Source organism: Aedes albopictus, chromosome 2, assembly GCF_035046485.1.
Source record: "Aedes albopictus strain Foshan chromosome 2, AalbF5, whole genome shotgun sequence".
Lineage (NCBI taxonomy): Eukaryota > Metazoa > Arthropoda > Insecta > Diptera > Culicidae > Aedes > Aedes albopictus.
Genome location: NC_085137.1, coordinates 230653852 through 230725940, shown reverse-complemented (window position 1 = coordinate 230725940; position 72089 = coordinate 230653852). Strand labels below are relative to the sequence as shown.

Genomic DNA, 72089 nt, shown 5'->3' with positions numbered 1-72089 from the left:
CGTGGTCGATTTGCGATTCCGTTTCCTGTGATGATCTCCAGATGTAACGGTAAGGGAGGCTGTGCTGGAAGACGGTGCTACGTATGGCCATGTTTTTGGAGGCGGCGAAATCGATAAGGCGTAGGCCATTTTCGATCGTCAGCTGGGAGCGCTGAACTCCTCTCCAGAATTCCTCTTCCAGGTCTACCTGATCGTTTAGGTCTGCTATGATGAGCTTGACATTGTGGTTTTGGCAGCGGCCGTACTCGCGTTTGAGCAGCGCGTAAACTGCGTCTTTGCCATCAACAGTGTTTCCAGATTGAGGGCTGTTCACGTTTATTATGCTGATGTTGAAGTATCGGCCGTTGAACCTCAACCTGCACATTCTTTCGTCGATCGGCCAACAACCGATCACGTGCCTCTGCATATCACCCATCACTATAAAGCTGCTCCCAGCTCACGTTTGTTGCCGCACCTCTGGCAGATGGTATGATTACCTCTAAACGTTCGCACCATTGATCCTGTCCAACACGCCTCCTGCAGCGGTACGATTCCGAACCCGCGGTCCTTTAGTACATTTGCGAGTATGCGGGTGCTCCCAATGCAATGAAGTTGAGAGATCTGCAATTCCACGTACCGAGCTTCCAATCGCAAGTCCCTTTTCGGCGCTGTGGTCGTCGCCGTTGGTATTGGTTCGCATTTTCTTTTGTTGATTTTTCGGTTCTTGTCTTTTTACGACTGGCTCGCAGGGCCTGACACCAACCCACTAACCCAGGGAGCTGGGTTTACCTTCCCAGAAGCTACGAGTTCTGCATCGGCATATCCTCCAACTACAGTGCTGAAATTGTCTTTTTATGCATCTAATCTCTACCATAAATACCTCTAGCAAACCATGAATAAGCCTGACAGTAATTTTCTTATTCTTCTTGGGTAGTTATTCTCTCTTTCACTAATTATAGATGCATTGTATCTATACGGATCAGAATTAATCGATAGTATGCTAACTATAATCGCATAACTGCCCCATATGAATACAAAAGCCAGCAAATATGGGACTAATATGCAATCATAGGCAGTATGCAAGTTGTACTAAAATAGAGCTTGAAAATTTATCAGATGTTGTGGACCCACGTTGAGGATTTTTTAACGACATCATAGACCTGCATTTTTTTTCGTGGAATCTTGTTTAGAGTAAGGTGGGGCAAAAGTTCGACCTTAGTTGAAAGTTCAACGTTTTCCAAAAAATCGAAGCATATAAAAATAAATAAATACCGTGTGGTGATTCTACCATCCATAAGCTAAAACTTTGCTGAACAAAGTAACGCCAAATATCTTTTCAATTTTGAGTTACAACACTTTTTGTATGTTTGTGTCTTATTCGAACTCTTGCCCCACCACTGGGGCAAAAGTTCGAATCTAGTGTTTGTGCTATTTCGCTAACCGTAGTACACTATTTTGACACTTTGGTAATAGGAATGCCTAAAACTAATTAATATTTGATGTTGCAACTGGAATACACTTTAAAGTAAGATCTGGGTTTTACCCAAATCAGGGTTAAATTTACTACACCAAAAATTAGCAGTTTTCCACCAAATTCAGATTAAAAATCTTTTTTTTCAACTTTGATCGAATTTTCTCACTAATTCCATCATTTATAGAGATAATATGTACATTTCGCAGAATTTTAGGTTTTTACATAAAGTTGCCACATGACTCGAACTCTTGCCCCACAATTCGAACTTTTGCCCCACTATGCATAAAATATGATTTCTAAATCCTTTTTGCAAAAAGTTTTACATGCTAAAGCATCTTCGAAACATACCTAGTTACGCCCCAAAATAAAATATGGAATTCGACTTCATTACAATTCCATTCTATGCATTGGAAGGAGCATCGCATATTACAATTTTTTGATCAAAAACCAACATTTTGTCATAACTTTTCGAAACATTGTTCAATTTTCATAATTTTTGGAGTGAAAGACTCTTTTTCAAAATGGCTTCGAACAACCTTGACACCCGAAAGAAATAATTTAAAACGAGCTCAAAAACTTCAAAAGAAACTTTTGACCCACTCGAACTTTTGCCCCACTCTACTCTATTTTATTGGAACTTAACTGTTGAAAATATTTTTAAAAAGTGTGTTTTTGGAAAAAATTTAAGCTCACAAAGAGCTGTCTACATCTTTCATAGGTGTCCAAAACTAACCATCCTTTCCCGTCTCTCAGCAGGCGCAAGGACTTGGCCAGGAAGTTCTCGACCATTAGAAGATTGCGTCAGTCTTATCTAAGCGTCAGAGATTAGTCCCAAATCTTTATGCTTTGGATCGGATGGGAAGGAGGGAACTTTCATAACAGCGCAGCGATCTACACACCAAAAATTCGATTAAGGGTTTCAGCAAAATTTTGCTGAATTTTGCCGAACTGATGGTTACAGCAAAAAATTGCTGAAATTAAGCAAAATTTGTTGATTTGTTCAGTAAACTCTGCTGATCACCAGCAACGTTTTCCTGAAATTCAGCAAACTTTGCTGGAAGTTCAGCAAAAAATTTTGCTCAACCCTTCAGCTCGGCAAAATTCAGCAAAATATTGCTGAAAGCGTTTAGTGTGTAGGACTGTACCACCTACGAATTTGTGCGGCTCGCTTAACCCGTTAACGCCCAAGGTGTCTCACAATTTAAATCTTCAAATAAATTTGTTATCAGAGGTCATAGGAGAAAATACGACTCGATACAATCGGCAAAGACCCACGCGACGAAATAAGGACTGCGATTGGAAACATGGAACATGGAATTGCAAGTCACTAGGTTTCGCAGGATGTGACAGGATAATTTACGACGAACTACATCCCCGCAACATCGACATCGTGGCATTGCAGGAACTTTGTTGGACTGAACAGAAAGTGTGGAAAAGCGGGCATCGAGGGGCTACCTTCTACCAAAGCTGTGGCACCACCAATGAACTGGGAACAGGATTTATTTGGGCAAGATGCGACAACGTGTGATCGGGTGGCAGCCGATCAACGCAAGGATGTGCATGCAGGCTTGACAGAAACTCCCTCGCGATGGCGGGGCCGCCATCTTGGATATGGTCCACCATCTTGGATTTCAAAATGGCGTCGGATATTCATTTTTGAATTCTACTCGTGAAGCCTGATCGATAGATACCCATATTGCATAGTATCCGAAGCAGCATTGCCGTTAAAAAGCAAATATTCTGGTGTTTTGACCGCCATCTTGGAACCTAAGCCGCCATCTTGAATTTCAATACCCCTTCTACAAGCTCCACATCCTAAGGGCTGTGTATACCAAATTTGATTAAAATTTCTTGACGCATTTCAGACTTATGCCTATGTTCCGGCATACATATATACATACGTCCGTACATATAAAAACAACAAATAGACAAACATTCAAACATATAAACATACAAACATATAAATAACATACAATCATACATACATCGACTTTTGTATGTATTGATTAGCAACTATGCTGAAGAAACGAACTATAAATTATTAACCATTGTCAAGATTCCAGGGAAATAATATTTTTTCGTATTGGAAATGAAGCTCATTGATCGTGGCAATATGTATTCTTTGCAGCATCGTTTACGCCACCTAGTGAACCAGTCACAAACTATATAGACCACTATGAGCAAGCATTGGCGTAACTAGAGGGGGGCCAGGGGGGGCAGGCCCCCCCCAGAATCCGCTAGCCCCCCCCCCCCAGAAATTTTCCATGACTTTATATATGGAAATTAGAAAAAAATCTGAAAACCACTGTCGTGGTGACACACATAGATCTATATTCTCAATTTAGTTGAAAATCGGAGTTTTCGACTAGCGAAGTTGGATTTTTCTCCAAATCCGTGCGTCAGACCTAACTTCGGAAGTGGTGCTCTGTATAGCAAACAGCTATACAGCGCACCACTTCCGAAGTTAGGTCCGACGCTCGGATTTGGAGAAAAACCCAACTTCGCTAGTCGAAAATTCCGGGTTTCAACTGCATGTACAGTAATAGAAATTTATTTGGCATAATATGTGTTTAAATTGACAGTTATTGGAGACAAGCAATACTTTGTACATCTTCTTTTTTAAATCGCTGAGAAATTAAACATGAATGATAATTTCCAGGAATTCCTGGAAGGTTATCTTTAAGAATCTTTGAATTTTCTAGCAGCATTACTGCAAAATATGGTTAAGTGCTTCTTTATGGAAATCAAGTATCATGTGGGAAAAAAACTCTGGTTGAATTGGCAATGGAATTCCAGAGAAAGTTTGTGAATTCCTAGTGAGAATAGATGTACGTAGCTGAAGCGTAAGCGCGAGTGTATTCATTAAAACCATGCTGGAAGTGATTTCTAGTCGGACACTAATAATTTCGTGGGCCAGGGGAATTTTTGCGTCTATCAAACAACGCACAAATTCAAATGGTCATTGAGGAAGTTTTAATATATTTAAAAGCTGCAGCACCAATCGTAAGTTTGAAGGTATTCATGATTGGACTTGTAAAAGACTTGGTATTCATGAGATAATTGTGAAAGAATTCCTGGATGACTTCTTGGAGATTTTTTTGGCTTCTATGTCCCTCTAAAATTATCTAAAAGAATTTCAATACAAATCGCTGGAGGAATTCCTCTAGAAATCCTTCAAACTATTCAAAAAATCTACAAGTAATCCTAAAAAAGCCCTGGGATGAATCCCTGAAAAACATTATGAACGGAATACTGAAATTTTTTATCTAACCGCTGAATAACTTTCTGGAAAAATTCCATGCGGAATCTCTGCAAAAGTTCCTGGACTAATGCCTGGAGCATTAGGGGATTTTTTTATTATCGTACAAATTGGTATGAAGTTTCTGAAGGTTAATGAAATAAGGTAGGGATCATATATATTTGAAAAACTAAATTGAAAAAAATCAGGGTTGCCTAATTTTCCGGAAAACTCCAGTGAAAATCAAAAATTTTCCACAGACACCACCTACTTTGAAAAATCATAGAACGAAGCATCATAGACACATTTTTTTTTTTGTGAAATCATAAGCAAATTTTCTCAGCAATTCCAACATGGATTTCTGGAGGAAATCCTAGAAAATTTTTTGAACAAATTCCTGGATTGATTGATTGATTTGTCTTTTTTAAAGAGACTTTCAGCCATTGGCTCCAAAGTTAATGGATACATTTCTGAAGGAGGCATCCCTGGAGAAGTTCCTGGAGTAATGCCTGGAGCATTAGAGAAATTTCTGACGAAATTCCAAGATAAACTTGTAGAAGAATTCCCAGAGGAATTTCTGGAGGAATTCCAGGAGGAATTCTTGGAGGAATCTCACGGAAGAATCCTTAGAGGAACCCCTGCAGGAATTTCTGGTATATTCTTGGAGGAATTCCTGGTGGAATTTCTAGAAGAACCCGTGAAATAACTCCTGGACGGATTTCTAGAGGAGTCCCTGGAGTTGAAATTCATGGATTTATTCCTAGAGGAAACCTGAAAGAATATCCGGAGGAATTCCTTGGAAAAATTCCTATATTTCCTGAAGAATCTCCTGAAAGAATATCGGAAGCAATCTCTTAAGGATTTCCTGCAGAAATTCCTGGAGGAATGATGTAGGAATTTCCGAAGAAATTCCTGGAGGGATTCCTGGATCAATTTCTGAAGAAATTCCTGTAAGAATTTCTGAAGAAATACCTACGGTAAATCTTGGTGGAATTTCTTGAGGAGCCCCTAGAGACACTGCGGTAGTAATTTCTGAGGAATTCCCAGAGGAATTCCTGAAGGAATTCCTATATGAATTCCTGAAGGACTTTCTGAAGGAATTCCTGGAGTATTTCTGAAGAAACCTCATAAGGAATTCCCGCAAAATTTCTTAGAGAAATTTCTACAAAAATTCTTGAAAGAATCCCTAGAGAATTTCAGGAGGAATTTCTGGACAAATCTTTATAGGAAATCTTGGGTAAATTCCATGGAGCTATTCATGGATTAATTCCAGGAGGAATCCTTTAATCAATTATTTGAGGAATCGTTCAATGAATTCCTGGAAGAATCTCTAGAGGAATTCTGGAAGGAATCTATGGAGAAATTTCTGAATATATTCATAGAGAAATTCCCAAAGAAATTCCTAGAGAAATTCCTAGAGGAATTCTGAGAGGAATTTCTAATGGAGCTCCAGGAGAAATTTCCAGAGGAATTTCTGGAGGACTTACAGGAGCAATTTCAGAAGGAATTTCTGGAAGAATTACTGGAGAAATCATCGGAGGAATTTCTGGAGGAATCCATAAAATAATTCCTGGAGGAATGTGTAGAGGAAACCTCGGAGATTAAATTCCTGGATTAATTCTTGGGGGAAACCCTGGAAGGATTTCTGGAGGAATTCCCGGAACAATTCCTGAAGGAATTGCTGTACGAATTTCCGAAGAAATTCCTGGAGGAATTCCTGGATTCATTCCTGAATAAATTACCGAAAGTATTCCTGAAGAAATACCTGGGGTAATTCTTGGTGAAATTCGTGGTAGAACTCCTAGAGGAGTCCCTGGAAAAATGCCTGGATGAAATCCTGGAAGAATCCCAGGAGGAATACCTGGAATAATTCTTGAATAAATTCCAGAAAGAATTTGTGGGGAAATTTTTAAAAGAATCCCTTGAGGATTTCCTGGAGGATTCCTGAAAAAATATTTGAAGGAATTCCTAGAGATATCTCAGGAGGAAATCATTCAGGAATCCCAGGAAGAACTATTGAAATATTTCTTGGATAAACTCCGAGAGGAATTCTTGGGGTAATTTCTAAATGAATCCCTGGAGGATTTTCTAGATACATTCTTGGAGAAATTGCGGTAATAATTTCTGAAGGAATCCTGGATTAATGCCTGGAGGAATCCCTATAGAAATCTCTAGAGGAACTTCTGGAGGAATGCCTGGAGTAACCCCTGGATAAATTCCTGGAGACATGCCTGTATCAATTCCTGAAGGAATCTCTCGAGAAATTCCTTAAGAAATACCTGGAGGATACCCTGGGGAATTGCCTTGAAAAATCACTGGAGAAATTCCTGGACTAATGCCTGGAGTAATCTCTGGATACATTTCTAGATGAGTACCTGGTGGAGTTTTCAAAAAAATTCTGGGAGCAATCTAGTGGAGTTTAGAGTTTTTAGAAGAACTCCCGAAGCAATCTCTAGATGAATTGCTGGAGAAATCCTGAGATGAGTCAATGGAGAAACTCCCTGGAGAAATTTCTGAAGAAACCTCTCGAAAAATTCCTAGAGGAATCCTTAGAGAAATTTCTAGAGAAATTCTTGGAAGAATCCCTGGGAAAATTCTTTGAAAAATCCCTGGAGGCAGGCTTGTCCGCACTGAGCGCATGAAAATTCTGCTCTTTGGATTTACACCATCAAGCACATCATAAACTAGAAATCTTTTCATCCTATTAGACAGAAAGATGAATATTCTAAATGGCATTTCGAACAGTCAAAAAACCGCATCGCAGCGCTGCACGGGCCGTTCAAAGTGAAATTCACTAGAGTGTTTTCACCCGGGTGAAAATCTCTTTGCGCGCTCCGTGTGGCTCCATCTGATAAGATGAAAAGATTTACAATTTATGATGTGCTTGATGGTGTAAATCCAAAGAGCAGACTTTTCATGCGCTCAGTGCGGACAAGCCTGCCTGGAGGAATCCCTGAAGCAATTTCTGGAGAAACCTCAGGAGGAATGCCTGGAAAGTTCTGGACAAATTCCTGCAGGAAGTTCTGGATAAATTCCTTGCGGAATCCCAGGAAGAATTCCTGGATTAATCTGTAAAGAAATTTTTGTGGAAATTCCTTGGAACTACCCCTGGAAGAATTCTTGAATGAATTCCTGGAGGAATCTCGAAAGAAGTTCTGGAAGCAGTTAATGGAGGAATTTCTAAAGAAATTCCAAGAGAAATTTCTGAAGAAAATGCAAGAGAAATTTCTAGAGGAATTCCCAGAGGAATTTTTGGAGGAATTCCAGGAGGAATTCCTGAAGGAATTGCGGTAGTAATTTCTAAAGGAATTCCTATGGGAGTTCCTGGATCAATTCCTGGAGGACTTTCTGAAGGAATTCTTGGGGTAATACTTAAGTAACCTCTTGAGGAATTCCTGGAGGCATCCTTAGAGGAATTTCTAGAGAATTACTTGGAAGAATTCCTGGGGGAATTCTTGCAAAAAAAAACTGGAGGAATCCCTGAAACAATTCCTGGGAGAACCTCAGGAGGAATTCCTGGACAAATCTCTATAGGAAATCTTGAGTAAAATCCGTGGAACTATTCATGGAAGATCTGCAGGAGGAATCCCTAAATGAATATCTTGAGAATCCCTGAATGAATTCCTGGAAGAATCTCTAGAGGAATTCTGGAAGGAATCCATGGAGAAATTTCTGAAGGAATTCAAGGAGAAATTTTTAGAGGAATTCAGAAATGAATTTCTGGTGGAGTTCCAGGAGGATGTTCTGGAGGAATTACTGCAGGAATCATCGGTGGAATTCCTGGAGGGATCCATGAAATAAATCCTGGAGGAATGTGTAGAGGAAACCTTAGAGAAGAAATTCCTGGAAGAATTTTCGGAGGAATTCATGGAAGAATTCCTGGATCCAAACTTGAATAAATTCCTGGAGTAATTCCTGAGGAAATACCTGGGGTAATACCTGGAGAAATTCTTGGTAGAACTCTTGCAGAAGTCTCTGGAGAAATGCCTGAATGAAATCCTAGAGACATGCCAGGAGGAATACCTGGAATAATTCTTGAAAAAAATCCGGGAGGAATTTCCGAAGGAGTTCCTGGAGGAATCTCAAGATTCATTCCTGATGAAATACAAAGTTCGATTTCTGAGGGAATTCCAGGAGGATTTTCTGAAGAATTCTCAGGGGAAATACTGAAGAAACCGCTGAAATTCCTGAGGAAATCCTGAAATCCTGGATTAATTCCTGCGGGAGTTTCTGATGGAATCCCAGTAAGAGTTCTTCTAGAAATGTTTAAAATAATCTCGGAATTCGTTTTTGTAAGAATAACAGAAGAAATTTCCGGTGAATCCCTGGAGGAACTCTTGAAGTAATTTCTGAAGAAACCCGATGAGGAATCCCGGAAGCAAGCCCCATTAGGAACTCTTTATGGAATCTCAGGAGAGCTTTCTTAGCGAATACCTGTAAGATTTTTTGTAGGAATATTCCTGGATAAAAAAAAATGAAAAAATCAATGTCTGCAGTAATTGTTGAAGGAATACTAGGATCCCTAATGGAGCGGACCTGGTGGGATGGTTAGAACACTTGACAATCACGCCGAGGGATCGAATCCCACTCCCGACAAACTCGCAAAATGTGACTTCTTCCTTCGGAAGGGTAATAAAGCGTGGGCCCCGAGATGAACTAGCCTAGGGCTAAAAATCTCGTTAATACACATAAAAAAACTAGGATCCCTAAAGGTTTTTTGTACAAATTTTTCAAGCAATTCTTGGAGTGTTTTTTTAAGAATCTCTAAGTAAAATTTTCTAAAAAAAATTTCTGGAATACATTCCTGCAGAAATACTTCGAATCATTCCAGATGTAATTATTGGAGCAATCTCTAGTGGAATTTTGGAAGGCATATATGGAGATATCCCTGTAGAAATCTCTGAATACCTGCAGAAATACCTTAAAGGATCTCTGGAGAAATTCCTGAAGGAAACTTCGAAAAAAGCACTGGAACAATTACTTGATAGCTCTATAGATATCCCAGGACAAATCCCCGAAAAAATGTCTAGTGGAATCCCTAGATGAATTCTTGATTGAATTTCTGGAAGAAGCCAAGATGGAATCACTGAATTAAGCTATGAAAAAAAAATCTTGGAGGAATTGTTCGTACTCATATAGTTTACAAAACTATAAACAAATCTGAAACAGTCATTTTGATTACTCAAAACTATAATACTGATTTGCATATTCACTTATCGGGCGCACATCCCGCTTAAAATTCATCTCAAGTCAGGCCCCCCCTGGGCCCCCTCCAGGAAAAAATCCTAGTTACGCCAATGTGAGCAAGGTATGGGTGTGGAGAACATCTTCTCTGAAGAAAGTATTCTAAAATTTTTCATGATTCTGGAGATATTCACATCAAAAGGAATGTCCTATTTATCCACTTATCCGCGAGCGGTAATGGCGGCGGCGGGCACAATTAACCGATTCGAATTTTGACGTTTCTTGTGGATCGCAATCGGTTGGCGCCACTAAACGGTGGGTGAAGGGGTGAGGAGGAGAATGAAACTGTTTTGACTTTCCCCCATGAAACGTCAAAATCTGAACCGGTTGGATATGCCCGCCGCCGCCATTACCCCTCGCGGATAAGTGGATAGGACGATGGGCGTTCGGGGCATTTGTCCTATAAATAGGACGCTGGGCGGATATGGGTTAATGCTAACGCTAATTTCAGTCAAAAAAGTGCTCAAATGCCACTACCGCAACAATATGTACTATCGCAACGAAGGGAACAATTACCCTAGCTATGGAAAATTTTAAGCAAAAATTTTTAGAATGTTTCCAAGGATTGGATGTTTTGATATATGCTAGGTATGCGTATATCGTATATGTGTATGCAATAGGATTTCAAAATTCACCAATTTATGTATCAATGTTACAGTCGAACAGCCAATTTTACAAATAAAAAGCACCTGGGTGTGTGTAAGCATCTCTTTTCTTACCCTCTCGTGTATCACTGCAAGTTGGAATTGCATATAAGCCAAAACTTAGTAAAACAAATATTTGTGCTCTTTTTTTGTCCTAAGCATCAAACGACATTGGCGACTGGTAATTGGAGCCATATATCACACCGCAAAAGAAAGCAATTTGTTTGCTGATAACAGTTGATAAAAGTATCCAACATGTACTGTCGTGTGCCACGTCGCCATAAGGGCTGCAACGGGCGTTTAATCGTTCGGTAAACATTGTTAGTGGAATGTCAAGTCAAATATACTAACCACACGGTGGTTGACGATAATAGGCTATAAAACGCTTTTCTGATGTACAGGAAAATGTAGTGCTGCAAAAAGTTCTCTTATTTGCTTTTGACGCCACGCTATGATTGATAGCTGACGAACACGTGCGAAGCTAATTGTCGCCGCAATCATCATAAACAGGGATTTACTAGAAAGTGAGGGTGATTCGAAGATAAGACCATAGTTTTCGCGATTACCTTTGTTATTCGTTGATGCGATCGTATGATCATCCTGCAAAATATGTTTGCATCGGAAGCCTTCTGGTCGTATCACCAATCGCAAATGGACAAACATGACACCGGAGTCACCGGAGAACAGCTAGGTATGCACTGGAAACAACTGTCGTGATTTTTATCTTCCACTCGACATCGAAATCAATTACTTATAATATCATCCTCTCGACAAAAAAGGGCGACACAATAATCTACCGGGCTGTGTACAGGATACCGACGTACGGCTGCTGAATCGGAAAGGCGACAGATTGTCGGAAGTATAAAGCACAGGGCAATATGCACTTGGCAAGCCTTGCGAGTACGTGAGGGTGAGGGAATATCCTTTTATCCTGGCTATCAAAGGCGATGATATACAAATTAATACCTTGTTTATCGCTTTTGATGCATCTCCATTGGCATCGTATATGTGTTCCGTTCGGGGGATTTGCTTACCATATCTTGTATCTTTGAGAGAATGGATGTGGAATGCTGATGTGAAGTTAATAACATTTGAAATATTCATTGATGCCTTAATTTTAGAAGGATGTAGCATTCATTAAAAAAACTAGATGATACATTTCTAGGAAAATATAAACATGTCGAAGTACCAACTTTATACTATTTCCCTATTTGAATAGTATATTATTTTTCAATTTTCGCATGGTGTTCATTGAATCGACGGAATGTTTTCATTTGATTTTTATGTATGCACACATAGCAGTATGCGAAGAACTGTTTCGAGTCAAAGTGAAATATGTTATTTTGGGTTGAAAATGGCGAATCGACATTCAATAGAAATTTGGTCCTTCAAGTTTTTACTTTATGTTTTCACGAATCAGCCGATAACAGAGACCGTCAGCTAAGAGTTACCTACTGCTCAGATCTAGCATCCGGCTGCAACCACGTCACCCAAGTAACAATTATACTTTTGTGACAATCCTGAAGTAATTTCTAAGATAGAATCATAAAACTTAGCAATAAAGCTCTTTGTTCTGCAAATCCGAGATAAAATAGGTATAAAACATCCATAAGACTAATCTGGCCCACTCTTCAGGAGATCTTCAAAGCTGCTTTTGAAGACTGCTTTGAAACTAGTTGTATTTATGTACATGCGCTAATGGTTGATTATAAGAACTTCATGAAACTTTAACAAGAATATCTTAAAGCATGTTGATCTTTTAGCTGTCTTTCTCAAAAGTGTCAACAGTGCATAATAAATGTAATCTTTTACCTAAGCATTATGCAGATGCAAACAAATTTTGTTTCATGGATGAAATATTAATTGAACTGCGAATTAATTTTCATCAAATTGAAATGGCTAAAACATTTAAATTGCCTGACAGATCATTGATGACAGGGAATCGAAATTTTCCGTGCCATACCCACTTTTTCGTTGATATGCCACCCAAAACATACGAAAATTACAAAGCGCCTCAAAAATAATATCAATCATTAATATACGAAGACATAAATTTCCTTTAAAAACAAAAGCCTACGCCACTTTTTCAATTCTTTCTAAGCAAGCTGCCGTTCCAAGCGAACAAAACTCATGCAGCCGCCATCAATTATTATTACCTTTAATCCAAACCCCCTCAAAACAATGATGGAACCAAGTCACCTTGCATGAACGCTGCAGCCTTTATTGAAGATTTTTTTTACTAGTTATGATCTTAAGGCAGATTTGTTCGTCTTAAATGAAACTTATTCGTTTTATACAAGAGTAACAGCCTTTGACAATTGTTTGTTTACGTTTTCGATGCTAGAAAGTTGTCTCTGTACATTTCGCGGTGTTTCGCGTCTGATGTGCCAATTCTATTTTGTTTCCCTGTATTTTTGCTATTAATAATGAAGTGCAACCTACCAAATTACACTATTTGGCATGAGCTTGAGCAGAGTCACAGTAAGTATCCATTTTATTTTCGATTCGCATAGCTATGGCCTGTGTGAGAAACTGATTGAAGGCAGGACGACAGCAGCCAGCTACTCGCATTTTTGATTGGCCATAAAATCATTATTTCGTTGACATGATTACTTTTTAGCACAAGAATGGCTAAATTATCAGTGAGCAAACATGTTTATGTGTTTATATTTGCATGAGAACGCGGTTTTTCAACCAATAAGTTTCATTCATTATTTGGATTGGTAAATAGTTCGTTGTCTTTTCGCATAGTTCTTGTTCCAGAGTAATGGCTCTAGCTCAAGAATAGAAGGCTTCAAGAAGTTTTTAAAGGAGGGTTAGCCAGATGAAATGCACTTGAATAAACGAAGCATAAACTTTTAATAAAATATGTTGATGTTATGTGTTGAAAATAACTTCTAATACGCCTTAAAACTTATTATAAGATTTAATGCTCTTGTAAATTCAGTTGTTTTATGCGCGAATTTCAAAATTAACTTGAAAACAACTTAAAACCCGCAAACGAGCGAAGATTGTTTTCTCTTGATAAAAACAACTATAAATGTTCCATGAATTGGTCATGCTGTGATAAAGCTTCCATAAAAATAATCAAATCTAAAAGGAATTGAAATTGTTACTTGGGGCAGCTATATCAGACGTCAGGTGAGGAGTAACCAGGTGGCATCCTTGGCGAGGATGTCGAAGTGAGCTCTTACAGCGGATCTGACTCTGAAGGTGAAAACCCTAGACAAGATCACTGACGCGGAAGACCTCAAGAGCATTGTGCGAAAACACGGCCACATGAACAAATCGTGTTCCGCCGTTTCCTCTAAACCAGTACAACTCGAACATTCGGGAGAACCTACATGACCGACACGATGTAGATTCTATCGTAAGCAACCATGGCCTGAAAGGATCTGAATTTGCTTTCCCATGGCATTTGTTGATCCAACTATCTACCCTCGGAATCAATCTATGGGTACACCTTCCTTTGGAGGAACTGTCCCACGCGCGCTAGCATTCGATCATGAAGGCCATCCTGGCAGTGCTCCCTCCCAAGTAACAGTTCCGTTGCTGATTGGTGTTGTTTGATTTTTATTAGGGTTTTATTACAACAACAATTAAAACCCACGGTTTTATGACAACTTCTATGAAAACCATTTATTAAATGTTTTATAGTATTCTTGAAGATATCAATAAAGCAAGAGTAAACAAAACTCTCCTATATGTAATCCTTGTGGCATTCATTATTACCACAATTAAACTACCTATTCAAACTCTCAACAGATCGAACAGATGATGTTGGGTACACACTCAATGGAGATAGGTTCGTTGCACTCACCTGAGATTGCAGCAACAACGACTTACCCGAGCCACCGCCTGCATCGATGAAGGAATGCCGACAGCTGCTCTCGTTGCAGCCACCGGCCACTGGATGCCGACAACCGTGCACGCCACGGTTACCAGCCACCGATGAGGGAATGCCGACAGCTGCGCTCGTTGCAGCCACCGACCACTCGAAGCCGACGACCGTGCACACCACGGTTAACAGCCACCGCTACTAAAAACCTCTGCTCGAAGGACCACGGCTGGATTGCCGAACTCTCGCTCGATCTGCCCGCCGCCGCTTATTTGCCGACGATAACGCGAGAGGAGGGACGCCAAAAAGGAAGGAAAATATTTCCGAATAACGAATAACTCTTGGCATCCACTCCTTCGGTATCACGACCAATCAAGCAAGGCAATGACCACAGCTACTCCTCTCGATGCACCGAACCGACCGCACCACGGATCGGTCAACGACGACGCTGAACAGGACACAACACGTTCTCCTTGCGCACCAGCTCCGACACACACAAACTCGCCACCGGCTCGGGGTAGAAGGGAAAAGGGAAATGCCAGCCGATCCTCGCACCGATCGGGCTAGCCACCACTACCACTATTCTTTCGGCACACGTTCAAGAAAACGCTTGCTGCTCCGTTCAAGACGACGGTTTAATAATGACTGAATACAAAATTTTTTTTTTTTTTTTTTTCAATTCAATTCTTTATTTCAATGTTTCTTTTGGTTAACAATCAATATTTACATGGTAAGTGATTCAGCTTATTGCTTTTCATACTTTAGTTCCGCTGCGTTTTGTTAAATTATAACATGTATGTTTTGTGTTGTCATATTGACATGTTTGTGTGTTCAGCTGTTAGCTGTTGGGAGTTGTACCTTAAGACTAATAACTACAAACTACAAACTACTACTATTTACAAAATATTTACACTATTTACAAGATATTTACATTAGGAATAGATTCTCCTTATTGTGTCCCATTCTGAAACCGAGGCTCTAGTTCGGTGTTGCATGGCAAAATTAGTTATTCTATTAAGAATTGGGTCGAGATTCGCTAGCCTGTGAACCTCTGTAGTCCTCGTGTTGTGTGGTAGGTTCAGGATCATTTTCAAGAACCTGTTCTGCACCACCTGCAGCTTCTTGATATGAGTTGGAGCGCAGCCCATCCAGACGGGTGAAGCGTAGAGCAACATGGGGAGTACCACCTGCTTGTAGGTGGCAAGCTTATTAACGACGGAGAGCTTCGAACGGCGATTGATGATGGGGTAGAGCTTTCTCATCATGATCGTGCTCTTGGTGACCAGATTATCCACATGTATTCGGTAGAGCTGTTTACTGTCCATTACAAGGCCGAGGTACCGGACATCATTGGCCCAGTCCACCTCGCACTCCATTACCTTTACTTTGGTGTTGGGCTTGAGGCGGTCGGAATTTCTGTGTGGAAAAACTATTACCTGCGTTTTTGCGGCGTTTACCCTAATCTTCCAGGTATTCAGGTAGTTGACGTAGGCGTTCAAACCAGCTTGAAGTTTGTTAACGAGGTGGCGGATCACACGTCCACTATAGCTGATCGCCGAGTCATCAGCGAATAAAGACAGCTTGCCGTCGGAAGGGAGCGGTGGGATGTCCGACGTGTATAAGTTATACAGCATAGGGCCGAGTACGCTACCTTGCGGGACTCCTGCTGGGATCGGGTATGGACCCGAAAGCGTGCCGTTTACGCTCACCTGGGATGTGCGACCATGCAAGTAGTCAGTGATAACCTTAACGAGGTAGGTGGGGCAGCCTTGTTGCATAAGCTTGTGCGTGAGTCCATCGTGCCACACATTGTCAAATGCTTTTTCGATGTCTAGTAAAGCCATTACCGTTGTTTTGGACAATTCCTTGGAGCGCTTGACCTGATTGGTCACCCTCTGCAGTTGGTGGACTGTCGAGTGTCCCCGCCTGAACCCAAACTGTTCGTTCAGCAGAATGTTGTTTGTTTCAGTGTGCTCGAGAAGTCTAGAGTATATGACTCGCTCGAATAGTTTACTGATAGCTGACAGTAGACTAATTGGTCTATAGCCAGCCGGGCTTGTAGGGTCCTTCCCTGGTTTGAGGATAGGGACCACTTTCGACAACTTCCAAGCGGATGGAAAGTAGCCAATTTCCAGACAACGATTGAAGACATTTGCCAGGAGGGTGAATGTTCTGGGGCCCAGGTTTTTTAGGACGATGTTAAATATCCCGTCAAACCCGGGGGCCTTCATGTTGCGGGTGAATCTAATATAGTTCTTAAGCTCATTTGCGGATACTCTACGGTCGTCGGGGAGTTCACACGGGAGAGTGGGAAGTTCGTTTATGCTGGCCGCTACCGTCGCTTCAACAGGACTAACTATATCCCGACCCAAGTTATGAGAAGCCAAGAATTGTTTGGAAATTAGGTTGACTTTCTCTTCAGCCGTTACACAAAGATTATCTAGGTCCCTAAGCGGAGGCACTGGTTTGGGTTTAGTTTTTAAAACTTTGGCAAGGCGCCAGAAGGGCTTGGAGTAGTTTGGCAGTTGTTTAATGTCATTTCTGAACTGCCTGTTTTTACGTTTTTCAACTCTCAATGCAATAATCTTATTGAGTTTCTTATAAAGGACTTTTCTAGCAGGATTTCTAGTTCGTTGGAATTGTCGTCTAATACAATTACGCAGGGAAATGATTCGTTTCGTTAAAGTGTCTAAACTGGTAAACTTACTTGTAACAGCTACTGTTGGGATGAACCGGGTCTCAGCCTCACCGATGGTATCAGTGAGCTGCTGGAGGACTCGATCGATGTCTGCGCACGTTTCCAGCGCTGGGTCCTGATCGATGTGATGCTCGACGAACCGTTGCAGTTGGGGCCAGTTCACTCGATGGTAGTTTCGCCGACGCACTTGTTGATGCCGGCAGACTTCTTGGTTGACCTCAAATACCACCGGGAGGTGGTCAGACGACAGGTCGGTTGTCACGCTGGGCTTGGAGCAGTTGTCTACGATGTTCGTGATGGCAATATCAAGGATGGAACCGACACCGGCCGCCGAGTAGTAGGTTGGTGAGTCCGGGTGGAGTACGACATAGTGCCCTGCCTGAAGATCATCCGCAAGCACTTTGCCGTTTCTGTTGTCTCTGGAGTTTCCCCATAGCGAGTGACGGGCGTTTAGGTCGCCGGCCAGAATAAACTTACCCTGCCGCCGAGTTAGTATCTGGAGTTCGCTCTTTAGTCGGTTGGTTGAGCCGTCCAAGTTCTTGCACTGAATCGGACAGTACGCAGCGATGATTTCGATGGGACCCTGCGGCGTTACCAGTTCAACACCAATGGCTTCGATGATCTTGAGACGATAGTCGGGTAGAGCCCTGAATGCGAGCCCTTTGCGAACAGCAATGGCCACGCCACCACCTTGAGCGCCGGCCCGGTCCATCCTGTACACGGTGTGGTCGGGAAGACGGAAGTTTACAGTTGGCTTGAGGTGGGTCTCCGTTAGTACAGCGACATCAATTTGGTTGGAGTTTAGGAATTCGATGAGTTCCGCTTGTTTGGCCGCCAGGGAGCGGGCATTCCAATTAAGCACCTTGACGATGAATGTTGCTGTTGAGGAACATCTGCATCAGCTGCATCATCATTTTTTGCATCTCGGCGACGAGCGTGGCGAGATGAGCAATCGTGTTGGATACGGACGCTGGAACAACTTCCGGGATGGACTGGAAGCCATTGTTGCTTGGTTCCGTACGTGGATTGAGGCCCTGTTGATTCCACCTGAAGCCGGGCGGGGGGCCATCGGCATGCCCGTGTGGTGGGTTTCGTGCTCCATATTGACCGACAGGCGCTTGAGCCGGTGCGCTTCTCTGCGTTGGCAGAGGGAGCTCAGGGAACGAATCAGGGTCGAAGATGTTCTCCCTGTCCGTTTTCTTCTGTCTTGGTTGGTGTCGTGTGGATGCCTGCTTCCGGATGTTGCGATACTGTTCCAGCTTCGGACAACGCTTGTTCGTCGACATGTGCGGGCCAGCGCAGTTGGCACACTTGAACTCGACGGCACCTTCGATGGCACAATTCTCCGTCCAGTGGTCCTGGGCGCAATAATTGCAACGTGGCTTCAGATTGCAATTTCGGGTGCCATGACCGAAGTTCAGACACCTCATGCACTGGGTGACACTCCGGTTGGGTCCTTTGTACGCCTCCCATTCGACTTTGCAGTCACTAAGGTAGCGCACGGGTTTGAGGGCTCCAAGTGTGACGCTGCCCTTGACGAAATGTACCAAGTAGAGACAGTCTCGGTAGTTTGCTTGGCGATTCCGTCGGCTGATAGCAAAAACCGCCAGTGGTTTCAGGTTGTAGTCATCTCGGAGCTCGTCCAAGATGTCGCTTGTGTCCATCTCTGGCAGTCCACGGACAACAACCTTGAACGGTTTTTCCGCTGCCACGTTGAAGGTGAAGAACTCGGCACCCGCCTTTGCCAAGTATGTCTTCGCCTTGCTGTACTCCGTCATCGTTGAGATGATGAGCTTGATACCCACACCGGTGAGCTGATAGGTAGCGTTGATTCCGATCGCTTGCATCGTTCGCTTCAGTTTGTCGAGCGGGATGGACTTTACCACCAACGGTGGTAGCTTCGTCTTGGCCGGAGGTGGAATCACAGCCGGGCCGTCGCTGCTTCGCTTGCTTGGGGTCGTGTTTCGACGAGCGAGGTGCTCCATCGGAGTGGCTGCTGTTTTCACCGACGATTGGTCGTCGTCGAAGTCTTCTGCTCCACCTAATGGAGCGTACGGGTTGGCTTGAATGGGGTTCCGGTCCATTACTTCGACAGCAACGGAGGAGCTGTTCCGTTTGCCCTTTTTCACCGGAGGGCTGATTTGGGCTTTGCTGGGCGAGAGGCTCTTCTTCTTCCTCTTGCCACCCATGTCGACGCGATACTACTTTCGATTTTTCAAAACTTTCCTCTTATGTGTTCACTCTTCGATAGCTTACACTGGAATAAATACAAAAAATGACAATGACACACATTATATAGAGTTTCCATTCAATACAATGAGTCGGTCAGCACTCGCTTCGCTGCACATCAAGCTCCGCCCATGCGAAGCACAACACGCTAGAAACCGCCTGGCTGTCAGCGTTCCGCTTGTATATAATTGTCGGTCGACGCCGGAGTGGCCTTGATTCCAGTTCTAGCAAGCGACACGTACGGACGTGCACGTGTTTTGCGCTCTCGGATAGTTAGATAATCAGTAGTAGTAAAAGTTGAAGGTAGTGCGCGTTGGCGAGTTCTTCTCCCGGCCCTGTGATGGGGGATAAAGCGGCTGGCGCGGCCGCGGTCGTATTTTCAAAAAAGCGCTCCGCGAGTGACAGCGGAGACATGGAAAGCAACAACGCTGCGAAGAAGATTCTGTCGCAGAACCAATTCCACGGCCTGGTGGACAACGACGCTGGTGACACACCAGTGATTTCCAAGAAGAGGAAGCCGAAGCCGCAGCCGCTGCAGCAGCTGAAAACTCCCGAGCGGAAGGAGAAGTGCCCGCCGATATTCGTGTACGACGATCCGGCGGAACTGCGCCCGGATTTACGAAAACTCATCTCGCAAGGTCTCAAGTGCACCTTTCGACTCTGCGTCTTCGGCGTCAACCTGATGACCGAGGGGAAGGCACACTACAACGCAGTGGTAAATTACCTCGAAGAGAAGCGCTTCCAGTACTTCACGCATGATGTACCTGGAACCAAGCCGCTTAAGGTAGTTCTCCACGGGCTCGACGAGATCCCGGAGGCTGAACTAATGGAGGAACTGGCGAACTGTGGATTGAAGCCCACCGGCGTCTACCGGATCGTCCGCCATGACCACACGAGGAAATACCGGGACGAATTGTACCTCGTCCACCTGGAGCATGGGTCTACCACCCTGAAGGACCTGAAACTGATCAAGACGGTGAACAGTACGATGGTGGAATGGTTTCGGTACAAACCGAAACACCGAGACGTCACCCAATGTCTCAATTGCCTCCGCTTTGGACATGGAACAAGGAACTGTTTCATGAACGCCCGCTGCATAAGGTGCGGGGAAGATCACGAAGTTACCGTCTGTGAAAGAATGGAAGAAGCGGATCCGGCGTGTGCGAACTGCGGAGAAAATCATCGTGCCACGGCCAAGGCGTGCAAAAAGCGGACCGAGTTCATCGAGATTTGCAAGCGAGCCTCCACCAGGAATCAACCCAAGAGAACGAACGCAGCTCCCCCGACGCTAGACGAGCGGAATTTCCCGGCTATCACTCGTCAGAGGAACAACATCCCGAATCTACCTCCACTGCAACCGCAACAGCGACTGGCAGCTGCCGCTAACTCGGTGTCATTGCAGACGCCAAGGCTGCAAGCCGCACCCGCTCCAGCTCCCGGCACCAACGCATGGAGTCAACCACCCCCAGGATTTCGTCGAGGTCAAGACAACAGCAAGGTAAGCGATTCACCTCCCCTCCAGGATGCTCCCCTCTACCAATCGGAGCAGCTGGTCCCTATCTTCGAAGAAATGGCGGTCCGCTTGCGAGGCTGCAAAACCAGATACGACCAGATTTACACTCTGGGCATGCTGCTCATCCAGTATGGCTAGTATGAATCTGGTAAACTGGAATGCTTGCTCCCTTAAGAGCAAAGTAATCGAGCTGAGCAGTTTCCTCGAAGAGAGAGAGATTGATGTTGCCTTCCTAACAGAAACTCACCTCAATCCTGAAGTGAGCCTTAACATTCCAAATTATCGTCTTGTGAGACTCGACCGGCCGAACTCCAGGGGGGGTGGTGTGGCTGTTGCGCTGAAACGAAACATCGACTGTCGCCTGTTGCCGAGTCTCAAATTACAATTCATCGAAGCCGTTGCAGTGGAAGTCTCCAGCTCCGTCGGCTCAATAACCCTCATTGCGGCCTACTGCCCTACGCAGGCCCAATCATCCAATGGGACAGAAGCGGCCCTACGGCGGGACATTGCAATATTGACTCGGCGGCAGGGACAGTTTATTATCGCTGGTGACTTAAACGCAAAACACCAGGCGTGGGAGAACTCCTGCTCCAATCGAAATGGCACCATATGGTTCAACGACGCCGGAGAAGGACACCATAGAATACTGGGTCCGGACAGTCCCACCCGGTTGACTCGATCCGGGGCTCACGCGACGCTGGACATCTTCATTTCCAACATGGAGAACATCTCGCAGCCGGTGACTTGCCAGGAGCTGAGCTCGGACCACTCTGCGGTGGTGGCCGAAGTAGGCTCCTCGGTAAATCGACACGAAACCTCCAGAAGAAACTATCACCGAGTCGACTGGGGTCGATTCAGGAACTGCGTCGATATTCAGCTCGATTATGCGGTACGACCTGAAAACCCGGACGACATCGAAGAACAGCTCCACGCCATCGAGGATGCGATCGCCCTGGCCCGTGAGCTCCACGTACCAACTTCCCGTATGGTGAGTAATTCCATTGTTATCGATAGCCTAACCAGAAATCTCATCCGACTTCGTAATACAACCCGTAGACGGTACCAACGCACTGGCCAACCAAATCTAAAAACTGAGTACAATCGTCTCACAAAAATTATTCATGCCAGAATGGTGGATCTCAGGAATAATGATTTCGCTGAAAAAATCCGCACTCTCCCAGACTCCGCAAAGCCATTCTGGAAAATTACCAAAATTTTGAAAACTAAGCCAAGGCCCATTCCACCCTTGATTCCACTGGACAACTCTGAACATCGATTGATAACCCCTGGTGAGAAGGCTGCTGAGTTAGGCCGGCACTTCGTCAGCTCTCACAACCTCGGGCAACATATCGTCAGCCCACACGAGGCTGCCGTTAACGAGCATGCCGCCAATTTACATCAAATCCCCAACGACTTTTCGGAGGAGTTGGAGATTTCAGCTGACGAACTGTCGGCCTATATCAAATCAACCAAGAACATGAAGGCCCCAGGTTTCGACAACATCATAAACTTGGAACTCAAGAACTTGAGTTTCCAATTTTATCAACATCTGGCACTGGTTTTTAACCAGTGCCTCAGACTTAGCTACTTCCCCTCGATGTGGAAGTCAGCTAAAGTCATACCCATCAAGAAACCTGGGAAAGATCCTTCATCGCCCAAAAGCTATCGACCCATCAGCCTTCTCCCGGGGTTATCAAAACTTTTCGAAAAAGCAATCTGCCGTCGGCTTCTTACCTCTGCCGAACGCAACAACATCCTGCTCGAGGAACAGTTTGGTTTTCGACGCGGTCGTTCAACCGTGCACCAACTGTCCCGAGTAAGCAACATCCTCAAACGGAACAAGTCTATCTCCAAAACCTCTGCCATGGCATTGCTCGACATCGAAAAGGCGTTCGACAATGTCTGGCATGATGGCCTGGTGTTTAAGCTGCAGCGTTACAATCTACCCATCTACCTTGTTAAGGTAATCAAAAACTACCTGTCGGGAAGGACATTTAAGGTCTCAACCTGTGGAGCAACCTCCCAGCCGCATGACATCCCCGCCGGCGTACCGCAGGGGAGCATACTTGGACCGTTGCTGTTCAACTTGTTCACGTCGGACATGCCCCCTCTGCCGGAAAACGGGTCTCTGTCATTGTTTGCAGACGACACTTCAATCGTCTACAGCGGCCGAGTGATAAGATCACTTACATCAAAACTCCAGCGGGGCCTTGATGTCCTGACAGAGTATTTTAGCAACTGGAAGATCTGTGTCAATGCGGCAAAGACCCAGGCCATCATGTTTCCCCACTCTAAATCACCTAGACTTGTTCCGGCTGAGGACTGCAAAATCATCCTTGGTGGAACAACGGTGGAATGGGCCAACGAGGCTGATTATCTTGGCTTGACTCTAGACAGCAAGCTTATCTTCAGGCAGCAGGTTGATAAGACCGTTACCAAATGCAACGTTCTGTTAAAACTGTTGTACCCACTGATCAACAGACGGTCGATGTTATCTATGAAGAATAAGCTTGCTGTCTACAAGCAAATCATCCTCCCCGTGATCGATTATGGCATGCCGGTCTGGGAGAGCTGTGCAAAAACACACCATCTAAAGCTCCAAAGAGTGCAGAATAAGCTTCTACGTATGATCCTGAATTCTCCTCCGAGGACAAGAAATTCTGAGATCCACCGTCTGGCAGGAATGGAGACATTGGCGGTGAGATTTCAGGGGGCTATCCAGCGGTACAAAGACCGCTGCCTATTATCTGATCAAGCCACCATACGGGAGCTGGTCCCTCTCTAGAGGCCGTGTGTATATAGGTTATCAAATTTAGTCAATAAGTAGGTTATCAAATTATCAAAACCCCAACACCAATTGTCACTTCATGACAGATATACAAATATGCTAATGCAAAATAAACACACTACACATATTGTAAACACTACAGACTAACCACACCAGAGCTGCAAAACCCTAGGTTAAAACAATCAAAATGTAAAACTAATTGTAAAACACAAAAGAAAACTGAATAAAATAGAATTTTACTACTACTACTACGGAGTGGCCTTCATTCGCCCTGCACGCGTAGGCGCGTACAGATGATAAGTAACGACATCTGTTGGTGTAAAAGCAGAAACTATGACACTGCTAAGTTTATTGCGGTCATCATGAAAGTAAACTTGCTTACGTTTTATTTTTGCTAATTATGGTCGTCACCATATTGAAGAATTAGATAACAAAAATGGAAATAGTCACATAAATAAACTCCCTCAGCTGAATTTTCTTGTAATTTCAGATAGTTTTACTAAATTAACAAATTGATGTCATCGTGGAGATAATATTCATTATTTTCGAAGTGCATTAATCTTATGTTTCAATATTCACCGTAAAATTGAATGCGCATAAGCCTTGCAACACAATAAAGGTCTGTTCCAATTGACGAATTAAAATTAATTTTTACTTATATTTGACAGTTCGACACTTAAACTTGACAGTTCTCCTAAGGAAATAATTATCGAACTGTCAAGTTTACATGAAAATTAATTTTAATTCTCCAGTTAGAACAGACCCCAAATACTAAAATATTACATTCGAATAATCGCTTTCTACTTGCGAATGATGTCTCCTCTGCATCTTAAGCTGTCATAGTGTTTGTCAAAAAACAAAAACAACAACGATCATTGCAACCTCTTTTCGAGTATGGAAAATTGTTCAACTAGGTTTTAAAACAGTGCTCTTACCAGTGCTTCTCCACCGTATTTTAGAATCTCGCTCTGTAGTTGCTCTGCTTCAGCGGTTATATTGTTAATCAACCGCACAACCTCCTCCTCAATCTCTTGGAGTTTAGGGGCTGAAAATCCGTACCATCTACCAGATTTGTGACAACACACGTGAGCTGGGAACAGCTTTTATCGTGATGGGCGACATGCAGAGGCGCGAGATCGATTGGTGGCCGATCGATGAAATAATGTGCAGGTTGATGTTCAAGGGCTACACTCCGGAAGCACTGATGATGACAAAGACGCATTTTATGCGCAGCTCGAACGCGAGTACGATCGCTGCCCAAGCCACGACGTCCAGATCTTATGGCTCAGGTAGGCCTGAAGGAGGAACACAGCCTCGCTTATCGTTACATTTGGAGATCACCACAGCAAACGGAATCGCAAATCGATCACGTTCTGATTGACGGACGGCACTTCTGCGACATTATCGACGTCAGGACCTATCGTGGCGCTAATATCGGCTCCATCCACTATCTGGTGATGGTCAAACTGCGTCCAAAACTTTCCGTCATCAATATTTATACGGTACCGGCGACCGCCACGGTACAATCTTGAGGAACTAAAGCAGCCGGATGTCGCCTTATCATACGCGCAGAATCTCGAGGCAGCGTTGCCAGACGAGGCCGAGCGTGATGTGGCCCCTCTAGAGGACTGCTGGAGAATAGTTAAAGCAGCCATCAAAGAAGCAGATCACCACAACAGACGGAATATCAAATCGACCACGTTTTGATTGACGGACGGCACGTCTCCGGCATTATCGGCGTCAGGACCTATCGTGGCGCCAACTCCGACCAAACTGCGCCCAAAAATCTGCGTCATGTTCGGTACCGGCGACAGCCACGGTACAACCTAGAGCGACTGAAACAACCGCATGTCGCCTCAGCATACGCGTAGAATCTCGAGGCCGCGATTCCAGACGAGGACGAGCTTGATGAGGCCCCTCTAGAGGACTGCTGGAGTACAGTGAAAGCAGCCATCAACGACGCAGCCGAGAGCACCATTGGGTACGTGGAACGGAATCGAAGGAACGAATGGTTCGACGAAGAGTGCAGAACGGTTTTGGATGAGAAGAACGCAGCGAGGGCGGTAACGCTGCAGCAAGGGACTCGACAGAACGTGGAACGTTATAAACAGAAGCGGAAACAGAAGACCCGCCTCTTTCAGGAGAAAAAGCGCCGCCTGGAAGAAGCGGAGTGTGAAGAAATGGAATTGCTGTGCCGTTCCCAAGAAATACGGAAGCTCTATCAGAAGTTCAACGCACCCCGCAACGGCTTCGTGCCGCGAGCCGAAATATGCAGGGATAAAGATGGAGGCCTCTTGACGGACGGACGTGAGGTGAAAGCAGCACTTCAATCAGCACCTGAACGGCGTGGAGAACGTAGGCACGGGAGCCCGCGGCAACGGAGGGAACGACGACGCCAGTGCAGCGGATGACGGAAAGGAACCAACTCCCACGCTGAGGGAAGTTAAGGATGCCATTCACCAGCTTAAAACCAACAAAGCAGCTGGTAAGGATGGTATAGCAGCTGAACTCATCAAGATGGGCCCAGAAAAGTTGGTCACCTGTCTGCATCGGTTGATAGTCAGGATCTGGGAAACCAAACAGCTACTGGAGGAGTGGAAGGAAGGGGTAATCTGCCCATTCACAAGAAAAGCGACCATTTGGAATGTGGGAACTTCAGAGCGATCACTATTTTGAATGCTGCCTACAAAGTGCTATCCCAGATCATCTTCCTTCGTCTGTCACCTAAAACAAATGAGTTCGTGGGAAGTTATCAAGCCGGCTTCATCGACGGCCGATCGACAATGGACCAGATCTTTACCATACAGGCAATCCTCCAGAAATGCCGTGAATATCAGGTCCCAACGCATCACCTGTTCATCGGCTTCAAAGACTAGACTGATTAAAGCAACGATGGACGGTGTGCAAAACTGCATAAGGGTTTCGGGAGAACTATCCAGCTCATTCGAATCTCGCCGAGGACTGCGACAAGGTGATGGACTCTCATGCCTACTCTTCTACATCGTTCTGCAAGGTGTGATGCGACGAGCCGGGCTCAAAAGCCGGGAAACGATTTTCACAAAATCCGGACAATTTGTGTGCTTTGCGGACGACATGGACATTATTGCCAGAACATTTGAAACGGTGGAAGAGCTGTACACCCGCCTGAAACGCGAAGCAGCAAAGGTCGGGCTGGTGGTGAATGCCTCAAAAACAAAGTACATGCTGGTAGGCGGAACCGAAATCGACCGGATCCGTCTGGGTAGTAATGTTACGATAGACGGGGATACTTTCGAGGCGGTGGAGGAATTCGTCTACCTCCGATCCTTACTGATGGCTGACAACAACGTGAGCCGTGAAATTCGGAGGCGCATCATCAGCGGAAGTCGGGCCTACTACGGGCCCGAAGGAACTGCGGTCGAAAAAGATTCACCCTGTAACCGCGGGTCCCATATTTGTTCCTTGTTGGCTTCTCCACAAGTTTCCCTACCATTAAACCCACCTGCCAGTGAGCTCCTAACGCCTGAATCCGACCCTGGAAAAACAGACCTGACAGCCTCACTGGTGGCTGCATCCTTAGCTGTCAGGCAAAATGTGCAGAGCCATATGCTTATTGGATTATCACTCGCCCCAGTACTCGCACTCACACTCATTAACAGCGGTTTGAGCCAGGATCTCAACCTGCCGGCTGAGAGAGTTGACCTAATCTCTTCTCTGCAGAAGAGAGGGGTCAGTCTTTAAGCCGAATGGTTCGGTCTTTTTCGTGAAATTTCGGTTTTAACAAAATTTTACCTAGACTTGTTAAAACCGACCCGAAGCGAAAAGCCATTTTTCTTTTCCGCAAAACTAGCTCAGATAAAGAAGTGCGCGTCGTGAAAAAATTATAAAATTCTAGAAAGTCCACACTGTTAAAAAGGACGTTACAAACAGGTTAAAAATAAATCTTTATTAAAAATAGTTCTAATAGTAAAGTTCAACAAAAGAAAGTGAAAAACAATACAGCCATCTACGAAAGGTGTAACAAAGGATAAATCTAAGAAAAGGTCCAGAACTGGGCCTTTTCTTTTCTTTTGAACGCCCGGAGACATCCTCCGGAGATTCACGGCTCTTTATAGGACGGTCGCCGATTCGCCATTTTGAATCCGTGGCACAACGAAAGCGTCATCGAGCGTCACCATTTTCCGACGCCATGCTGGAATTCCCACCGCACGCTTGATTTAGACAGCACGTGAGCGAGATTCCCGTGAAACCGGCCTGCCGCCGGTGGTGAGGCGCCCTATCAGTGGCCACCGCTTGATTCTGACCGGCCGTGCACCGAATTGCCACAGCTGGATTCAAACCGGCCGTCCGCTGGAACCCCGTCGTTCGATACCGATCGCCAGTGCCACGAGATACCTCCAGACTGGCCTGCCGCCGGTGGTGAGCCACCCTACCCGCGGCCGGCGTTTACTTCCGACCATCCGTTCGTCGAATACTGGCCAGCCGCTGGTGTCGAAACTTCAAACCAGTTGCAGAATTACCCTCCGTTCGGCCGAGCCACCGAACTTCACCGAACCGGCCCCCTGCCGGTGCCCAGACATCCTAAATCACCATCATCGGTTCCGATCCGGTCAGTAACCGGGTACCCTGTTCATCGTTCGTCGTTGGAGGGCCTTCCCACACCGCTAGCTAGCACATGTAAAACCGCAAGTATACACCAAAATGCCAAAACTCTCTATCTAATGCGACCATAATGCCCCTGCGTGGGCGAATAAAATTAGTAATGTAAGATCAAGTTTTGTAGTTGGCCTTATTTCAGAACGCAAGCCCTACATGATTACCACATTTTTAGTTTTTCCCGTTGATCGTGCCCAGAAAGGGGTATCCAGGCCTCTATCTGCCTAGTCCGCTGGAAACAAAGATTTTCACCTTGTTTCGGATTTACCTTGTTCCAAGAAGTAGTTCGGAACTGACATTTGAATTGTAGAATCCCGCTCCTGCCTAGATGAGTGGCAAAGGAGTGTCGTAAGTATCTGTGACGGTGCTAATCTAAATAACCCAAGTAACCAAAAGTTCAGATAAAAGGGTACTTTATAAGCTAAGCAGCTTGTTCGAGGTCGCTCATTAGCCTTCTAAGCAGCTTCATTTTTAAGTAATTTTGGAACTTGAAAGTTCACATAAGCACGCTGGATAGCCTTCTAAGCAGCTTCTGACGGAACTTTGTCAAAATTCATGCAGAAACAAAAATGTGTTTTTCAGAATCACACCTTGCTGGTGGGGGTTCGTGATTCACGTCTGGAAATTGCTACTGATAATTATATTTTCACATATGTCGCTGCTATGTAGATTTGGACTGGATCCTCCTGCGTGATAACCTGCCGACTTACGCCTGCGCTGCTGAAGACACTTGACAAAGTCAAGCTAACTTCACTACCATACAAATGTGCAAAACTAGCTGCCGACAGAAAATCGATTCAAGTCAGACTTTACCTGCTGTCCACTCAATCGCAGCTGTAGTACTGTGGTAGAGCGTAGGGCTCTCACGCAGCGACTGTCGGTTCGAATCCGATGGGCGGCAATTTTTTTTTGCTCAAGCCTAGTATTCATTGATATGATAAATTCATATTTGTCTTTTATTCGTGTACGCGTAAACAGTTCCTTTCTGTAAAAGAAATAAATTCAATCTTCATTGAAACACAATGCTACTGAACTGAACTTTTATGAACTTGAAAGTTCCGACAAAGTTCCGACATAGCATCTTAAGCAGCCTTAAAGTTCCGCGAAGTTCAGATAAAGTTCCGAATGGAACTTTCTGGCTGCTTAAGAGGCTAATAATAAGCCTTGTCGGAACTTGTGACCGAAGTTCCAGCAAGTCTCATCGTTAGCCTCTTAAGCAGCCAGAAAGTTCCGTTTGGAACTTTATCTGAACTTCGCGGAACTTGAAAGTGCATTTTGTCATAGGAAGCGGAACTTTTGGTTACTTGGGAAGCGACCCCGTGCTCGACATAAATTACCACCCACAATCTTCCCACTGAGCAGCCGAGGGGCTTACAACCCACGCATCAAATGCACCATGTACAAAACGCTAATAAGACCGGTGGGTCCTCTACGGACACGAGACATGGACCATGCTCGGAGCTTTTGAGCGACGCTTGCTAAGGACGATCTTCGGCGGTGTGCAGGAGAACGGTGTGTGGCGGAGAAGGATGAACCACAAGCTCGCTGCACTTTACGGCGAACCCAGCATCCAGAAGGTGGCCAAAGCCGGAAGGATACGGTGGGCAGGGCATGTTGCAAGAATGCCGAACAACAGCCCTGCAAAGCTGGTGTTTGCAACTGATCCGGTTGGCACAAGAAGGCGTGAAGCGCAGAGAGCACGATGGGCGGACCAGGTGGAGCGTAATTTGGCGAGCATTGGGCGCGACCGAGGATGGAGAGCGACAGCCACAAACCGAGTATTGTGGCGTACTATTGTTGATTATGTCTTGTTTTAATTATGTTGAACAAATAAATGTATGTATGTATCAACGAAGCAGCCGAGAGTATCATCGGGTACGTGGAAAGAAGTCGACAAAACGAATGGTTCGACGAGGAGTGTCGAGAGATTTTGGAGGAGAAGAACGCAGCACGGGTGGTAATTCTGCATCAAGGAACCCGCCAGAATGTGGAACGTTACAAACAGAAGCGGAAGCAGCAGACCCGCCCCTTTCGGGGGCAAAAGCGCGGCCTGGAAGAAGCGGAGTGCGAGGAACTGCTGTGCCGTTCCCATGAAACACGGAAGTTCTACGAGAAGCTCAACGCATCCCGCAACGGCTTCGTGCCGTTAATTATGCAGGCATAAGAACGGAGGCCTCTTGACGGACAGACGTGAGGTGATTGAAAGGTGGAAGCAGAATTTCGACGAGCACCTGCATGATGTGGAGAACGTAAGTACGGGACTCCATGACAACAGAAGGAACGACTACGCCAATGCAGCAGAGGATGGAAATGAGCCAACTTCCATGCTGAGGGACGTTCTGCCCCACTCTAATCTAGTCTGGATGGAAAGGATGGGAGATCTGGGAGTCACCGTTTGGTCAATGATGTGATCCATGGATAGGGGATATTTATAGTGTTCATAAGGTGATAGATTGTGTGGTGATTACTATATAGGTCAAGCAGCACAGTTCACTTTGTTTGCATAGCTTGTAGGCGTGTGTATAGTGCTGTGGAAGTTGGAAGGAAGAGAAACGATTTTTTCAATTCGTTTCTGGTTCTAGCGATTGCTATGAACAGCTGTATACACAGAAAAGTAAGAGAAAGAAAGTAGATAGAAATATACAAAGTAGGAGAAAAGGGCCGGTACAGAGACTGAACCCAGAGCCTTCTGCATACGAATCAGACGTGGGAGCCACTAGACCACCATGTTCACTACATTTATAGTAAAAAAACGAAACCTGTACTTACATGGTTAAAGCGATAAACTAACTGTGATTTCCATTTCATTTCACTAAGGAGCAGGGTACGAAAACCGGATCATGCCGAAAAACAAACGCTTTGTCCTAAGCGGTGCGTGTTGGTAACAAAGGCGCTCCGCAACAAACGCATGTCAGGCGATGAGAGCAATAAAACAAACATCGCTTGCCGTGCGTGTGCTGATATTCCGGCTTTTCTACTGAAATTTTTGACCTACATTATCGAATTCATAAGCATTTGGACGAAATAAGACTCTTGCAAATCTCAGAATTGAGTTTCAGTTGTATAACAATGCAAAAATCACGATGTGAATAGAACGAGACAAATATTCTTACCGTTTTTGTTTTGAACAAACTCGGGAGCGATTTTGTCATTATCTGCTAACGAAAAAACAAAGCGTTGCCGTGGCTTCTATGTTGCCTATTTTTCGCTTCGGGTGGCATATTCTGCGTACACTGCCAAGGAGCAATCAAATTCACATATCAGGTATGTTTTTTTGGGTTCGATTCCCGGTCGGTCCAGGATCTTTTCGTAAAGGAAATTTCCTTGACTTCCTTGGGCATAGAGTATCTTCGTGCCTGCCACACGATATACGCATGCAAAATGGTCATTGGCAGAGGAAGCTCTCAGTTGATAACTGTGGAAGTGCTCATAGAACACTAAGCTGAGAAGCAGGCTTTGTCCCAATGAGGACGTTACGCCAAGAAGAGAGAGAGAGAGAGAGAGAGAGAGAGAGAGAGAGAGAGAGAGAGAGTATGTTTTTTGCATTATAGAAACAAGTTCAGCTAGAAAGTATAATAACTCCTACTTTTTAATTGAATATCTTAAAAATCAGTATTCTCTATTCACAGTCAGTGCCTCATGTTGCTCCGAATACCCAGAATAATATGAAAATTTAAACATTCGTTTTTCTAAATAAATCTTGCTAGCTATTACTTAAAATGAATAACCGAAGTGAGATCACATCGCTGGATTGTTTTGATCATTTAAAACATAATTTATAAAACATCTAGGGTAATTCGTCAATTGTTGAACTGTTAGTACTGGCATTTTTTATTTCGTTTGTTTTTCCGTGCATAATTCCACTTTAGTTGAAAAATATCCACTGAACGTCTAGATCTACTTATTCCTCATACTGCCCATTGAATTTGTATTCCCTTAAATTCCATTTTGAAAGAGAAAATAGAACATTTGCATGAGAAGTCTGTAACCCAAATGTTGAACGCTTCCTTAAGCTAGCTCATCCTAATGTTGGACGGTTCTCGCTAATTGTTGAACGGTTGAAGCTTTGTTCGTAATTGATGACGTATAGCCTGACATAAACTTATCATTGAACCTGTTTTCATTTTGGGCACCAAACCCAACATAGATCCAACAGTTATTCGATGTGGGTCCAACAGTGGTCCAACATTTGATAAACCACCTAAATTAGGGCGGAATTAAAAGGGGTTTTTCGTGTTATGTGCCCAGCTAGTCCCAGCTACTGACAATTCATTCAAATAATAATGATTCGCTCATTTGAAGAGAGCTCTAGTGGACTGAAATCGTTTTAAACATGACTAGATGCAAACATGGTCAAAAGATTTGGTTAGAAGCGAAAACGACAGAAGAAAAGTACGCATTTGAAAACGTTCCTGAAATCTCTTGAAAACCCGTGGGTTGCTCCTGAACCCCTTGGAACGCCTTGAAATACTCCTGGGACCCCTTTAACACTCGGAATCCCTCTTGAGCACCTCTGGAATGCCCTTGAAACTCATTGAAAACCACTGGAACCTTTCTGAAGGCCTTTGGAACACCCCTGGAACATCCCTGGAACGCCCTTGAAACCCTATGAAATGCACGGTTAGGGAAAGTGAAAAAAAAATCTGGCAGTCATGCTAATCGTAAGGTTATGCCAGTGTTCAACAATTGGATCATGGACGCATACCTAATGATAGTGTGATAAGAAACATATTTTTTTCAAATTAAATTACAATGAAAATGTGATTTTAAACAATGTTAAACTGTTAAGGACATCCTTCCCGTTCTTGTAACTATGGTGTGACTTTGATATTTGTTGTCGATTTGCCCGCAAAGCTTATTTCGTAACAGCATTTTCTTAGAATTAATCTTAAAAATTGTTCAATTGTCGTGTCATCAGTGGTACAAAATTTTCAATCTGACGTTAAATATACAGGGTGTTAGGTTCCTGAGTGCAAACTTTTTAAAGGATGATAGAGGACCATAAATGGGGATAAAATTGTTCTACGCATATGGTCAAATCTCAACCGTTACGTAGCTATTGAACTCCTCATGTTTTTTACTCTTATTGCCTTAACTGCCTATAACTTCAAAATGGTCATACTTATCGCAGTTTTTTTACCCTTATTCGAAAGATTATTGAATTTCTATCAAATGACATCTTTGAATCGATTGGTTTAGTTGAATAACTAAGTTTTCGAGAGTAAAATAGCTAAAAATAGTGTGTTTTTATTTGTTTATGTCAATTATCTTTGAAACATGCGTAATAAATTAAAATTCTTTCTTTGGGAAAGTTGTGGCCCCTGTTCCACTCTACAATTCGTTCTTTGCCGCCAAACTTCTAACTCTTGTGCGCAAAAGTGCTTATCATGGCGATTGCAAATTTATGATCTGAAATGCGACGTTTAAATCGAAATTGCAAGAAAACGATAACAGATAGACGTTTGATGTCAAAGAACGAATTGTAGAATGGAACAGGAGTCACAACTTTGCCAAAGAAAGAATTTTAAATTATAACGCATTTTTTAAAAATAATTGACAAATATAAATTAAAACACACAACTTTTAAGCTATTTGCTCTAGAAAACAAAGTTATTTAACTAAACCAATCGGTTCAAAGATGCCATTTGATAGAAAATTCAATAATCTTTTCAATAAGGGTAAGAAAACTGCGATAAGTTTGACCATTTTAAAGTTATAGCCAGTTAAGGCAATAACAGTCAAAAACATGGGGAGCTCAATAACTACGTAACGGTTGAGATTTGACCATATGCGTAGAACAACTTTTTTCCCCATTTATGGTCCTCTATCATCCTTTCAAAAGTTTGCACTCAGGAACCTAACACCCTGTGTTAGCGAATTACCCTAATACATGGTGAATGGGTCCCTACTACCACGGAATCAGGCAACCTTTTCACACTCCTCTAAATGAACTATATTACCATATTTTGTGAATCATTTATTCTTTTGCGGTTGATACTTTAATTTTTATAACCAATAATGACGGCGATTAACTTCAGTGCCAACAATCAATGTTTAGAATGTTGGTTTATAACAACAGCCCTCATTATTGGCACGGTAAAGGCTGGGTATGCTGCGCAATTCAGATCCCATTGTGATCCACTAGCCTCTGCCCAGCAACTCCTATCCCTACCTCCACGCGGTACCGGCCGGAAACTATGAGCAACCTTAGGGAAGATCGGGTAACCAACCCCGGTGGGACCTTTGGTCGTAGGCTGACAGGGAAGGGGGGGTTTGCTTCGGCAAACCTGAGCGTCTGTTCTCCAGGAGGAGTGGCTCACAACAGCGTCTGATCCCCATGTTAGGGGCAGCTGATCTACGTCCGAGTGCCAGGGAAGGACTCTAAGCTCAACTGTGCACTATGGTCCTCCGGAAAGTAGGGGGTTGGTGTCAGGCCCTACGAGCCAGCCGTAAAAACCCATTGTAACGGAAAATCAGCAACAGAATAATACGAACCGAGACCAACGGCAACGACCCCAGCGAACAAAAAGGACTTGCGATTGGAAACTCGATACGTGGAACTGCCGATCTCTCAACTTCATTGGGAGCACCCGCATACTCGCCGATCTACTGAAGGACCGCGGGTTCGGCATCGTAGCGCTGCAGGAGGTGTGTTGGACAGGATCCATGGTGCGAACGTTTAGAGGTAATCATACCATCTACCAGAGCTGCGGCAACACACGCGAGCTGGGAACAGCTTTCATCGTGATGGGTGATATGCAGAGGCGCGTGATCGGTTGGTGGCCGATCGACGAAAGAATGTGCAGGTTGAGGATCAAGGGCCGATTCTTCAACTTCAGCATAATAAACGTGCACAGCCCACACTCCGGAAGTACTGATGATGACAAGGACGCATTTTACGCGCAGCTCGAACGCGAGTACGACCGCTGCCCAAGCCACGACGTCAAGATCATCATAGGAGGTTTGAACGCTCAGGTAGGCCAGGAGGAGGAATTCAGACCGACGATTGGTAAGTTTAGCGCCCACCAGCAAACGAACGAAAACGGCCTACGACTCATTGATTTCGCCGCCTCCAAAAATATGGCCATACGTAGCACCTTTTTCCAACACAGCCTCCCTTATCGTTACACCTGGAGATCACCACAGCAGACGTAATCTCAAATCGACCACGTTCTGATTGACGGACGGCACTTCTCCGACATTATCGACGTCAGGACCTATCGTGGCGCCAACATCGACTCCGACCACTATCTGGTGATGGTCAAACTGCGCCCAAAACTCTCCGTCATCAACAATGTACGGTACCGGCGACCGCCACGGTACAACCTAGAGCGACTGAAGCAACCGGATGTCGCCTCAGCATACGCGCAGAATCTCGAAGCCGCGTTGCCAGACGAGGGCGAGCTCGATGAGGCCCCTCTAGAGGACTGCTGGAGTACAGTGCAAGCAGCCATCAACGACGCAGCCGAGAGCACCATCGGGTACGTGGAACGGAATCGACGAAACGAATGGTTCGACGAAGAGTGCAGAACGGTTTTGGAGGAGAAGAACGCAGCGAGGGCGGTAATGCTGCAGCAAGGGACTCGACAGAACGTGGAACGTTACAAACAGAAGCGGAAACAGCAGACCCGCCTCTTTCGGGAGAAAAAGCGCCGCCTGGAAGAAGCGGAGTGTGAAGAAATGGAACTGCTGTGCCGTTCCCAAGAAACACGGAAGTTCTATCAGAAACTCAACGCATCCCGCAACGGCTTCGTGCCGCGAGCCGAAATATGCAGGGATAAAGACGGAGGCCTCTTGACGGACGGACGTGAGGTGATCGAAAGGTGGAAGCAGCACTTCGATCAGCACCTGAACGGCGTGGAGAGCGTAGGCACGGGAGCCCACGGCAACGGAGGAAATGACGACGCCAATGCAGCGGAGGACGGAAATGAACCAACTCCCACGCTGAGGGAAGTTAAGGATGCCATTCACCAGCTCAAAACCAACAAAGCAGCTGGTAAGGATGGTATCGCAGCTGAACTCGTCAAGATGGGCCCAGAAAAGTTGGCCACCTGTCTGCATCGGCTGATAGTCAGGATCTGGGAAACCGAACAGCTACCGGAGGAGTGGAAGGAAGGGGTAATCTGCCCCATACACAAAAAGGCGACCATTTGGAATGTGAGAACTTCAGAGCGATCACTATTTTGAATGCTGCCTACAAAGTGCTATCCCAGATCATCTTCCGTCGTCTGTCACCTAAAACAAATGAGTTCGTGGGAAGTTATCAAGCCGGCTTCATCGACGGCCGGTCGACAACGGACCAGATCTTTACCGTACGGCAAATCCTCCAGAAATGCCGTGAATACCAGGTCCCAACGCACCACCTGTTCATCGACTTCAAAGCGGCATACGATAGTATCGACCGCGCAGAGCTATGGAGAATCATGGACGAAAACGGCTTTCCTGGGAAGCTGACTAGACTGATTAAAGCAACGATGGACGGTGTGCAAAACTGCGTAAGGGTTTCGGGTGAACTATCCAGTTCATTCGTATCTCGCCGGGGACTGCGACAAGGTGACGGACTCTCATGTCTACTTTTCAACATCGCGCTGGAAGGTGTGATGCGACGAGCCGGGCTCAACAGCCGGGGAACGATTTTCACAAAATCCGGTCAATTTGTGTGCTTTGCGGACGACATGGACATTATCGCTAGAACATTTGGAACGGTGGCAGAACTGTACACCCGCCTGAAACGCGAAGCAGCAAAGGTCGGACTGGTGGTGAATGCCTCAAAAACAAAGTACATGCTGGTAGGCGGAACCGAACACGACCTGATCCGTCTGGGTAGTAATGTTACGATAGACGGGGATACTTTCGAGGGGGGGGAATTCGTCTACCTCGGATCCTTACTGACGGCTGACAACAACGTGAGCCGTGAAATTCGAAGGCGTATCATCAGCGGAAGTCGGGCCTACTACGGGCTCCAGAAGAAACTGCGGTCGAAAAAGATTCACCCACGCACCAAATGCACCATGTACAAAACGTTAATAAGACCGGTAATCCTCTACGGGCACGAGACATGGACCATGCTCGAGGAGGACCTACAAGCACTCGGAGTTTTCGAGCGACGCGTGCTAAGAACGATCTTCGGCGGTGTGCAGGAGAACGGTGTGTGGCGGAGAAGGATGAACCACGAGCTCGCTGCACTTTACGGCGAACCCAGCATCCAGAAGGTGGCCAAAGCCGGAAGGATACGATGGGCAGGGCATGTTGCAAGAATGCCGGACAACAACCCTGCAAAGCTGGTGTTTGCAACGGATCCGGTTGGCACAAGAAGGCGTGGAGCGCAGAGAGCACGATGGGCGGACCAGGTGGAGCGTGACTTGGCGAGCATTGGGCGTGACCGAGGATGGAGAGCGGCAGCCACAAACCGAGTATTGTGGCGTACTATTGTTGATTATGTCTTGTCTTAATGTTGTGGAACAAATAAATGTATGTAGCCCTCATTATTCTGTTGGAAGTTAGGTAGCGTTGAACGCTCGGGTAGCGTCGAACCTTCAGGTACGTGAACGGCGGCACTATTGTTGGTAGGTACAATTGTTGCAGAGATGGTATATTATAATGGAAGAAGTTTGTTGAATTGTATATACCTGAATGGAATAAAGAGTGTGACGATTGCAGATCCATTTGAAAGTGTCTTGGGAACCACTACAGGTTTGAGCACCACTGCCCTAAACAACGTCCGCCGCTAGAGTGAGCACCATGAGCCATTTTACGAGACGTTTCGGATCAGCTGATCGCTCATTTCATGAATGAAAATTTGACAGGAGGTTGCGCCCAAGCCCGTGAGTGTTAATATCAATATCAACACTGTTGTCGTTTCGTAAAATAGACTATTGCCCTATGCAGCTTCCATTGCACAGTGGTTCACGTTGCACTTTCTACGGGTCGTTTTACCAAGGTGATCTACGGAGCAATTTCCATCTATTAGGTGGACTTTCAACCCACTTACCTACGGTTTTTAGCGAACAACGAAACAAACTCATAAAGACAATTCATGTAAAAAAAACTAAACAATAAAGCTTGATTTGTAGGGGCCATGCAGTTTAATTAATTTATTGAAAGAGACGAAAACTTAAAACATAAAATTTTGTACTTGCGCATTTTATTTCGGTTTAGAACCACTGTGCACGTTCGTTGCGGCCGATGAGATGCTCGTTGGTCGACATGATGCACTGGGGCGAGCTTTTTCCTGGAGGGGTATGACGCGACAACTGACGCAGCCGGCCGGCGAGGGGTAATCAGCAGGCTTCAATTTCCAGCAAGGACAGTGCGTCCAGTTCTTCTGCGGCGACTTGGCCCATGTAACGTGGGGCCTGGCCTTTCACTAATCTTGGGGGCCCGGGGAACGGTACCGTGTGCACTTAGTTTCGCGAGAGACTTCTAACCGAGTGGGATTTTAACGTTTTGGTCGGGATCACACGCGGTATTTTATCCAGTGGTCCTATTGTTCGTGTCTTTTCTGTCGTATGACAATAAAGTCTATGACACACACAACATCAGTACCGCTTCTGGTATACTTCCTCGACCTAGTTCGCACTCGCGACGTACGTCGTACGGTTTCACTTTTCTACGAAACCACTGGATTAAAACTTTTGTCCACACTGATCCCACTCGACAAATCGGCTGGGAATTTAGCGTGTTCGTGTGGTTTCACTAAGCCGATATCACTTAGATCTGTTCAGACCTTCACTTTAACGGGTTTGAAACGCGTGGTCACTAACTTGACGAACGCCGCCGCAATCTTCGTTCCTCCGGGCCAGTTCACAAAATACAAGAGAGCTTGCGTGTGGACTCCAAGGTCTTATATATCTCCCATCAGACCCCCAAATCCTTCTTCACCTGCATATCCGTTCCGATTGTCCTTATTGCCGCCCCAATGTGACGATGACAGATGATGTATCGTTGACACTTCTCCGGGCAATACGAGGGATTACAATACATGAGTTGGTGTCGGTTTAAATTTGAATTTCTTGCATGCAAGTTTCCTTTACGTCTAGATTTTATTATTTATTCTTTTTATTACTTTTAATATTGTAAATACACAAACATTAATCAAAAAAATATAACAAAAATATAGACTGCATTGAAAAAACATTATTTTAATTTCGACACCAACTTAGGCTAATAAACATGGAAATATTGTCACTCAAACATTCACAAACGGAGCACAGACAATAGTTTCATATTTAACCTTTCAGGACGCGCGCTGTTGTAAAAAGTACAACACTACCAAAAAACCTCGCTCGTCGTGTACAGCGCGAGCGCGGTGCAGTTTCGGTTGCTTGATGGCGCGCGTCCTGGAAGGTTAAACATTTACTGGCAATAATAATAATGAAAAAATAATAATAATAATATTGAAAAATTAAACACAATCAAGCTGAAAACACTGAAAACCATAGTTTCTATTGTAACCAGAAAACGGTTAGTTACAGGTATCAGTCGGTAGCCGTCTAGTTTGCTGGAAGGTGTCTTGCGTTCTTTTTATTTATTACTAAGAAACAGTCACCGCCTAGCTTCCAACATTTCACCCCAAATCCTCTTAGACCCATGGTGAGTGGCGACTTAACGGTATGGACCCACATATGTAGCCACGCGGGTATTCAGCGTACCATCTAAGGCGGAGTGTAGATGGAAGACGGGACTTGGAGAAGGCGAATGAACCACGAGCTGCATCAGCTGCTGAGAGAACCAACCATCGTCCACACCGCGAAAATCGGGAGGCTACGGTGGACGGGTCACGTCATCAGGATGTCGGATAGCAACCCGACTAAAATGGTTCTCGAGAGTCATCCGACCGGTACAAGAAGACGTGGAGCGCAGCGAGCTAGGTGGGTCGACCAAGTGGAGGACGATCTGCGGACCCTACGCAGAGTGCGGAACTGGAGACAAACTGCCATGGACCGAGTGGAATGGAAACGGCTACTATGTACAGCAGAGACCACCCCGGCCTTAGCCTGATTGGTAAGGTAAGTAAGTATTCAGCAAAACCGTTCTGAGAGAGACGGGTTAGATTCCCGGTCGATCCTGGAACTTTTTGTTATAAGTAGAGCTTTCTTTGACGTCCTTGGGCGTAGAGTATCTTCGTGCTTGCCAAACAATATACAGACAAACAAAATACCCATGGGCAGAGAAAGCTTTCAATATATAACCGTGGAAATGTGGAACACTAAGCTGGGATATGTTTCATACTGGCTTACCACGCCTCACGTGTAACACTATATCAATGGCAAAACATTGCTGCTGTGCCACTTGCTCCTAAAGTAAACAATTTTCCCGATAGTGTCACATTCCGTGCTACCAGCCGTGACAAAATCATCGTTTGAGACTTTGAGCAAAATTCTTAGCTATTTGACTGCACTGTTGCGATCCGCGTTCGAGAGCAGGTCGCGATGGAAGCACGAAAGGAGAGGGGTGAACCAGATGTATCATCAACAATTTATCTATTGTTGAAAATTTACTCTCAAATTTGAAACAACGTAATGCTTTTAGGCGAGGAAAAATATATGCACAAGCGGGAGTGGAAAAGCCCTCGCAAGGAAGTCCTTGGCTTGGTTCACAGCTACAGCAGCAGAAGCAGCACTAAAACAATACGGGAATCATAATGGGTGAGGGTGGAGTTTTCCGATCGATAACTGGCGCGGAATATTGTATGTGGTGCTGGTGCATGTACCAAAGCGCTTCAAACGGAATCGGCGAGGGTTACGTGATACTTGTATGACGCGTCAGATTTGACGGTGCGATAGGCAGCTCATCGTTGATGCCCGAATGGAACGCGTGAGTTGACATATTGGATTTAGAGGGTGGCTCAGCAAAGATGAATATGGAAATACACGTGACAGATGGAACAAGAAGAAAGCATGTTTGAATTGAAATTGATCTTCACTTACGAGCTTCACGTCATGAATGGCTCTTGTGTGGGATTGGTGAAACAAAGCGATACATTAATGATAATGATTATAAAGAAATCATTGATGGAAATAAAGCCGATGCACATTGGAGTAAACCATATCGAAACCTGATCATAAGTGGAAATACTCAAAATGAATCAATTGGGTTTTCCGTTGTGTTTTGGTCCACTGTAGTTTTCATGGAATCGTTTGACAGCTAAGCACTGCCGTGTGCAGCATAGTTGTCCCATGTTCTATGGAATCCCTATTACCATGGGACAACTATGCTGCACACGGCAGAGCAGTGTCCGAATATTTTGTTTACGCTTCTTTTGATATTGTTAAAGATGGTTAGTGTTGTTATTCTGTTTATTTAAAACACAAATAAATTGACGTTAAACTTTCCATGCAATATATTAAAATCCGGGAAATCTTCTTTCAGTGTACTATTTTTTTTCTTGAGTTACCTACTTTCTACTTTTGAACCGAAAGAGATAACGACCATCTCCGCGCACGAAACGGCGCGTTTTGAAATGCTCTAAATCCAGAATTCTGGGTTTCTTGAACCACCCTACGCTAATTCAGAAAAATATCTCTAGATCGGTCAATTTTGAAGCTACATAGAAACTGTCTTCAGCAAAGTTGCTCAAAATTGACAACTTTTTCAAAGAATGTATATTTATAGTTATTTCTGCAAATAAACAAGTTTGGATTTCAATTTCTTTGAAAACACATTAGAAAGAGGACCTTATTGTAAGGAACAAGTTTGTATAAGACCATATTTGTCTAAAAAATCGTTTGAAGGCACTGAATGCATCTTCCCTCGTAAATCTGGTTCGTGGACCACTGTGCATGTTTTATATTTCTGAAACAAGTACTGACCCTCTGAGTATGTGTTAAGCTACTTCAAAAAGTATTATGAAACATAAAAACATGTTTAAATCGGCTTTTTATCTATCTATTTTTTTATTTTGTTTAATTGGGGGGGGGGCACAGTCGTCATAGCTACAAGAGTGAGATTCGAATTTGGATCAACCAGTCAACAGACACTCCAGGGAAGGCTGAGGGCCAACAAACCGGTGCGTCAACATCAACCCCGCTTGCATCCACAGAGCACGTAGCGTTAGCGGTACCGGTCCAACGAGTTGTCCCGCCCGGTCAGTCGACCATTCTCCCGGATCATTCGACGGCAGTTCAAGAGATTGTCAGTCACCGTTTACTCTCCGAGGCAAGCATCATCCAAGTCCCGGGCATTCATCCTCCGAACGCCCAAGGTCAAGCAAGCATTGTGGCTGTAGTTTCGTTAGCTGGCTGCGATCCGTTAGGAACAACAACATTGACCAATGCTGTTACCACCCCTCCGTTCGCTCAGTTGATCTCAGCTCCAAATCACGACGTCTTCCAGCAAGACAAGCAGAAACCATCTCCGCCATATCCGATCAGACGACAGCATCCACCGACGAATCAGTCAGGTCCAAAGGATCCAGCGTTGTCAGATGCGGAACCATTGGTGGGACGTCAGGTTCCTGCCCAAGCCTATGCTGAAGGAGAAGTTCATGCAGGAGCAATAGGTTCGCAGCAACAGAAGGTGCCCCAGCAAGTCCAACAGCCTAATCAACCTTTCCGTCCCAATACCGGTTACTACGTTCCGCCAGCCATGAACCAGAATACTCCAGCACATCCAGCTGCATCGTTTCCCGTACAATGGCCACCAAATGCTAATGTGGGCTTCGTGGGTAATCGATACCCAATGGTCAGCCAGCATCCCGTGCCACCACCCAGCGCGTGTTATCCCACAAGTTTCTACCAGCCACCATACAATGCTGGTCGGCCCACAGGTCCAATACCGACTTGGTGACCATTGAATGCAGCACATCAGCGGTCGAATACGGTGCAGGAAGCCACAATAAGAACCAACACGACGCAAGTTCAGCGGGAGCCTGGACATAACACTCAGCAGTCTTTTGCAGGCCAAGCTCCGAGCTTCTACCCTGCGCCAACTGCTGAAGGAGTTTTGAGTGCACAACATTTAGCCGCCCGTCAAGTTGTATCCCGCGATCTTCCCAGATTTTCTGGTGATCCCCTTGAGTGGCCAATGTTCATTAGCGCATATGAGTCCACGACGGCCATGTGTGGGATTCAGCCGGACGAGAACCTGGCCAGGCTTCAGAAATGCTTGGTTGAGGTGCCAGGGAGAAAGTTCTCAGCATCCTAACGCTGCCGGCTGCGCTACCCGAGATTATTGAGACACTGCGGGAAGAATGCGGACGGCCAGAACAGCTGGTTCATTGCCTCCTGGTAAAGATTCGACACGCTCCTGCTCCGAACGTTAACAAACTCGACACGTTAATTAACTTCGGCAGGGAGATCAGGAACTTGGTAACCTACATCGAGGCTGCAAATTTGCAGGATCATTTGTCGAATCCGATGCTATTGTCAGAACTTGTAGGGAAGTTGCCCTCAAGTCTTCGGCTAGATTGGGGGCTTCTGCATGGCCATGCAGAATGAAGCAGCCATGCGAGGTCGATGACTGTGCAGAACCGCATCATAAACTTCTGCATCCCTCGAAACCGAAAACCAACAGCAGCGTCCAGCAGCGTGGTGTTACTTTCGCCCACTGTTCACGACAAGCCGGCGTACTGTTCAAGGTACTTCCCGTCATTCTCTCTAGTAACGGGAAATCTGTCTTGACCTTCGCTTTCCTGGATAACGGATCCAACCTCACGCTGATGGAAGAGGAAATTGCCGATGAGCTTGGATTGCAGGGTAACGTAAGTTCATTATGCATCCAATGGACCGGTAGCGTTAAAAGAAAAGAACCGACATCACGACAAGTTGAGCTGCGCATTTCGGGCGTCCATGGTGGACCGGAGTATACCATGTCCGAAGTCCAAACCGTGCCTCACTTGGATCTGCCTCAACAAAGCCTGGACTATGAGAAAGTCTCCAAGGAAATCCCACACTTAAGGCGAAACTGGATCCATTTCCTCACTTTTTGGTTTTTGATTTTCTATAAAATAACGAAGCAATATTTTCAAAATCGGTTTTCGTGCACATGTAGAGTATGGATCAAGGTATCCCCTATTTTTTTTCGTGGTGGAAAATGTTTATCGTTTTTGCAGAAACCATTTTTGAATAAAATTTCACAAAAAAATGGTTTCTGCAAAAATGGAAAACTTTTTCCACCACAAAAAAAATCAGAAGATACCTTGATCCATGCTCTACATGTGCACGAAAAGCGATTTTGAAAATATTGCTTCGTTATTTAATGAAAAATCATAAACCAAAAAAATGAGAAAATGCTTCCAGTTTCGTCTTAAGGGGACTTCCAGTACGAAGCTTTTTGAATGCGGTGCCCAAGGTTCTCATTGGACTAGATAACGCGGCGTTGAAGCTGACACTGGACAAACGCGAGAGACGAAGCAGGGAACCAATAGCTGTCACAACGAGACTTGGGTGGACGATTTTCGGAGGAGCACAAGGAGGACAACAACGGACTGATCGCGTCATGCTGCACGTATGCAATTGTAATGAAGACGAGACTCTTCACAATCTCGTTAACGACTACTTTTCGGTAGAAACCATTGGTGTTAACCCTACGATGCCTTTACAGTCACCTGAAGATCAGCGAGCTAGGCAGATCTTGGCCCAAACTACTCGCCGCACTGACTCAGGAAGATTCGAATGTGGCCTGTTATGGAAAAGCGACGACTTCGAACTTCCTGGTAGCTACAAAATGGCGGAACGACGGATGGTTTGTTTGGAGAAGAAGCTCGGAGAAGACCCAGCTCTGAAAATGAAGGTGTTAGAGCAGATTGACGAGTATCTGGATCGCGGATACGCCCACAAGGCTACTGAGGACGAGCTACGAGATTCCGACCAACGTCGGGTATGGTATCTTCCCATTGGCATCGTCCAGAATCCCCGGAAACCCGGGAAAGTACGAATTGTATGGGACGCGGCGGCACGCATCGGAAACACATCACTCAACTCAATGCTGCTCACTGGACCAGACCTTTTGACTCCACTTCTGAAGGTCATGTACGGATTCCGGCAACGACAATATGCTGCAGTTGGAGACGTACGAAAAATGTTTCACCAGCTGCTGGTTAGACAGGAAGACAGGCGGGCTCAACGTTTTCTATTCCGGACAGATCCGGAACAAGCACCGATAATCTACGTAATGGACGTCGTAGTTTTCGGAACATCGTGTTCTCCGTGTCTTGCTCAACATGTGAAGAATGCAAACGCTGAGGAGTACAAGGATCTGTATCCAGATGCGGCCTCGGCAATCATCAACAAAACCTACGTCGACGATTTCCTGGATAACAGAGACAGTATCGAAGAGATGGTCCGTATAGTCAACGAGGTGCGCTGGATTTTCGACCAGGCTGGATTCGAACTTCGAAACTGGCAGTCCAATTCCGAGGACGTTCTTCGACGGGTCGGGGCCGACATCAACGAAACTGCGAAATCCTTCTCGGTGGAAAAATCTACGATTGCCGAACGAGTCCTAATAATGAGATGGGACCCCAAGGACGATTTATTCGTGTTCGATACACAATTTCGTGAAGATCTTCTGCCGTTGTTGACAGGAGTCATCGTTCCTACTAAACGACAAGTTCTTCGCGTGGTTATGAGCCATTTTGATCCTCTGGGCATCGTAGCTATCTACACTGTGCACGGAAAAATCCTTATCCAGGACGTGTGGAGATCTCGCGTATCGTGGGATGATCCAATAACGGCGGAAGACTTCGAAAGCTGGCAGCGCTGGGTGAGACTAGTTCCAAACCTGACGCAGGTTGAAGTTCCGCGATGCTACTTCCCGAACTATGACCCGGCCAGTTACGATTCTATTGAAATCCACGTTTTCGTCGACGCTAGCCTGAAAGCGTACTGCGCCGCAGCGTATTTTAGGATCATCGACAATGGCTCGTCACGTTGTGCCCTAGTAGCAGCAAAGACGAAAGTGACACCATTACAAACGCAATCAATTCCAAGAAATGAACTGAGTGCCAGAGTAATCGGAGTGCGACTGCTTAAAAGTGTTCTGGAGAATCACTCAATACCTGTCAAGAAACGGTACATGTGGACGGATGCAACAACCGTTCTGGCTTGGTTGAGAGTAGACCCACGAAATTATCGGCAATTTGTAGCTTTTAGAGTTATCGAAATTCAGACAGAGACACGCGTGGAGGAGTGGCACTACGTACCATCGAGTTTGAACGTTGCGGACAAGGGTACAAAGTGGGGAAGTGGACCCTGCTTCGATCCAGCCATTCCGTGGTTCACGGGACCTGAATTCTTGTATCGCGCAGAAAGTGAGTGGCCACGTCAACCAGCTAAGTATGCGGAGCCACAGGAAGAAGTCAGAGTAGTCAATCACCACGTAGCAGTTTGCGATTTCGTCGTAGACTTCACGAAGTTTTCCAGTTGGGGAGATCTGCTCAAGAACATCGGCTACTTGTATCATTTCGTTCATCGTTGTCGATCATCACCAAGAGTGATGACCAAGAGCAGAGTTGCAGTCTTGGAGCAGAAAGATTATGCGGCGGCTGAAAGAAGTGTTTGGCGAGTTATCCAAAGTGTGGAGTACACCGCAGAAATCGCCACTCTTCTCAAGAATTTCGAGCTTCCCAGCGACCAACAGACGCCATTGGAAAGAAGCAGTCTCCTCAAAAAGCTGTCCCCATTTTTGGACGACGAAGGTGTTCTGAGGATGCGTAGCCGTATTAATGATGCTGCCATCTACTATTCCTACGACTTTCAAAACCCAGTGATCGTTCCAAGGAGAAGTCACGTCACCGAACTGATGATCTACAAGTATCATCAACGCTATGGACACGCTAACGTCGATACCGTCGTCAACGAGTTGCGTCAACGCTATTACATCGCCAGAGTTCGTTCCGTAGTGAAAAACGTAGTAAAGCAGTGTAGTGGTGCAAGGTTTATCGAGCGAAGCCGGCCGAACCAAGAATGGCGGATCTACCACTTCCCAGATTGAAGCCTAACGTTCGTCCGTTCACATTTACAGGCCTGGACTACTTTGGGCCGTTGATAGTGAAGCATCGTCGGAGTAACGAGAAGAGGTGGGTAGCACTATCTACGTGCTTGACCGTGCGGGCTGTACACGTGGAAGTAGTGCATTCGCTATCAGCAGAAGCCTGTAAAATGGTGATTCGCCGTTTTATTTCCCGAAGAGGTGCTCCGCAGAAAATTTTCAGCGACAGTGGCACTAACTTTCGTGGAGCCGCCCGCGAGCTTGTCAATGAAACAAGAGCCATCAATCGGGAGCTAGCGGCTATATTCACCAACGAAGAAATCGAATGGGTTTTCAACCCTCCATCCGCTCCCCACATGGGTGGTGTGTGGGAGCGAAAGGTTCGCTCAATCAAAGAAGCGTTCAAATCATTGCACCACAGACAACATCTGAACGATGAGAAGCTTATGACCTTCTTGGCCCAGGCTGGAATGATGGTGAACTCCCATCCTCTAACATGTGTACCGTCGGCAGAAGAAGCAGTTACTCCGAACAATTTCCTGTTAATGAGTTCGAGTGGGACCAACACGTCATCGAGGATACCTGTTGATGAAGAGGTGCCTCTACGGCTAAACTGGAAGTTGATGCAACAGCTGTTAAATCAATTTTGGAAGCGATGGATCCAAGGATATCTTCCGACAATTGCTCGTCGAACCAAGTGGTTCAGCGATGTCCGCCCACTTCAAGTAGACGACCCGGTAGTCATCGTAGATGAAACTGTCCGAAATGGGTGATTACGAGGCCGAGTTGTGAAGATCCGGCAAAGGATGGTCAAGTGAGGAAAGTCGATGTCCAGACGTCTAGGCAATTACGGGTCGGGGTGTTACGGATTGCGTCCGATAGGCCCTTTGGATCGGGGCTACACTGAGGCGGCGCGTACGATAGACGACGCGTTGCGGTGAAATGTCATCGTTGGCACGTCGTTGGCAGATGCCTCAAGGATGACATCAGCAAAATAGAAGAGAATGATAAACAACTTTGTGAGAGTGAATAGCTAACGATCAAGCTAAATTATTTAAGTCGAATTATCCTGTTTTTTTTTATTCTATTAATATTTGATTACCACGCCAATGAATTCGTTATTCTAAGCTTAACATACTAAAAGGTTTGTAGATCTCAAATTTCAAGTGTTTAAGTAAATATCATGCAATTAAAACTACCCTAGAACATGCACATATGTATAATGAACTATTACTAAAATTACAGCTTAAAATTATTATTACAACTACAAGCGATCAGAAATCTTAAATTGTAACCTAACTAGTACGGATATGTAAGTAAGGAATGTTATATTGTTGTGAAATATCTAACTGAAACCTTCAACTTGTAGATTACGTAACCTCATATACGGCAGCAGGAATTCTTATTGGATTTCGCATAGTGAGGAAACTAATTTGTAAGTAACTCTAAAATTTATGAATGAATTCGCTTTGTATAATAAACAATCTTTTCCAGTCGAGTTTTGCGGAAAATCCCGAACTGCGAAACAGTTTTTATTACACCGTAATTCAAGAATCCTTTTTACCTAGGATATTTTCGATCACTTGGCAATCGTTTATCTCATTTGTTTATAGGGTGCCTGTACCAATTATGGCACTACCTAAGGAAAACTATTTGTACAAAAATAACGAGAGGACCAACGAATGTCAACAATATGTTAAAAGATAGCTTAGTTTCCATACTTTACAGGAAAACTATAGAAACAGAGCCAAAACTTCTTTTAGTATTTATTACAACGTGTAACAATGATAGGAACCCTGAACCAGTTATGGCTACATTTTTTAACTTCGGTTCCTTTTCGCACTATTTGCATGTATTCCTTACGGGATTAGCCATAACTGGTACATTATGGCGATATTAGGTGCAAGGAAGCCGACATTTTAAGGAAAATGATTTATTTCTACCATAATTTGAGCAAAATGTGGAGTTTAAATGAGTGTCACCATCTTTTGTGAACGTCATCGGTTGTTCACAATTTTTTCCGTGTTGATTTACATCGTTAAAGGGTGAAAACCAACTATGGCGAATAATTGGTACTATAGCCATAATTGGTACACTTACCCTAACTCAGTTCAGAAGCCCTATATTGGAATGTTGTGTTCGGCAAAGTTATAGATAAGTGTTTTCCCACAATTATCACCAAGGACACCATATTCTAACTCTTATATTTACGTCGTAAAAGTGTTAATACCAGCTACTCATACTAAACGATCGGATTTTTCGATCGTTGAGTATGAGTAGGTGGTTCTAGCGCTCTAGTTAGAATATGGCGTCCTTGGTGATAATTGTAGAAAAACACTAATCTGTAACTTTGCCGAACACCACAATTCATGTAGGGTATTTGTTCCCTTATTAAGCATGTTACGGGTATAAATATTTGTTACATTAATAAGACAGAATAATTGTTTAATGTGTTCAAAGTTTAATATTCTTGCGTCCTTTGTGTTACATGTTGAATTTTAACTTGTAAATATTGCCCTAGTATTAATTAACATTTATAGGGTTCTGGCAGAATAGAGGCCCATGAATTGCAATCCTATTTCGATTGCCAACATTCAGGCCATTTCGGGCCGCGATTAATTACTAGAGACGTAAACCTTTCCCTGACACAGACTTCAAGTCATAGAGCTCTAGTATCGAAACCCGAAACGGGATGGCCAATTAGGACTAGTTTTCCTAGACACAAATAAGCTATGAAAACAGAATAAATACTGCTAACAAAAATGAAATCAGCCAAACAAAACACTGTTTCAGGATTGACTGATGGACCAAAACCAATAAATGTAACCTCGTCATCCTGTGATCGTAAATTGTTATTCCTTTGAGGATAACTGGCCACTTTTATGTTTTGTGTTGTAAATGTGAATTCGTGTAATTATATTTTAATGTGCATCTGAAATGTTCTATTTATTTTTCGTAATGAAAAATAAAATAGAGCATTTATAGGGTTCTATCATTGTTTGTCCGTAATTTGGCACCCAACGCGGGCTATTATTATATTTTTTTTATTTGTAACAATGACTGACGGATCCAAATCAATAAATGAAACCTCGTCATCCTGTGATCGGAAGGAGTTATCCGGATGGATAACAGGGCACATAGATGTTTTGTGTCGTGTTGAGTGTTATGTCAATTTGTGAGGTTGTCTAGGATTAGTTTTCCTAGACAAAACCAAGCTATGAACACAGCGACAAATGCTGTGAACTAAAAGGCAAAATGCCAACTAAAATACAATTCCAGGATGACTGATGGACCCAAACCAATGCATGAAACCTCGTCATCCTGTGATCGGAAGATGTTATCCATCTGGATGACAGGGCAAATTTATGTTCTGTGTTGTGTTGTGTCCATTTGTGATGTTTCTAATTTATGCATTTATAAGGTTCTATGTTTTGTGATATGTTAATCCTTTGTAATAATTAATTTCTTCTATTTTTGTAACATGGCGCCCAACGTGGGGCCCTTGCATTTGTAGGGTTCTATGTTGTATTTTGTAACATGGCGCCCAACGTGGGGCGCCATGTTACAAAAATAGAAGAAATTAATTATTACAAAGGATTAACATATCACAAAACATAGAACCTTATAAATGCATAAATTAGAAACATCACAAATATAACGAATAATGATAATCACAAAATATAACGAATAGTACATTGGAACCTCATAAATGCACATTTTATTTTCCGTATCAGGCCCCACGTCTGGGAACTTAGATACGAAAAACAAAATGGAACATTACAAATGCACAAAACACAAACATGCAACACATAACATAAATTGTGCCCAGTTATCCAAATAGATAACGTAGTCCAATCCCAGGATGACGAGGTTTCATTTTTGTTCTAGGTCCATCAGTCAATCCTGTAATCGTATTTTTTCTGGCAGTTCGCCTTTTAGTTCGCAGCATCTGTTGCGGCATTCATAGCTCGATTTGGTCTAGGATTTTCTTATCCTAAGGGGGCATCCTGATTTGGGCAACAACACAAGACCGTCTACAATTTGATGTCCGTGTTAGGGGACGGCTTGCGTGTTTTGTGCTGGTTCGCTCCTGAAATGTTTGGAGCGCTACAAATGCATATTAAAATTTAGGGGCAAATGAACAAATCACAGTACAAAACAGAAAATTAACTGACAATATGTTCACAACTATTTACAAACGTAACACACTCCATGCAACAATCGAAGAATTTTCTATGAATTGCATTCTCCAATTCATGGAAAATTCTTAAAACTACTTTACATACGTCACAACTAATTTACAAACGTAACAAGCATGTGGCTCCCATTTTCATCCTACGAAAAACAAAGGATTGAAGCGTTGTTTGTTTTGTTTCTTATTTTTGTATTTTTTGTTAGAAGTGAGCACGCATGAAAACAAAAAGAACGGAATCAATCGGTGCCGTAATCGCTTGTTTTTGAATAGGATGAATATGGGAGCGTGAGATTACTGATGGCACACATACCCTATTAGGTTTCTGAACTGAGTTATGGACAAATGAGTCAAACGATTGCCAGGTGATCGGAAACATCCCTGCTTTGTACACCAGTGATTAGAAGAAGATTAATAAAAAGGAGATGTAGATGGAAGGTTGATTGATCAACATGATTCATAACGTCATACCATACGGAAGTTACGATTCGGAAGTATGCTAATGCTAATGAATAAACTAGAAAGCGATGGTCATCTCACAATCGCTAATAATTTCCTTTTTTACCTTTTCAATACATATAATCAGATCGGGTGTTTTCATTCACCCTCGCCCTAGACTTGCAAGCTGGAACCGCACCCAATTCTAGTCCCCTCTTCGTCGCATCCGAAGAACCGGAATAATATTTAATAACTGTTTTGGTTACGGCGGCGACGGTCGGTGGCTAGTGTCCGGTCGTAAGCAAAACTGCCGAATAATGTAATAGAGATAAATACACCGAAAGTTATGTTATTCCTTCCAACTATGCAGCGCAACCCCGTCTCGTTCTTGCTATAGACAAGGAGCTGACTGACTGACTGGTGCCGTTGTTGTCCATTCCGTGAAAAGCAGATGCAACCCACTGACTGGAGGAAACACGAGGTGTCCGGTTATTCTTGTTCACGTTATCCTTTCACTACTGCAACGGGCAGACTGCTGCCGGTCAGTGCAAACAAGTGAAGTGGACACGTCATGATGAGGGTTAGAAAATGTGTTCATCAGTCACCGGCCGGCCAGCCGCGCGCGCGTGAGGAAGAAGTCAGTTGAAAAGTCGTAAAAATAAATCAGCTTTCAATGTGGAACCTGAAAACGACGAGCGCCGACAACACGGTATCAGCAGAGGCTAGCTACCCTCGATTATACGACACAAACGAACAACAACCGTCAGATGTGTCTCCCGTTTGGCCAGTTGCTCAAACAGAAAGGTGTAACTGGAAAAAGGATACCACTGGGACATAGGAACGAGGGATGACCGCGCGCAAATGATAGTCCAGATGACCATTAAATCACCGAGTGGCTGCTTTGGGTGCGGTAAATATACAGGGCAGGGGCTTGTTTCGATCGAGTTTAAATGCGTAGGAGTTGCAGGCGCATATGGTATTGCAGTGTAGCACGTGGCTTTTTGCGATTTCTCGACTTTTGAACGGGGGTGCGATGAAGTTAATGATGATTGAGTAGAATCACGATTCCTGTGGTATAAATAATCTAGCTTTATTGTTAGTCAAGACTAGTTTGCACGAAGTTCGAACAGGAACAACAGAATTTCAGCTACACCCTACCATTTTTAAATGTGGAATTATAAAGTAGAACCATCTTTATTACTAGAAGAAATAGAAAAATGCACTGTGGAATATGGGTCGGGGAAGCCCTAAAATATAGCGTCATTAAAGATTGTAAAAATTAATTGAAGAGTACCTCCTTAAAAAAAACCCTTTGATGCGTTTGTCTAGTGTGACAACCGCTCAGTAGCGGATTCCTTAGCTAAGGCCTGAGTGGCCTCTGCTGTTGCTGTACATAGTAGCTGACTCCATTCTACTCGGTCCATGGCATTGTGTCTCCAGTTCCACGAAGGGTCCGCAGATCGTCCTCCTCCTGATCGACCCATCTAGCTCGCTGCGCATCACGTCTTTTTGTACCAGTCGGATGACTCTCGAGAACCATTTTAGTCGGGTTGCTATCCGACATCCTGATGACGTGACCCGCCCACCGTAGCCTCCCGATTTTCGCGGTATGGACAATGGTTGGTTCTCTCAGCTGCTGATGCAGCTCGTGGTTCATTCGCCTTCTCCAATTCCCGTCTTCCATCTGCACTCCGCCGTAGATGGTATGCAACACCTTCCGTTCGAAAACTCCAAGGGCGCGTTAGTCCTCTGCACGTAGGGTCCATGTTTCGTGGTCATAGAAAACTACCGGTCTTATCAGCGTTTTGTAGATAGTAAACTTCGTGTTACGGTGAAATTTGTTCGATCGTAGAGTTCTGCGGAGTCCAAAGTAAACACGATTTCCTGCCATAATGCGCCCCCGAATTTCTCTGCTGCACGCAAAAAAATCCGTTCCGATATACGTGAACTCCCAGTCACGGCAACGGGAACTATGCATAGCAACGATAACAACAATAAGAAATGTACACCATGAACTAGAGTTCACGTTTTCTAGAACGCTCATATTGACAGCTGGCACTAGTTCCAGTTCACGGTGCATATTTACTTGTTCTCATATTTGCGTTTGTTTGTTCACGTTTATCAGAACGGATTTCTGAGCGTGTGGTGTCGTTGTCGGCGGACACCAGTGAGCCCAAGTACACGAATTCTTCAACCACCTCGATTTTATCACCATCGGTATAAATTCAGGGTGGCGGGCGCGGTGATTAATCTCTGGAGCCCTTTGCCATCATGTACTTTGTCTTCGACACATTAATGACTAACCCGATTCGGATTCGCCTGGCTGTACTCTTTAGTCGGATGTACGTTTCCGCCATCGTCTCAAATTTACGAGCTATAATATCAACATCATCAGCGAAACCAAGCAGCTGACCGGACTTCGTGAAAATCGTCCCATTCGTGTTATCCCCGCTCTCCTTATTACACCTTCTAATGCAATGTTGAACAGCAAGCACGAAAGCACCTTGCCGTAACCCTCTGCGAGATTCGAAGGGACTCGAGAGTGTCCCTGATACTCGAACTACGCACATCACTCGATCCATCGTAGCCTAGATCATTCGTATCAGTTTATTCAGGAATCCGTATTCGTGCATAACCTGCCATTGCTGTTCTCGATCGATTGTATCATACGCGGATTTGAAATCGATGAACAAGTGATGTCTGGGCACGTTGTATTCGCGGCATTTCTGCAACACCTGGCGGATGGCGAACATCTGGTCTGTTGTAGCGCGTTCACCCATGAATCTAGCCTGATATTGCCCCACGAACTCTCTTGCAATCGGTGATAGACGGCGGCATAAAATTTGAGAGAGTATCTTGTAGGCAGCGCTTAGTAGTGTGAACGCTCGGTAGTTCCCGCAATCCAACTTGTAGCCCTTTTTGTAGGTGGGACACACGATACCTTCTATCCATTCCTCCGGTAATACTTTCTCCTCCCAAATCTTGGTAATGACCCAGTGTAGTGCTCTCACCAGTGCTTCACCGCCGTATTTTAGAAGCTCGCTTGGTAGTTGATCTGCTCCAGCGGCTTTGTTGTTTTTCAACCGGCCAACCTCCTCCTCAATCTCTTGAAGGTCAGGGGCCGGAAGTCTTTCGTCCTGTGCACATACTCCTAGATCTGTTACCACGCCACCTTCGGTACTTGCAACGTCGCCATTGAGGTGCTCATCGTAATGCTGCCGCCACCTCTCGACCACCTCACGCTCGCTCGTGAGAATATTCCCGTGATTATCTCGGCACATGTCGGCTTGTGGCACAAAGCCTCTGCGCGAGCGGTTCAGCTTCTTGTAGAACTTTCGTGTGTCCTTAGCGCGGTACAGCTCTTCCATCGCTTCGCGATCTCGTTCTTCCTGCTGGCGCTTCTCCATCCGGAAGACTGAGTTTTGCCTGTTCCGCGCCTGTCTATAACATGCCACATTCGCCTTCGTATGGTGTTGTAACATTTTCGCCCACGCTGCATTCTTCTCGTTTTTTCAACTGTTCATATTCGCCGTCGTTTCTATGATTCGGAGTCGCGAAGCCTAGTGCTGTAGCCGAGGTATGGATACCTATGGCGGATCGGATGTCCCTCCAGTCATCTTCAAGTGTGGCTGCACCAAGCTGCTCTTCCGTTGGTAGGGCCACTGTTAGCTGCTGCGCGTAATCCTGAGCCACTTCTACGCTACGCAGCTGCTCGATGCTAAGCCGCGGCGTTCGACTTCCACGCGTGGTATTTAATGCCTGTCGAAAGTTTCGCATGCATACACCGAATGGGCAGTGATCCGAAACTATATTCGCACTGCTGCATGTGCGGACATTGGTTATATCGGAGAAGAATTTACCGTCGATAAGAACGTGGTCGATTTGGTTTTCTGTTTGATGGACGGGTGATTTCCAGGTGGCTTTGTGGATATCTTTGCGTGGGAAGAAGGTGTTTCGGACTACCATACCACGGGAGGCTGCAAAGTTTACGCATCGCTGGCCGTTACCATTCGATACGACGTGCCGGCTGTTTCGCCGTAGTTGAAGAAACGGCCCTTAACTCTCAACATGCACCTTCTTGTGTTGATCGGCTGCCATCCGATCACAAGTTGCCGCATCTTGCCCAACACTATAAATCCGGTTACCAGTTCATTGGTGGTGCCACAGCTTTGGTAGAAGGTAGCCGCTCGATGCCCGCTTTTCCACTCTTTCTGTCCAGTCCGACAAAGTTCCTGCAACGCCACGATGTCGAAGTTGCGAAGATGTAGTTCGTCGTAAATTATCCTGTCACATCCTGCGAAACCTAGTGACTTGCAATTCCATGTTCCAAGTTTCCAACCGTAGTCCTTATTTCGTCGCGTGGGTCTTTGCCGATTGTATCGAGTCTTATCTTCTCCTATGTTATTAGCAATGGGGATTTTTACGGGTGGCTTATTGGGCCTACGCCAACACTCCTGTCTCGCCGGAGGGCCATCGTGCCAGTTCTGTTTTACGTCCCAGCCAACACTGGGACGACCACGCTGATGGGGCTACCACCTTGGATCTAGCTGGGCGTGGTGCAGCGTTTCTTACTCAGCCGCTGGGTGCTAGAACAGACGCTGTTTGAGCCGCACCTTCTTGGTGAACAGACGCTCAGGTCGTTCCACCTCAATCTAGCTGAAGTCAGAAGGACAACAGTGCCCAGGCTGCACTACCAGCCAAGCACACAACTCTTAGCTGGCGGTGTTTATCATCGCTTGACCCGTGGAAGCATAAGGTAGGAACATGTGAGAACCAGAGCTATGTTGGACGCTCTCCTTTCCGACTCACCGTTTTGCAGCCCAGCATTGCAGAACTTTCCAATCGACGGTCTGAATTTCTCCTCTTGGCCTACCTGAGCGTTTAGATCTCCTATGATGATCTACACTCTGAAATAATAATAATCCTGAACTGTTTAAAAGTTAATCTTTGTTGTCATTTGCGGCGTTTAAACACATATCAGTTTAAAAAGTATACTGACGGAATTTAATAATTTAAACTAAGCCAGATTTAAATGAGATAATTTTTTCAAGCGTTTTAATTAGCCCGAGATTAGTCATGTTGGGAAACTCCACTCCAGCTGCTGCAACTTGCTTATCAAAAACATTTACCGTTGAAAAACTTTTTCTAAGGATGGTTTATCAAAGAAAATCGGCCCACGGATGCAGAGGTAAGTGTTGAAATTAATAATTGTTACCGGACGACAATACGTTAAAATTCAATGTTTTCTAGGACACATCGTTCAGCAGGGCAACACCAGACAGATTCCTTCACTGATTGCCCAACGATGGGAATGTGTTGCTGCTTCCCCATCATTGACCGCCGGAAACTTCAAAAAATGGAACTAGTTCTAGCATAAGTCCAGCTCCGGGTACCATCGGGAGCGGCAAGGTACTGTCATCAGTGGATACGAAGGAAACTGCGATAGATGATTCGTTCCGTGATGGTGGATTCCGGAACGGTGGCGGCAGTGCTGGTGGACCCCCATGTAGGACTGCGAGAATCAATCGAGCCATGTCCAAAACGGAAACGTTCCATTTCTAGTAGTGAAGCTCGGACGCGGCGGAAACAAATTCCGCGAATCTTAGGACCACTGCCGGCTGTCGGTGTTAATGAATATGCAGCGCAATGGGAACGGTCAGAACAATAAGAGATCACTGGACATCAATCGGGCGTGAGAAACCGGCGAAAGATTACCAAGATTGCCGAAAATATGAAATATTTGTACCTAAATCTATTCGAATTAAATTTTGCCGATTTCATTTATTCTTAATATTTTTTTCATTTTTTCTAATGAAAACAAAAACAAAGCAATCTAAGCAAATTCTCGATAAATCCTGGTTCTCTCTCTCTCTTCTTGGCGTAACGTCCTCATTGGGACAAAGCCTGCTTCTCAGCTTAGTGTTCTAAATCCTGGTTAAACTAGCTTAAATTTTTACAACTTATACTAGAATTTGTTTTTATCAAAGTTATACTAGGCCAGTATAGCCTGCATATAAACTAAGCTTGGGGTCAACCAGGCGAAATGAATTTAGTGTGGGATTTATACTATTTAGTTTAGATTTTTTTCTGAGTGTATATGGCTTGGGCAGCGGTCGCTTCTCCTGGAGAACAGATGCTCAGGTTTGCAGAAGCTGGTGAGCAACTTATGATGATTCGATAGTGCTAAGAAGCATAGAACTTACTTGCTAATGAACAGTAATGAGTAGTTAAGTAAAGTTAGAGGATTTCTTATGAATATATTTTTTTTTTTCAACATAAAAAACCGCATGTTTGTATTATTCATCACTACGCCAACCATACACACGCCTATATATGAGGAATTGATCCTGACCAACTGACACTAATTCCCATTCGGGCACGGCGAATACTAATCAATCACGCGATCAGACGCGGTGGCCATAAATAAATTAAATACGCGTCTGGACTGGTTATATTTATGCTACACTAACCCCGAGCCCATGACGGTGATAATCATGATAATATGTAATGTAATCAACTAATAACGTCACACTGGAACCCCTCGTCCGAAACCACTTCGAGAGCCCAAAACAGTTCACCCTACCCCCTTTGGGCTCGCATAGCGGCGGTGGTTATTATCCCAAAGTGTAAATCCAGCCTCTGAACAAGGGGTGAACCTAGTGTGCTTGCGGGCGAATGTCCTCTCTTGGCAATAAAAATTCCAGAGAGTCGGGAACTTTGTCATCGTCATCAGCTGGCATCATCGTCGTCGCCGTCACAGTCATTATTGTTATCCTTTTACAACTGTGCATCGTGATAATCAGCAACGCTCGTAATCACCGCATCCCACACTCCCCTTTAACGATGCACCCGTCAGAAGGTACACAAGTCAACTCGAACGCGTCGTGTTGGATGATGATGACTCAGTGCTGAGAAGGGCTCGGCTACTGCACAGAGGAAAGCAGAGAAATAAAAATCAATCAATCCTGATTAAAAACACCCTACACTGGAATAACAGAACCTGGCGTTGGCACCGGTGCACTATGCGGATTCGGGTGACAAAAATTGAGAATTCAAGCATTTTCAGATCTTCACAAAACTTCATGTACCTTTGGGGGAGTTTCGCAGATTTTCACGGAATGTCAATGTTCCTTTAGAGACTTGGGGTTCTGCTTGCAGATTTACTGGCCAATATTCCAATTCTCGGAAGGCTCAGAAGGGTTGTATGTTATGCTATGGTTATTGGTTATGGTAGTGAAGGATCTGGCCAAATAAAACAATCCTACACAACTAGTTTTGCCCACCTACTTTGCACGCAATCATCCCACTGTGCGGTGGCGTTTCGTGGTGCGATTTTAATCTACTGTGCCCAAAGTCTCCGGAGATGTTCCCCTACTAAAAGTTTCCTGGTTGAGCTGTTTTTTTTTGATCGAGGTTATGGTTCATGTTGCATGCTTTCATTCCAAACTGCCTGTCTGCCTGCATGTCCCGAGCGCATTGCATTGGAAGTCAGTGAACCAAGGGAGATTTGAACATACCATAACGAAACACCAGGGCTGTGCGTCAGGGAAGTTGGTCGAAGTGATTTCGGGGAAATTATATGAAATCAATTTAAAGCCCAGGAGAGCCATATGGCTTGCTATAAAACTATTAGAATACCCCTTGTTGGATTGTTCTGGAGGATTTGCTTCGGCTGAGCGGGGAGGGTGGTGTTATGGTGTTTTTTTTCTGCGCATCTTATAGTGATCAGAAATATCTTAAGTAGTTTGGTGTGATATGATGTGAAAGGATATCAGGACATTAGGCCGAAGTACGTTAGGTCAATTGGGTTGTTAGCCCGAAGTTCAAAAGGCCGAATGGGTCAGTAGAAAGACTTTTTTATTTCCTTCATAAATGATGATTAAATGTTTTTCCGATCTACCACACAATGCGAACTAACATCCAATTAGTTGGCAATTTGGCCGATAGAGGCGCTATGTAGAAGTGGTTGCTTATGTTCACTCGCAAGTAGAAGCACTTATAAGTTATCACTTGCGATATCTCAAGATCTACTTGATTTGAAACAATGCTGTCTTCGGCAAAGTTGTTCAGTAGGTCAAGAACAATCTGGTGAATAACCAATTAGTTTGTGATTTCGCCGCTAGAAGTTTGAAACTTTACTTGACAACTAGCGCCACATAGCGTCGAAATCACAAACTAATTGTGAATTCACTAAATAGCTCTAGACTTCCTGTAGAACTTTGCCAAAGACGACACTTTTCTATCTGCTCTGAATAGCGATTCAGAGAAGTTTAAAATTTTACTTGACAAACAGTGCCACCTAGCGGTGAAATTGCAAACTCAATGTTAATTAATTAGACTGCTCTTGACTTCCTGAAGAACTTTGCCGAAGACGACCCTTTTCTATCTGCTCTGGATCGCGAGCTAAAGAAGTTTAAAATTTTACTTAACAACTAGCGCCACCTAGCGGCGAAATCACCAACTAAATATTGAATCACAAGATAGGTTTTTACTTCCTGAAAAACTCTGACGAAGACGGCACTTTTCTATCTGATCTGGAACGCGAGATAGAGAAGTTTGAAACTTTACTTGACAACTAGCGTCACCTAGCGGTGAAATTACACACTAAATGTTAAGTCAGATAGCTCTTGACTTCCTTATGAACTTTGCCGAAGACGATACTTTTCTATCTGCTCAGGATCGCGAGCTAAAGAAATTTAAAATTTTACTTAACAACTAGTGGCACCTAGCGGCGAAATCACCAACTAAATGTTGAATCATCAGATAGGTTTTTACTTTCTGAAAAACTCTGACGAAGACGGCACTTTTCTATCTGATCTGGATCACGAGCTAGAGAAGTTTGAAACTTTACTTGACAACTAGCACCACCTAGCGGCGAAATCACAAACTAATTGGTTATTCACCAGATTGTTCTTGACCTACTTGACCTGCCGAAGACAGCATTGTTTCAAATCAAGTAGATCTTGAGATATCGCAAGTGATAACTTATAAGTGCTTCTACTTGCGAGTGAACATAAGCAACCACCTCTACATAGCACCTCTATCGGCCAAATTGCCAACTAATTGGATGTTAGTTCGCATTGTGTGGTAGATCTATTCTAGTACTACAACTTTGCCAAAGAAAGTATGGTACTATCTTGTAATACTTACTCCTGATATATTCGCTCACACCCCCAATCAGGCGAAATCCCATAAGCTCAGGGATTCCTACAACACGGATTCCTACTGCACCCCCGAACTAACCGTGTAGTAGGAGTCTAGACTGTATTGCGTTCGTCACTGGATAGTCCGTGGTCCAGCCAACAAATTTGTCGAAGTCACCACACAGTTAAATTATCACGTTATTGAGATATACGCATATACGTTAATACTTTTGCATGCAGTTTGTATGCACACTAGCGCCGCCCAGCGATGGATTTGCCAATGATTTAGTTCATCACTGGACAGCTCTTGACCATGCTAACAACTTTGCCGAAGATACCAAGTTTTTATAAAGTAATATCGCAATAATATTTACAATCCCAACTCTTCCATTTTTATCAGGTACTTGCGTCTCCATCCAGCGACGGGTGGTGACGCCGCAGATGGCTGTTACCACCCTCTTCAACAAGCAAAACGTGCAGTGATGCCAATTAAAGAAGTTAGAAATCATGCGAATAAAATGTCCATTGTTTCGAAATTTAATAACGCCCTTATCTTAAGTGCTACTAAAAAGTTGTCTTCTAACAAAATGTTCCCTAATATATGCACTAAATCTTCAGGGGGGAGCGGATTTTTAGAGTTGCTTTAAAGTGCCTTTTTCTTCAAAAGTTTGAAAAGTTCGATTTCCCCATACTGATAAATTAAAATTCCCATATAAAACTTCAAGTCGATTGCGGACTAGCTTACCGATTTTTTAGAATTTTTTAATTTTGCAGGGCTTCATTTGGGTCCATTTGCAACCATTTGTGACTATTCGGGATTGTGTATTCGCAATTTTGCAAAAATCGACACGGCCTACTGATCAGTGTGCCTTCTCAGCATATCCCTTTCGTGACGGACCATAAAAGAATGATTATCTCAAATTTTCTCTTATAAACTTAACGTCCTCTAGAATAGAACTGTCTTTACTTCGGCTACTTTATCCACCTATGCACTTTTTGTGGTTAAATTAGGACTAGCACAATTGTGCTGGTCCGTCCTCAAGCCGGTCGATGTTCTCTACGTAATTGTTAAAAAATGCCTACTCTTAGGCGTTTTATGGTACAGAAGATTTATTGTCCGACCTTATTTTACGTCCACTTTTTTTACGCCGAATTAGTTTACGTCCACTTTTTTACGTCCAAAATTTAGATTAACGTCCATTTCAATCATTGCTCAAATTATCAAATAGTTTTTCTAAATAGACACAAATAATGTTCTGTAAAGTTTGAAAGGACAACAAAAGCTAACCAGTGATAGCTTCGGTTGTTATTATTTACACTTTTAGATGGCAACACTGTTCTAATAGTGTCATATATTGCTAAATATATACATATGAATGTGCACAATATATCAGACTTTTCAGCATAACTTATATGGGTGTCAATTCATATTTTTGACAATATTGTAGTACACCTCGTTTGCAGTACATTGTTCCACACTCCGACATAAGAACTCTGTTATTGCTGGCAACACTGACCATGCAGATTTATATAAAGCTAAATATCTCAAATCCGGTGTGAGATAGGCAATTCGAATGTTCGACAATGTTGTAGTGCACCCCATTTACAGTGGATTATTTCACACTGTGATATAAAAAATCTGTTATTGCTGGCAACACTGACCATGCAGATTTAAATAATGCTCAACATCTCAAATCCGGTGTGAGATAGGCAATTCGAATGTTCGGCAATGTTGTAGTGCACCTCATTTACAGAGCATTATTTCGCACTATGATACAAAAATTCTGTTTTTGCTGGCAACACTGACCATGCAGATTTATATAAAGCTCAATATCTCAAATCCGGTGTGAGATAGGCAATTCGAATGTTCGACAATGTTGTAGTGCACCCCATTTACAGTGGATTATTTCACACTGTGATACAACAATTCTGTTATTGCTGGCAACACTGACCATGCAGATTTAAATAATGCTCAATATCTCAAATCCGGTGTGAGATAGGCAATTCGAATGTTCGACAATGTTGTAGTGCACCTCATTTACAGTGGATTATTTCGCACTGTGATACAAAAATTCTGTTTTTGCTGGCAACACTGACCATGCAGATTTATATAAAGCTCAATATCTCAAATCCGGTGTGAGATAGGCAATTCGAATGTTCGACAATGTTGTAGTGCACCTCATTTACAGTGGATTATTTCACACTGTGATACAAAAATTCTGTTATTGCTGGCAACACTGACCATGCAGATTTAAATAATGCTCAATATCTCAAATCCGGTGTGAGATAGGCAATTCGAATGTTCGACAATGTTGTAGTGCACCCCATTTACAGTGGATTATTTCACACTGTGATATAAAAATTCTGTTATTGCTGGCAACACTGACCATGCAGATTTAAATAATGCTCAATATCTCAAATCCGGTGTGAGATAGGCAATTCGAATGTTCGACAATGTTGTAGTGCACCTCATTTACAACGGATTATTTCGCACTGTGATACAAAAATTCTGTTATTGCTGGCAACACTGACCATGCAGATTTAAATAATGCTCAATATCTCAAATCCGGTGTGAGATAGGCAGTTCGAATGTTCGGCAATGTTGTAGTGCACCTCATTTACAGAGCATTATTTCGCACTGTGATACAAAAATTCTGTTATTGCTGGCAACACTGACCATGCAGATTTATATAAAGCTCAATATCTCAAATCCGGTGTGAGATAGGCAATTCGAATGTTCGACAATTTTGTAGTGCACTTCATTTACAGTGCATTGTTTCACACTGTGATATAAAAAATCTGTTATTACAGGCAACACTGACCATGCAGATTTATAAAAAGCTCACTATATGAAATCCGGTGTGAGATAATTGGTAAATCAACAGAATGCTCTTATCCTTCTGAACAACTTTGCCGAAGACGGCACTTTTCTATCTGCTTTGGATCGCGAGATAGAAAAGTCTAAAACTTCACTTGATAACTAGCGCCACCTAGCGGCGAAATCTCCAACTAATTGGTAAATCAGCAGAATGCTTTTATACTTCTGAACAACTTTGCCGAAGACGGCACATTTCTATCTGCTTTGGATAACGAGTTAGAGACGTCTAAAACTTCACTTGATAACTAGCGCCACCTAGCGGCGAAATCTCCAACTAATTGGTAAATCAACAGAATGCTCTTATTCTTCTGAACAACTTTGCCGATAACGGCACTTTTCTATCTGCTTTGGATCGCGAGATAGAAAAGTCTAAAACTTCACTTGATAACAAGCGCCACCTAGCGGCGAAATCTCCAACTAATTGGTAAATCAACAGAATGCTCTTATCCTTCTGAACAACTTTGCCGAAGACGGCACTTTTCTATCTGCTTTGGATCGCGAGATAGAAAAGTCTAAAACTTCACTTGATAACTAGCGCCACCTAGCGGCGAAATCTCCAACTAATTGGTAAATCAGCAGAATGCTTTTATACTTCTGAACAACTTTGCCGAAGACGGCACATTTCTATCTGCTTTGGATAACGAGTTAGAGACGTCTAAAACTTCACTTGATAACTAGCGCCACCTAGCGGCGAAATCTCCAACTAATTGGTAAATCAACAGAATGCTCTTATTCTTCTGAACAACTTTGCCGATAACGGCACTTTTCTATCTGCTTTGGATCGCGAGATAGAAAAGTCTAAAACTTCACTTGATAACAAGCGCCACCTAGCGGCGAAATCTCCAACTAATTGGTAAATCAACAGAATGCTCTTATCCTTCTGAACAACTTTGCCGAAGACGGCACTTTTCTATCTGCTTTGGATCGCGAGATAGAAAAGTCTAAAACTTCACTTGATAACTAGCGCCACCTAGCGGCGAAATCTCCAACTAATTGGTAAATCAGCAGAATGCTTTTATACTTCTGAACAACTTTGCCGAAGACGGCACATTTCTATCTGCTTTGGATAACGAGTTAGAGACGTCTAAAACTTCACTTGATAACTAGCGCCACCTAGCGGCGAAATCTCCAACTAATTGGTAAATCAACAGAATGCTCTTATTCTTTTGAACAACTTTGCCGAAGACGGCACTTTTCCATCTGCTTTGGATCACGAGTTAGGGAAGTCTAAAACTTTACTTGGTAACTACGTTTACCGGTGCCTTGAAGCAACACCCCCAGATAATGGACTATTTTATGTAGATCGATCAGTGTTGCCATCTGAGGTCAAAATTTCGAACAGTGAATGGCCACACATGATAGCCCTTGGTCAGTACTCAAACTTTGCTGAACACATGGAGAAGGTAAACTTGCATCTAACATTGGTATTTTGACGAAATTAGGTAAGTACTGTGATTTTTTTTACGTCCAATTTGATTTACGCCCCCCCGATAGTGGACGTAAAATAAGGACGGAGTGTACGCAGATTTAGCAATGGATGAAATATTTTATTTTTGATCAGAATTTACTCAAAACAGCAATTTTATTGTTGTAGTCGATTCGGGGCGAAATGAACACTGGCAATTACGAATGGATGTAAGTCCATTGCATACTGTTAGGCGTTTAAGAGAGTTTGGAAAAAATCTGCTTATTTTAGTCTAAAGTTTATTTAACCTTCGAGCGATCGCGCTGTTGTATTTTGTACAACACGTTGAAAAAATCTCGCTTTTTGTACTCAGCATTAACGCGGTGCTGCCGCAGGTAGCCAACCGCGCGAGTTACGGAAGGTTAAATAACTTTGATGTTATGTAAACTCGTCTAAGATAAAGTATTATACCTATAGTATTGATCTCCGTAGGCAAATTACTTAACTGGTCCGTGTTATCAAAGATACAGCATAACATATGCAGGGGTGTCCATTATGCCCCGATGGGTGTCCATTTCGCCCCGTACCTTTCCTGCCAGCCCTTAAAAACACACGGTTTTAAATTCATTATTTCTCCGCAATAAAGACATTTTACATGCTGTAAATGATTGAAATACGTAGGAAACAAGTTAAAGTTGTAAGCCAACTGATAATATGTTAAGTTTTTCTCTGTTATATAGGCCTAACGTACTGATTTGCTTAGGGTGTCCATTATGCCCCTAATCCCCCTACGTCTAAGTTTTTACAAACTATCACTTTGTAGTCATTTAATAATTAAAATCAATCTTCTATACCATAAAACGCCTAAGAATAGGCAATTTCCGACGGAACTTGGGCCGCCTTGGGGACGGAACAGCACAATTGTGCTGGTCCCACTTTGACCACCCAGAAATCTTGTGCTTTTTAACAAAGCACCACTTTTTCTTCGCCGCTTTGCAGAACTACTCTTTTTCTATCGATTTTTACCTCTGCATACCCGGATTAAACAAATATTTATAAAAATACGACAGATAAAACTTTTTCAACTTCTAGCGTGATTGTTTACTTTTTGTTTAACTTATTGTGGCGTTTTTCATAAACAATTCCAACCAAAGCTGAGGCTCAGAAATACAAGTTAGAGTAATAACTCGATCATAAAAAATATTTACATCACATATTTTGAGGAAAAAACAATTGAAAAAAATGTGTAAAACTAATGCCGAAAACAGCACGATTGTGCTGGTTCGTCCCGAAAGGGATATACGACCCGCCGGTGGCGTGCTTCAAGTGCTTTTAGCAAGGACATAAGTCGTGGGCGTGTAAAGGCTCCGACTGAAGCTATGGAAACTCCTGCGGAGTGGAGGGCTATATCGTCCCCTTAATGCTAGAACTAGGTAACTGGTTTTGCGAAATCGCAAGAAATTTGTTTATATCTGAACGTACACCACAATAAACACAAGTTTGTCAATTGAAAATCCGAAAACAAATATTAATTCAACTTTTAAGACCAACAAAGAGTTTGTTTTATACCAGGATAAGTTTTACCATCCATTTTTATCCGCATTTTGCAAAACGAGTTACCTAGTTCTAGCATTAAGGGGGCGATATCACCAGGGAGTGCAACTCGGCACAAAAATAGCTGATTTGCACGGCGAATAAGGGTCACATTCAGGGCGGGCCTAAAGGTCCAGGCACGCGAGGAGGTAGAGCCAACCGACGATAATGCAGGCTACACAACAGTTGCTGTGGCGGTCAATCTCGGAGTCAAGTAAATACCACAGACAAACAGACGTAACACTCTTCAAAACAGCTTGGCACATGCATTTAACGATCAATTCAAATTTCATTTGATTTGCGCGATCGTTCCACCAGATGCGCTAGTGTTCGATCGCTTTGACGTTTGCCAGTGTACACGTTGCTGAATGATGCAAACGAAAATTACTGACAATTTGTGTAGTAGTGTGCGTGTCAGCAAAACGTCAAATCGAAATCCATCATGACCGACAGTGTCGCGCGCGATTCTACCAACAGGTGGCAGTGTGCTCATGAAAATGACACCGGGCAAAAGTTTTTGATGAATTTCCTCTAAGAGTTACGTCTGTTTGTCTGTGTAAATACATTACTCTACCGTACCCATACCGTATCCCTCCCGATAATGTAAACTGGGTAGCGGATATCGCCAAAATAGCGGCGATCTGTACAACCAGTCGTTTTCCGGTCTTCACCGCCTGGGCGATTGAGTGGGGTAGCCGCTAGACTAACGCGAGAGGCTGGGCTCTTCTCGAAGCTGTGGCTAGGCTGAACGTGGATGTCGCGAGGAAAACGTGCCTCTGGAGCCGACCTACTGATTCCTGACTGAAGACCGAAGGTTATCGACCGTCCTCGGGGATGGCTGACCTCGCGCTTCGATAAGCCGACTATTAGTGAAGTGATTGCTTATAAAGGAAAACACTGACGATCTATCCAGCGATGATCTAGTCGGAACCCTGCAATGTCACCGCAATGTCAAGATGATCCCCACCCAGAAATGGACGCAAACCGGTATACTGATGGTGTCCAGAAATCGCAGAACTCCACGCATCCTGCCTAAGAACTAGAAGGAGGATGCAGCTCGCCACTGAAAGATTGGAAGACGAGCTGGTAGCAACGGTGCTATCTCGTGCGAACTATGCGACTATGCCTAGGCCACCGTGATTGCGGACCTGCGCCGCGCCTAATTCTTCGGGCTAGGCGGCGGATGCAGCGAGCATGAACTGAGGATGAGCGAAACGAATGGCCAAAATGGCCCTCTTTGAGGGTCTCTGTCAGAGTGCTAATGTGAATCTACATGGCTACAGGATCGTTATGGCCAAGACGAGAGGTGTAATGGCTCCTACAGAGCAATCTCCAGAGATGTTGGAGGGGATCATCGAGGGACTTTTTTCGCGTCGTGATCCTAGTCCTTGACCTCCTTTCGTAGGACAGCCGGGGACTGGGGCTGGCGATGAGGAGATGGTCACCGATGTGGAACTTGCGGGGATAGCAAAGTCCCTTAGCGTAGGTAAGGCCCCAGGTCCGGACGGAGTTCCGAACCTGACCTCAAAAGAAGCTATTGCAGAGGCTCCCGAGATGTTCAGGTCTGCTATGCAGAAATGCCTAGACTAGAAAGATTTCACATAGGTTTGGAGCCTGACTCTATTGCCAAAAGCGGGGAACCCACCCGGAAACCCGTCAGCACACAGACCAATACGCTTGATCGACACGGCGGGGAAGGTGCTTGAAAAGAGCATCCTCAATAGAATGTAGAGGCACACCGAAGATGTAAATGGTCTCTCGAGCAACCAGTTCGGCATCCGGAAGGGAAGGTAGACGCTATCCTGTCGGTTACAAAACCACCGAGATAGCGCTTCAGCGAAAAAACCGGTGTGTTGGAGATCATCGGCTTCGTTGATGACATGGCACTGGAAGTCTACGGTGAAACGATTGACGAAGTGGACCAGACTACTGCCCACACGACCCAGGTTGTGTAGGCGAGGATGAGATCCAGGAAACTGGAGTTAGCTCACCACAAAACTGAGGTGGTGGTTTTGAACAGCTGAAAGTCGGAGCAGCAAGCGGTAATCAGTGTTGGCAATTGCACTATCACTTCAAAGCGCACCGTCAAATACTTTGGGGGTGATGATCGACGATAAGCTTGCCTTTGGTAGCCACGTCTGCAAAAGAGTTTCCCCATCTATAGTGATTAGTGGCACTTTCCTAGATGATGTCCAATAACTCTGCGGTATATAGCGGTGTCTACAAGAAAGGGCACAGACTGGAATGTGCCAATTACAGAGGGATTACCCTTTTAAATTCGGCGTATAAGATACTGTCGCGTGTCCTGTTCAACAGACTGCGGCCTCTTGAGGAGTCCTTCGTCGGCGAATACCAGGCTGGTTTTCGTGAGGGCCGATCAACGACGGATCAAATGTTTATACTGCGGAAGATCCTAGATAAATTTCGAGTATATAACTTGCAGACTCACCATCTGTTCATTGGGTTTAAAGCAGCGATTCAGTGAAAAGAAATGAGCTTTGGTAGATAATGGTTTTCCGGCGAAAATAATTTGACTGATACGCGCAACGCTGGATTGATCAAAATCAAGTATTCGGATCGCGGACGAAGTGTCTACGTTGTTTGTGACCTTGGATGGATTGAAGCAGGGGGATGCTCTTTCAAATTTATTGTCCAACATTGCACTCGAAGGAGCGATATGGAGGTCAGGCGTGCAGAGGAATGGCTCTATCATCACACGGTCGCACATGCTCCTCGGTTTTGCGGACGATATTGATCTCATCGGCATCGATCGTAGGGCAGCGGAAGAAGCTTATGCTCCTCTGAAGAGCGAGACAGCGAGGATAGGCTTGACGATTAACTCTACCAAGACGAAGTACATGATAGCGGGTAGAGACAGAAGCAGGCCTAGTGGTGTTAGTGCTGAGGTAGTGATTGATGGGGGAGTGTTTGAAGTTGTTGAAGAATTTGTTTTTCTTGGAACACTTGTGACATGTGACAATGACGTTTCCCGTGAAGTGAAAAGGCATATTGCAGCTGCGAATAGGGCCTTTTACGGATTGCGTAGCCAGCTTAGGTCCCGTAACTTGCAAACGCAAACAAAATTCGCTCTGTATAAGACGCTGATTCTTCCGGTTGCCCTCTACGGTCACAAAGCGTGGACGTTAAAGGAGGTAGACCGAATAGCTTTTGGAGTTTTTGAGCGCAAAGTGCTGCGGACAATTCTCGGTGGGAAACAAGAAAATGGAATGTGGCGCAGACGCATGAATCACGAGTTGTACCAAGTGTACGAAGATACGAATATTGTGAAACGTATAAAATACGGCAGACTTCAGTGGGCTGGACACGTAGTGCGAATGAGGTAGGCGACTTCGTAAGCGGCCGCGAACTCGCTGGCTGCACGCGGTTGAAGAAGATCTACGATCCCTACACGTTCGGGGAAACTGGAGGAACATCGCCCAAGACCGACGAAGATGGTGCTCTACTATACGCTCGGCGTTGGAATAAAGTTACTTTGTAGCCAACAATGTAAGGTAGGTATATAACCGGTGTTGCTACATTCATACTACGACGTGTGACGGCCCGGCGTGGGGCACTGCTAAGTACCGAAAGCAACCGTGGTACACTGAAAAGTAGTTTTATGCTGATATGCCTGAGGGTTGCGAGCGATCGGATGCGCTCTGCTTCTTTTTGAGTATGGTGCCTATCGGCATCCTTATGAGGGAGGATATAGAGTGCTTCGAAATGCGCAGCACAAGATGCATACGCTCTTCTTCTTCTTCTTCTTGGCGTAACGTCCTCACTGGGACAAAGCCTGCTTCCCAGCTTAGTGTTCTATGAGCACTTCCACAGTTATTAACTGAGAGCTTCCTCTGCCAATGACCATTTTGCATGTGTATATCGTGTGGCAGGCACGAAGATACTCTATGCCCAAGGAAGTCAAGGAAATTTCCTTTACGAAAAGATCCTGGACCGACCGGGAATCGAACCCGTCACCCTCAGCATGGTCATGCTGAATACCCGTGCGTTTACCGCCTCGGCTATATGGGCCCTGCATGGGCCCAAGATGCATACGCAGGACTGCCAAAAAGGCCTCCATTGTCAAATGGCAGCGCGCGTGGGACAGTTCCACCAATGGAAGGTGCACCCATGGATTGATCCCGAGGTTAGATAGTTGGGTTAAATGGCGCCATTGAAAAACAACATTCCACCTGACACAGGTCCTCTCAGGCCATGGATGCTTCCGAATTCCGATAGTATTTACATCGTTTCGTATATGTGGGTTCTCCCGAGTGTCCGGTTTGTGCTGGTTTAGAGGAAACGATGCATCGTGTGCCTGCGTTTTCGCACAATGCGTGACCGCATGCTTGCAACATGCGGGGAGGACACAATTCCGGACAATCTTGTCCAGAGGATATGTAGGCATGAGTTTGGCCAGAACGCCGTTTCAATGGCTATCACCCACATCGGCTTGGAGCTTTAGAGGAGGTGACGCGTGGACTCGGAGAATGGCTAAATCAGACGCGATACAAGAGGTGATCCAAGGTTTTGGAGTCGGCTTCGTAGGTCACATCGATGACCTGCGGTCGAAATCGACCCTTACAGCTATTAAGTGGCCGCGGAGAGAACATCCTGGTAGCGTTGCTGACGTGGCATCGGTTTACTGGGTTGGATCCAAGCCCACGGTTGGAGAGAGGTCCCTGGTAAGAGCCGGGGCCTGAAGGGTAGTAATCCCCTTGCCATCAGTAAGTCAAATAGTTTTGCACGTAAGCATCAGTTTATGGTGCTTGTTAAACAGTTGGGCACGGGCGTGGTGGTTGACCCTGCCCACCTTCCGAGGACAAAGGGATTGGTGAGAATCACTCGAGAAACTGGCTAAGCGCCAGTATGCCATCTTGGTGGACTTTCCAAAGCGAGTCATCGATGTTCGTTCCTGCAGGCTACGCAGCTAACCTTGAGGGTGCGATTTGCACTAGCCCTTCTCTAAAGCAATGACTTTTTGATGATTCTGGAGAGACGTAGGACTTGGCAACCATGTGTCAAGGAGATAGTAGTCCTGACTTTTGTTGTGGAAGAAGGCCTTAAACCCACGCTACCTGAACCTTTCTGTTCGGGAGTCTGTTGAGTAAATCCAACCCCCCCTAATGGTGTAGAAGATAAAAAATAAGCCGCTTGTACTTCAAAAGATGATACTCGATTTGTAAGAAGTTGGATCACCACTTCTGTTGCCATTTCCATTGCGTACCACAAC

General features: G+C 44.4%; 2 protein-coding genes across 2 annotated transcripts; both read left to right on the top strand.

Annotated features, from left to right (window-relative positions):
- The first annotated feature begins 24925 nt into the window (after positions 1 to 24925).
- On the top strand, positions 24926 to 43067 carry LOC134286387 (uncharacterized). Its single transcript, XM_062847998.1, has 3 exons — positions 24926 to 24934; positions 27953 to 28313; positions 42322 to 43067. The coding sequence occupies exons 1-3, from the start codon at positions 24926 to 24928 to the stop codon at positions 43065 to 43067; spliced, it is 1116 nt and encodes a 371-aa protein (XP_062703982.1).
- A 646-nt stretch (positions 43068 to 43713) lies between these two features.
- Positions 43714 to 47983, top strand: LOC134286385 (uncharacterized). Its single transcript, XM_062847997.1, has 4 exons — positions 43714 to 43980; positions 44823 to 47142; positions 47244 to 47298; positions 47410 to 47983. Exons 1-4 carry the CDS (start codon positions 43714 to 43716, stop codon positions 47981 to 47983), a joined length of 3216 nt encoding a protein of 1071 aa, XP_062703981.1.
- Positions 47984 to 72089: the final 24106 nt, after the last annotated feature.

Excerpts from the sequence above, each read along its gene's own strand:
- LOC134286387 (XM_062847998.1), top strand. Across the intron at positions 28,314-42,321 it reads TAGCACATGTAAAACCGCAA|AGCACGTAGCGTTAGCGGTA; the intron begins GTATACACCAAA and ends TTGCATCCACAG.
- LOC134286385 (XM_062847997.1), top strand. The coding sequence starts at position 43,714 with ATGAAGCAGCCATGCGAGGTCGATGACTGTGCAGAACCGCATCATAAA. Across the intron at positions 43,981-44,822 it reads AGCTTGGATTGCAGGGTAAC|TCACCTGAAGATCAGCGAGC; the intron begins GTAAGTTCATTA and ends ATGCCTTTACAG. Across the intron at positions 47,143-47,243 it reads GAAAAACGTAGTAAAGCAGT|GCCTGGACTACTTTGGGCCG; the intron begins GTAGTGGTGCAA and ends TCACATTTACAG.